The 72,089-nt window shown below is 37.9% G+C and overlaps 5 protein-coding genes across 5 annotated transcripts; 3 read left to right on the forward strand and 2 right to left on the reverse strand.

The window, feature by feature from the left end:
* Positions 1-715: 715 nt before the first annotated feature.
* On the forward strand, positions 716-6,270 carry LOC100373845 (matrix metallopeptidase 19-like). The gene is given in 8 exon segments (NM_001184851.1): positions 716-735; positions 968-1,099; positions 1,321-1,576; positions 1,822-2,043; positions 2,746-2,991; positions 3,302-3,415; positions 4,303-4,473; positions 4,600-6,270. Coding segments are annotated over 7 exon segments (1,518 nt in total). The 5' UTR covers positions 716-735; positions 968-1,009; the 3' UTR covers positions 5,019-6,270.
* Positions 6,271-13,628: 7,358 nt separating this feature from the next.
* On the reverse strand, positions 13,629-16,941 carry LOC144359231 (uncharacterized). Its single transcript, XM_085497575.1, has 2 exons — positions 16,862-16,941; positions 13,629-15,372 (listed from the first exon to the last, which is right to left on the reverse strand). The coding sequence occupies exons 1-2, from the start codon at positions 16,939-16,941 to the stop codon at positions 13,629-13,631; spliced, it is 1,824 nt and encodes a 607-aa protein (XP_085353701.1).
* Positions 16,942-18,406: 1,465 nt separating this feature from the next.
* Positions 18,407-26,327, reverse strand: LOC100373698 (uncharacterized). The gene is made up of 5 exons (XM_002731280.3): positions 26,089-26,327; positions 25,363-25,419; positions 25,130-25,243; positions 19,405-19,525; positions 18,407-18,525 (listed from the first exon to the last, which is right to left on the reverse strand). The coding sequence occupies exons 1-5, from the start codon at positions 26,320-26,322 to the stop codon at positions 18,407-18,409; spliced, it is 645 nt and encodes a 214-aa protein (XP_002731326.3). The 5' UTR covers positions 26,323-26,327.
* Positions 26,328-49,453: 23,126 nt separating this feature from the next.
* Positions 49,454-51,782, forward strand: LOC102801690 (transcription factor Spi-C-like). Its single transcript, XM_006812169.3, has 2 exons — positions 49,454-49,755; positions 49,864-51,782. Exons 1-2 carry the CDS (start codon positions 49,563-49,565, stop codon positions 50,175-50,177), a joined length of 507 nt encoding a protein of 168 aa, XP_006812232.2. The 5' UTR covers positions 49,454-49,562; the 3' UTR covers positions 50,178-51,782.
* Positions 51,783-51,933: 151 nt separating this feature from the next.
* On the forward strand, positions 51,934-57,587 carry LOC146750837 (uncharacterized). The gene is made up of 2 exons (XM_085497576.1): positions 51,934-52,919; positions 53,204-57,587. The coding sequence occupies exons 1-2, from the start codon at positions 51,934-51,936 to the stop codon at positions 57,585-57,587; spliced, it is 5,370 nt and encodes a 1,789-aa protein (XP_085353702.1).
* The last annotated feature ends 14,502 nt before the right edge of the window (positions 57,588-72,089 follow it).

A 72,089-nucleotide genomic window follows, 5' to 3' on the forward strand; every position in this document is an offset into this window, starting at 1 on the left:
TAACACGCTTGCTATCTTTCAAGGAAAATCCCGGTTGAGAGTCTCTGTATTTGGAACTCATTAAAACTTACGCATACTTGTGTTAAATATCAGGAGATTCGTTGAACTTGAAGGTAAATAAGTAAAAAACTGGCAGGATTACTTAATCTGGTATGTGTGGTAGTAATCGCAGACGTTACTTTCGTGAAGAACTGTGTGTCAACTGTTTGAGCTCTGTCGTCATACCAATCTAATGGTAAGAATAGAGCGCCTCTTTCTTTGACAAAGAAGAGTGTATTATCGTACATATATCTAGTTAAGAAAAGGTAAACGTACTAAGGCAAAAGGAATTCGGCAGATAGCCGCGGGACTTCAACTATCTAGGAGGGGGACTCGCCGGGTATAATAAAATCAAAATTGAAAAGGCGTCCGCATCATTATATCGAATCGAAACGTCTGTTCTCCATACTCGTTCAGCATAATAGCTTTTTTTTCCAGAGTAATGAACTTCGTTGAAATTTAAAGAAAGCCGGAACTCGATATGTGTGTGTTTACTCCGAAATCACACTTCCGTTGCTCAGTAGTGTCACATGCAACCAGCCATGTCGGTGGAAATAATGCCGTAAACCAGTGTAAACGTGTTTTGTCATTGTGCCCAGGTCCTGTCCTAACGCCCTATATAAATACAGTAATCGACTCTCTGTCATTCAGCCAACTTATCGAGTTCACAGTCTCGCCGGCGACGCCGCACAAGAGGTGAGTTAACTGCTATGCAATGTTGTCCCAATTGCACGCCTGAATTCATGCTTTCACCATTGCTTACATTGGATCATTGCCACGCTCTGTAAAATGAGATGTTTGTGTAACGTTGGACAAACGGCAGTTGACTTGAAAAGTAGGAATTTCGATCAATTGTTGTTATGAGAAGGGGAAAAAGATATCAACATTTTGAGTTTATTATTATGATAATATATATTTTTTATTACAGTACTAGAACAATTTAAAGACTAAATCTGACCTAGACTTGACAATGATAGCCGCGCATACTCTGCGTATCTTGGTGATGGCTTTAGCATACACTTGTCACGGTTATCCTGCACCTACCAACGTGAACCCAACTGTAAGTTCCGTGATCACGGTTGTCATAGCAACAATGTATTATATATGACTTAACATTAACCTGTGTCTTACGTGCTACAATTATGACATAAACTATTTGTCGTGTCTAACAACAACAACCATGCCCGTTTAATCAAACAGATTGCCTAATTGTCAGACTACTGTATCTACTATTTGATTACAATTTAAATAGTTATAACATTACATTATTTTTTTTTACAGGAATATTTGGAAACGTACGGATATCTGAACAAAGACGAGCTACACGATGCCGTGGACATGCAGAATGCAGTCATGAACTTTCAGCGAATGGCTAACGTGGAAGTGTCGGGAAACTTGGACAGCGCCACCATGAGTATGATGGAAATGCCTCGTTGTGGTGTGGAAGATATGACGGGCACGGCGATTATGGGTACGGAAATGAACGAAACGTTTTCCCAGTTCACATCCTATCGATCGAAGAGATATGCTTTGGCGGGTAAGTACCTCGTGTTATCAAGTTATTCAGATAAACGTAAAAAATTACGCTTTGCACAATGATCCCTGTTAGATATATTTTCATCATATTTTACCTCAGTTTGAAATTCAAGTGCGCCCTGTGCGGTGACCGCGACCTTTGATTGCAATATATTGCGGGTATCGGGAATCTGATATGCGGTGCTTCGATAATTTTTATTGACGTTTTATTGACAACTTCGAATTCCACCTTGATTTCACTGACAGGTAGGAAGTGGGACAGAACCAACCTGACTTACAAATTCGTCAATTTTACGCCAGATTTGGCAATTGTGGAACAGAAAAAAACAATCGAACAAGCTTTCGCCGCATGGAGTGACGTCACACCACTGTCATTTACCGAGGTATTTGACGGAAGACCGGACATATTGCTAGAGTTTTCAAGCGGCGTCCACAGTGATGGTAAAAATGCCGCTTTCGATGGACCGGGTAAGTCAAATTTCGACAATATTAATTGCAAGTTACTTCTTCAGAAGTGGGAAAATATGTATTTATTTTAACGATAATGGCTATTGGAGGGAGGGGCGGGGTCAGTGCGTATACGTGTAAGAACGGTGAATAATTAAGAACATTCGTTGATGATATGTTTTTTAATCTTAAAATAAAAAAAACGCTGTTTTTCAGTGAACATTGCACTCATTCGGTACAATAATAAAAACTCAAAAGGATGCGCAAATGTGTTATTATTGTATCAAATGAATATGTTAAATCATATCATATTTGTTTCTAATAGAGTACACTATCAATTAGAATTATTTACTCATGGTTAAAGCAGGGGAGTCGTCACCTGCGCATGCGTCAGATGACCACAGTGTGTCACTGCTTACAAACAAACGTCTACCCATGAGCCTTTGCGTTTTTAGCGTGGACCCGATTTCCGCGCGTGTGCAGGTGACGACCCTACCGCTTTAAACTGTTCAGCCCTATCCACGTTGCCTTCCTGAATTTCAACGCACTGACACGTGTTACCGTAGTAAACGTATTTCCACTCTACGTCATCAAAAAAACAAACAAAAAACAGGCAACCAACGGTAGTATGACTAAATTGCATTTCAGTGCTCTGAAAATTAATAGATATACGTGGCTAACGTAAGAAAACCCGTATTTTCATTGTTTTTTTTTATTCAACAGGCGGAGTGTTGGCGCATGCCTACTATCCACAGTTTGGCGATGCGCATTTTGATGACGACGAATACTTCACAGTGCGTACTTCTGATGGAGTCAACCTCCTCTTTACAGCCGCACACGAGTTCGGCCACAGCCTTGGCTTGGCTCATTCGTCCGTATCTGATGCGTTGATGTATCCTTTCTACCAGGGATACAATCCTGATTTCGCTCTCACAGAAGACGATATTCGTGGAATTCAAGCAATTTATGGTTAGTTGGTGTTTTTTTTGTGATGTTTTTCTCTGTTATAAGTAATAAGTATTTCAAAAATTACCAAATTTCTTGCGGATGAAATGTACTTAACCCAAAAGTGATCAATTTTAGACATACGTAAAACCCAATTTCCATATAACGAACCAATCATCTGTTACAACATCATGACAGGAAAAATATTGCCTGCATAATTTTGGTGATTCCTATTATGTGCAAATACAATACTTTTTTGAGCATATAGTTTAACTGACCCAAAATAAAACTATAAATTGCAATCTTACGACTTGTTTCTCTCTCAATCAAACAGGAGTTCCTGACGCGACTCATCCAGATGAACCTGGCGTCGATGCTGACGGCATGACAATGGAAACACATAGCATCCCTGATATATGTAACACCAATATCGATACGATATTCATGGGTAAGCACACCTATTTCGAACGCCGAAAGTAACCTCTCCGCTGACGACACAGATCCCATTTCTATTTCTTCACTAAATGATAACTCACTCGTGTCAGAAAAGTATGGACACAATTTCGCCCAGCAGTAGTAAATGTCCACATCTACTAGCGAGGAAGACCTACGATTGGGAGGTGACACATTGTGCAGAACATGTAAATATAAACGTAAATGTAATAAGCAATGACTGAATAATTCATTTGATGATTTATCGTCTGCGTGATATTCTTTCCGACTACATCGTCAATGTCTAGCCTGACAAGGTCGCGTGAGTTTCGCCCTCCGCGGTGCTCTGAACCCAACACACTGACAGAACGATGTAGTTTTTCACTTTTTCCGACGATTTTTTGTCGGTACCAATCAAATTGCAGGAACGTCAGATAGTGACAACCATCAAAGAGTGGCCATTCACGGCAGAATTTATTTGTTGAGATAATGTGTGATAAGGTGCTGGCAAATTTCCGCCCAATGTTTATCATCTTATTGAAAACAGTCTGTGATTTTTGCCGGCAATGCAAACACAACTTTGTCTCCCATTTAAAGTGGTACTTATCAAATACCTTAATTTCATGATTGACGGTGTTACTATGACCACCGAAATGAATATTCATTGATACTCATATGCAAGAAGGCGTGAACTTTGTGAATTCACAGTAATGATCTTGCCAACGAGACATACGAGTACGCTATTCTGTCAGGCGTTAGTGAGGTCGGATATCGTTCGGCCGGCGAGGGCGCCACACACGCCTACATGTCAGGCTACATTAATGTCTAGCTTTGTTCGAAGCTGGTAAAATTACCACGTGACACCGAAACTTGCAGACTAATGTTATGTTTTCTTCCAAATAGATTATGATGACGTCACCTTTGTAACTAAAGGTGACTATATATGGCGAATCAATGATGCAGGAGTAGATGAAGAATACCCAAGGAAAATAAATGAAGAGTATCCCGATCTTCCCGGGGATATCCAAGCGGCATTTACATCGCCCTGGACGCTCAACACATATTTCATCAAAGGTTGGTATATTCAAACCTGCATTCAGTTCCGACGCGATGGCGACCATATAAACCGATCTAATAAAAAATTGTCCACAATCGATAACTTTATTGCATATATCAATGAATATTTGTATTTTTTTACAGGAAGGCGAATTTGGAAATTCAAAAACCGCACCTTGGCTGGGGGATACCCCAAACGGACTAAAGACGCAGGCTTGCCACGTGACCCAGACGCGGCGTTCGTATGGAGTGGAGACGGCAAAATTTACTTTTTCAAAGGCTCGCGCTATTATACCTGGAATGAAATCACCGGCAACGTTAACAGAGGCAACGTGCAGAAAATAAGGAAACACTGGAAAGGAATACCGTTAAACGTGGACGGTGCCTTTCAGTGGAAAAATCGCAAAACGTATTTCTTCAAAGATGACGACTACTGGAGGTACGACGATTTGGAAATGAGGGCCAGTGGTGGTTATCCGAAGTCCACCAAACTATGGTGGGTGGGTTGTGAGGGTCCTGTTATTGCCGGACGCCTGAGTGCCAAGCCCGCGGGATCATCCTAAAGTCCTTCGTCAATCACATAGTCGTGATATAATATAACTATACGATGTCAGTCTATGACAAAGCGTGACTTCTGCACTGAAAACAATGGCCAATGATTACAATATAGACACGTGTTTACTAATTTACAGTGTAAATTTGACAATAGGGTTACATACATTAATGAGAAGAAACTCCAACATTTTTATTTGAACTGGCAAACTAGTATATACCACTATCATATTCCAGGTACATGGTCAGTACAGTATATATTTATTGGATAAAAATATAAATTACATGAATAATCATATTATACTAATTCTCAGATACTACGCATAACCTTGCATTTAGACGGTGACGCAATTTGTTTTGCTATAATATTTAATAGCACACAAATCTCAATTTGTCAACAGAGGGTGATGTGTAAGTACGAATATGTGAAAAAAGACTTCTTGTATGAAGACATTATTTTTTCAGACCTTAGGTAAACTTACTGACTTATTTTTCAGTATTAAAATAAATAACCAAACTTTTTTAAATTGTCATTACTCTGGTCACTGTGATGGGTTGAAGGGAAAGGGGGGGGGGTAAATTTGTTGTGCTTGTTAAACAGAATGTGATTCGGGAGTATAGGCAAAATAATGTATGACAATGGATGGAAATGAATAGGAAACACACCATAAAACAAGAAACAGGCTCGCGCTTATAAATCTACAGAATACTAGTTGATACAATTGTTCGTAGTACGCGTTGAGTTTTCCATCTGTCATGAATTTGTTTTCGCGTATCTGTTAATCGACTTAATTAGCTGGTTATTAGCGAATTGCTGTGTTATGTCTGTCATCGTTTAGGCCTATTTGAAGTTTTGGACGGAACTTGGCTCAGTGATTTGGAACTAATTACGAGATAACCGTCGCTATTCTGACTAAGATTTCTGACAGTTGGTATCCGTAGTTATTAATGTAGTGAACAATTAATCAAAAGATATGACGTATTCAGTACTTAGTGTGATTGGCTTTATGATTGAAGGTTACGCCTAGAGACTTTTTACTGTTTTGTAATTGGTTAGAGTTTTGAAAATGAATAAAGAGAGTTTGAGTTGGTCTTGGGGAGCACAGCACGATAGACGCAGTCGAGTTCAGTCCTGGAGAGCCTTGGGGCGAGTGTTGACGCAGTCTAGGAGAGTCTTGATTTCAAATAATAAGTAATTTTTCCCCAGGGCGCTGTGTCTTACAGGGTGCTCGACTGATCAACTAAGGCGAGAGTTGAAACGTATTTCGTTGTGTGTGTCTTATTTGACTGTAAAGCTTAAGTGACTTCCCCGACCCCGTACCTCAAGGGGACGCGACATAGAGGCGAGACGAGATTCCCCCCTGACACGTGTGGAGAACCTACAGGAAAAGAAGATTTACCCCCTGATACATCTCCCATTCCACTATACGTGTATGTAACTTAAACTTTTACACTCAACTTTGAATTCTTCTGTACATTTCGGGCCAAAATCGTTATATTTCTTGCGGAAGTAAGCATAGCCTGGTTCGCGTTTTGCGTCGTTTTAATGCACTAGATGTCCGCTGCCCATTCTACATAATTCAACACGCCTGCCTTTAATCCTTCTGTACATTTCGGTCCGAAATCATCATACTTCGTGCTGACGTAAGCGAATCCTGACCCATTCCCAGTGTCAGATCCCCGGATGTAGATATCATGGTTGTTTATTATCCAGTCTTGTATATTTCCATGATATATTTCATACCATTGTATATTACTAGAACTGCTTACATACAGAGTAATGTTACTATCAATCGGATACTGGCCATCGAATATGATTAGACTTTCGTGATTCTGAATACGTGACATGTTTACCAGAACACCCTTCGTAGCGGAATTGATAATATATGACGTCATCACAGATTTGCATTTGATCCCCTCATCTCCGTCTGTATATAAAATGCCAAAAACTTGCTTCGTGTAACCATCACGAGTGTTCCCTTGAAAGTTAACGCTGACCTCTCGCGGGATTTGACCAGCATTGGCGAGTATCGCGAGATCAACTACCTTACTGACGGGGAAGTTGTCTACGGCCAAAATGTTAGATTTATACAGATTGGGTCTGGCAAGCCAATAACGGATCATGTCATTTAAACCTTTAAAATGGACGGATGCAACGGTGGAATATGTATTGATATCTCGTGCCCCCATTCCCAAAATAGTCGCGCCTTTCGCAAGATCTAGTACTGTAGTTGCAGTACTTTCGTATCCCATTAATTTGGCAACTTCCGACCCGTAGAAGTGCATGTGTGTGATATTGTGGCGTAAATCTGACATGGCAGCCGATGATAGTCTAAACTGTGCATTATTTTCGACATCTGTGTCTTTTTTATCTGGAAATAGCGATTCTAAAATGATCTCCCGTTCGTAATTGTTCCCGCTTTCTAAAATGTTTAATATATTGAAAATAACGTCCCTGTTTAGATTTTGATTGGGGGTATATTGGGGGCCAAATGTCGAATTGAGAAAGTTGATCACCGCTGCCGAGGACCGACTATCGGAATATGTTGACGGTGACAATGATTTATTAAATAGTCCAGTAAGATCAATCAGGTTTTTCAAATTGGAGATGACGTTCGATATATTCAATAGCCCCGGATGTTCTCGCAATGCGCCCCCAATAATTGTGTTGATACTAGGGATCACACACACGTTTGTAACAGTAACGAGTTCATTCGTTTTCTTGAACGTACGCAATTTCTGAGAACAATGATCGAAAAGCCCTTCGGGAGTAGCACGGACATGTAAAGTAGAAATGACGTTGCGTTCGGGAATCCGACGAAATAAGTCGATGTGATTGGCTATCATTGTCCCGTAACAATGATATGTGTAAATCAACACGTTCCTTTTGCTTTCCAAGATTTCCTCTACCGATGGGTTTGGTCCAAGAGAAGTGGGAACAACATGTTGTTGTAAGTATTTATTGATGACATCACCGAGGTGTGTTTGCGTCATATTGTATTCATGTTCAGATGGCGTGTATTCAGCGGCATACCTAATATTAACCATAAGAATGATAATTTCGCCTTTATTTTCCCGCGCGAATTCTGCTATCTCGCGGAGACCAGTTACAATGTGATCGGCGATAAGTCCATGATTCCAGTGAAAGCGGTCTTCTGTCGGCAAGTAAGCGACTCGGAGGTCTAAATATCGATATCCACAAGCCAATTGTAAAGTGAAATTTGCAGGTTGATTTTTTGACCAAGCGGCGATTGGAATTCCCAAATCCCGGAACTGACTGAGAAGCGTTAGAGATGAAGGACCATTTGGTAATATTCCAAACGATCCACTATTATGCGTACCCGGTATGACCAAATCACTTATCGATTTGTCTTTGATGATATCATAGAGTTCTGTCATCCACCGCCTTTCATCGATTCCTTCGTTTGCATTCCTATCATCTTTGTTTGGAGGGCGACAACTTGAACTATGTTCTTTGACACTAGGATTGGGAGTAACATGATCACGTGAATCGGCGGAAACGTAATTCTGTTCAAGAGTTTCGTCTTCAGTGCGAGTAACCTTCTGTATGTTGTTATCTTCGCGTAAATTGACCGCGCTGCTGTCAATTTTATTATTTCCTCGATGTTTTTTGTTCCCGGACCAGCCGGACTCATCCGAGAAAGCTCCAACTTGTCTTACACCAGAGCTCCCCGTACTCCAAAAGAATTTCACCGGAGTAACCCCCTTCGTTTGCCTAGAGTGAAACAGAAACCATGCGTTAACTACAATATTGTTATTAATCCACTTTCTCTGATGTTCTAGCTTTAGCACAATCCCTATATTTTCTTAACATATAACACAAAGTAAAGTCGAAAACTGTAATTAATACACATTAATTTTGATAAACTCATGGCCTCAAGGTGTAATGCAATCCTTAAAAAGATATCCACAGATTTCCTGTTCCATTTTTGAATAGTTTCCTATTGAATATAGTTTGTACTCCCAATCATGTACAGTAATGACTTCATAGTTAACCGAATACATGCTTAAATGTTTGAAACATAAAATAAGCACTGGCGACGTTAATGCCTTAATTTTGAACGGGACTAATTGACTCCCAAAAGATCCTTTTCGACAAAAAACTATTGTATGTTTGGGCATCAGTCATCAGCTTTTTCTTATGTTATATTCAATATGTCAATGCATATTCACAAGAATCATTGACTTGATTGTCCGTTAATTGACGCTGTTCACCCGTTGGAATGCACAAACAGACTGTTTCACAATAACCATTTAATTATGAAATGGGTTGAGTAAACACCACGCCAGTTAAGTTTATTATACATTGAATAGTTGATGCTGTCCTAAAAGTGTTTGTCGCTGGCATATCCGAAATTTACAACCAATACATGGCAGTAATTTGATACGACTGTTCGCTCACTTAAGATCACTACAACGTAAAACGTGATCCAGGCATGCATATACGGATATTCGCGCACATACTTTATTGTATGTTTGCGACTTTGCGTAGAACAGTTCTGAAACTGAACAAATTTAGTAACTAAGCTCATCGAGAAACTATTTTGTGTGGGTGGGGGATTATAGAAGCAGGTATGGATTGGTGTCTCGCGGTCATATAATTTGTGACATTAAGAGTCACATAAGATTGATGTATCAATATATGCACATGTTGTTTTCATCTTCCCGTCGCTGTGAAAATTAAATATATACATTAAAATACACAAAGAGAACATTCGAAATTCGTATCATTATTTACATTTGGCAAACCAAGGAACGCACGGTGTCGCCAAACATAATCTACTTCAGTTAGTACGCCCTCGTAGGCAGGCAAACGATTTTGAGCCTGGTGGCGCACTAGTAACTCGTACCAGTCTCAAATATAGACAATGTTGAGTAGCGAAATACGCACAAACATACAAACATATAATATCTACATTGTTAAGAATATGTCAAAATGGATCATATTAAATATGTACCACCTTGGCTAACAAAAGATTGTGACTTTTTATGTTTTTTAACAACGCTCTTCAAGTTCTTTCTAGTCTAACGCCTATATAAACGTATTCACGTTCTTATGCTGTGAACATTAACTCTAAACTAACATGGCAGGCACACACAAGAGTCGAGAATACCTACTTTTAGTTTAGATTTTATCACTTTATTTATATCTGTATATGTCCTGATATCTAACCATTCACCAGTATAAGAACTGCCTGCATACATTTCTTAATACATACATAACTTTTGACAAAATACAGATTTTTATTTATTAATAGTATCAGCAATTTCATAATTGTTTTTACATAGTACTTAAAACCAAGAAGATATTTATCAAAGAACTTCGTTAGTTTTTTAAATTACGAATACCTCTTTGCACATTTTTTCTTTAGGAAGATGTCACGACGTCTGCAAGTTTTTCAATCTCGAATGAAGAAAGAGCTCAGAGAGTAAAAATAACTGAATCTACTTGTTTGATGAGCCAAAATATGCAGCGTTTCGAAATGTATGCCATGTCTGAATTACAACCTTGATCACCGATCAGCTCATTTAAGAGGAGAGGAGATGTGGAATACCAATTCATAAAAAAACATAATCACAAAAGAGCTAAACAGAACAGGAATGAACAACCTTGAAATATCTTCTACACATTGTCGTAGTCAAAAAGAGGAATCAAATCAAACTGCATACCACAACCTTATCTATATTTATCGCAAGTATACGGTATTATTAAGTAATTGTAGTTGGAGACATAGTTCGTACGACATGTTAAGAAAATGTATATATATTTTTACACGCCAGACCTATTAATCAATACTTTTAGAAAATATGCATTTAAAAAAAATTGGAGAGACATGATTTTATTTCACATACTGTTTTCTGTTCTGAGAATTCATGTCGCTGGTTTCATATTTAAATTAACGTAGAATTCCAATTCACGTCTCCTCAAATCGATGCATATAGTTTAACATGTCCAATCACACGAGCGCGTCACAATGGAACCCCTTTCTTTGAACACACTCATAAACACGGAGCGGAGAACCTCGCGGCATCACATTAACATACCGAATAATATACGTGTTTTAACTACTTAGTGGTATGAAGTGAAGTTTTGCTGCTAGGACTTTCACGATTTGATGTATTGATGATGTACGGGAGAATGGAATATCGCGGAAGTCACTTAGACAACACATTAATTGGAACCTCGTGGGCACTTTTCATTGATTTCTCGCGAAATTAAAATCAGTTGATATTTTGTGGTAATGCATATATATTAGTGACATTTACTTATCCCGACATGAAGCATTGTTTTCCGCCGAAATTCACGATTTTCGGGCCTGAGTAACGCTACATTTTGTATTTTTTTTAATTGTAGTCACGCATATATTTCCTTGGGGAAAATGAAACACATCAAAGTACGTGGAAATACACTAGGATGACACACATCAAGTTATATGATTATAAGGTTCATGCATGGCCATCAATTAGCCAACTTACCCATGCAAGTGATTGTATTTATCCTCGGGAGGCAACACGTAGACGTACATGGCAAAAAGAAATACGTTGACCAGAAGAAGATATGTGTACATTTTGAACATTTCGGAAAACATAATGTGAAACAAGTTAGTGTGCAACTTCACTCTCCGACGACTGCTGGGTGTCACGTGGTCTATCAGTCTATAGCACAGTCACTATATCCCAACTTATCTTGATATGTATTCTATGGATTCCCCTAATGCTGTTAAAATTGTCAGATTAAAATTAATTATTCTCAACAATAATAACCGTTAAATTGGCATGCGAACCACATGATATTGTTTCTCGTCACATCATCCATTGATTGGATGGCCGAGAAAACACCATTGTGCGTGCTACGTGCTACGTGCTACAACATGTCGCTGGGTATGTGATCCACTATCTGAACGAAAATGGAATTAATGGATTCAAATGAAAATACGTATCATATTCCGTAGTCTGACTGTGCTATAAGTTATAGCTATATTGATGTGTAGGTGTCACAAGTAAGCAAATTAGTTACCTTGTTTTATACATTGAGTTGACGCTCATACAATTCCGTATAATACATGTATTTGTATAATTACTGTATCTGAACAATATGATTGATTACGATTTACAACCCAACTAATTACACATACAGGGGAACATGGCAATGAACTGACCAGGTTACAGTGTGCAGTAGTTCATGACGGTTTCGAATGTTGCCAAAGATTTGTATTGTCGTCGTATCAGATATTTATTCCGACTTCCTTACGATAATTATAACAATGACGTCATTGCCACTATTATCGGTCAGTATAATGTCGTTGATATTATTGTATTTGAAATTATATTGGATTTTAGATGGAAGGAGAAAAGTGTGAAATAGTAAAAAACTGCATATTTTTCGGAAACTATCATCCGACTGTCACGAGTTCAGTTAAATTGACAATACATGAGTATATTGAATATGCAAAGGAAGTATGAACAATGTATACTTGGATGCAGAGAGGAAAGTAAACGTGTTACGACAAATTTAACTTTTTAATGCATGCATGGTTCATTGTAATTCCTGAGATTTTTTTTTGCTGTTCTGACTATTCTTACTCCCGTCGGTGTAGTGGCGCCTGTCAAACATCATTTTCCAGAGATGCCTTGACCTATTTTATTCAAAGTTAGTACAAAGAAAGTCACTCTGTCTTTTGATTCGTTAATATTGGACTCGCGCATTTGACCAACTGCTGGTCACTTTATCTAAACATAGTTGAACTCTGGTGACCTTGCTCTTTGTTATATAATATTATTCCCTTTATCATAGTTTGTTTCAATATGAATATGCATTGTTATAATTACATTTGAATACAAACAAGTTTTGGGGTTGAAACAACAGTGGGGAATCAGTCTACCGAATGTCCTTGATAGATGTAAATATCTTACAAAAACATTGGTGCCTAATTTGTTTGATAATTATTTTAAGGGACATAATTTCCAGCTTTATTCAAAGTAAATCAGATATTTTAGTATAAAAACAAATGCCTCATCTCAGAAAAAAAGTGCTGCATTTAGACGTGAATAGATTCATAAAACATGCAAGATAACATAAAATCTTAGCTTGCTTTTGTCCAAGTATTTTGTACAGGTGTCTGTCAAAAATTAATGATTCACTGAGATAAATATGAACTGCCCTATTATATTCCTTGTGTGACTACTGTATTATATGAAAAGTAAAAAAAAAACGCCCTCTATAAATAGCTATCATGTTGCAAGCTCTGCTTTGTATGCAAATCAACTTAAATAGTTAGTTAGTGTGCCGTGGAGAGAGAAGTCAACAGTACTGTTGCCTCCTGGGAATTTAATCTTCAAACACTGCAATCTTTGTTTTTGAAGTGCGCTTTAAAATTAGTATTATAAAAGCTCTATCATTTGTCGAATGGACTGTTTGTCAAATACAATTTTCTTTTCAAAATGGTACGGACAAAGTAAAAACACAGAAAAGATATTTCCAAATGCTATCGACCATTTCCCAGTCATCCTTAAGTAAACTTTCTATTGGTATCTGTTCATTCGTTTCGAAATAACGCTTTAAAATTTATTTGTTTCGCATTTGACACAGTCCTCTTGAATTAGGCATTCGCGTCCCATTCCACATAATTCAACACGCCTGCCTTTAATCCTTCTGTACATTTCGGTCCGAAGTCATTATATTTCGTGCTGACGTAAGCGAATCCTGACCCATTACCAGTGTCAGATCCCCGGATGTAGATATCATGGTTGTTTATTATCCAGTCTTGTATATTTCCATGATATATTTCATACCATTGTTTACTACCAGAACTGCTTACATACAGAGTAATGTTACTATCAATCGGATACTGGCCATCGATTATGATTAGACTTTCGTGATTCTGAATACGTGACATGTTTACCAGAACACCCTTCGTAACTGAAATGATATCATATGATGTCAACACAGATTTGCATTTAAGCCCCTCCTCCCCGCCAGTATAAAAAATATCGAAAACTTTCTTCGCGTAACCATCACGGGTGTTACCTTGAAAGTTAATACTAACTTCACGCGGGATTCGAGCATCATTAGCAAGTATCGCGAGACTGACCACATCACTCGTATGATAATTGTCAACTTCTATAATATTCAGCTTATATAAATTAGGTCTAGCCAACCAATAACGAATCATGTCACGTGTTCCCTTAAAATGAACCGACCCTACGCTGGAAAACAATTTCTTATCGCGCGCGTTCATTCCCAGTGTATTTGTTTTGTTACCCAAATCAAGAAGATCAAAAGACGTCCCTTCAAATCCCATGTGTTTAGCTAAATCTGATCCCAATGATGTCAATGCGGTTCTGTCGTATGATTCGAGGAGTGCCGACAACTGGATCTCCGTGAGAGAATTCTGCAGCCCTTTTGGAAAGAGACCCGCTAATAACATGCCTCCAATTACGTTACTAGTAGATGGCGTAACACAGCCGGAAATCAGCGTCGTGTCATTGGGTTGATGATCATGAAAATGTTCGAGTTTCTTTGATCGATCAATAAACAGGCCCTCTGTGTTAGTTTGGCCGTCCCAACCATTGATAATTATGTCGTTTCTGAACACATCACTGTGCTTCGTAACAACATCACTGTCACCGAAATATGCCAATATGTTCTTGTTTGTTGCTAAAATAGATTCTACCGTTGGGTTGATTGCCAACGACGAGGGCACAAGATAAGGTCCAAGGTATTTGTAAATCAGGTCACTCGTCTGAGTTTTTTCCGTTTTGTTCATTGTTAGAGTGTTATGATCGCGGTCCCCTGGACGAACGAAATTGTAGAACTCAAGTATTAAAATTTCTCCCTTATTATGCTGTGCGAAATTGGCTATTTCTTGCAGCCCGGATTCAATTCTATCCCCAGTTAAACCATGCCACCAGTAAAAAGACCCACTTTGCGGTATGGCAACGATTCGGAGATCGAGATAGCGTATCCCCGATTCTAGTTGAATGGTAAAATTGTCCCGCTGACTACGCGACCACAGATGGACTTCCGGCAAACCCAGATCGTAGAATACATTAAATGAGCTTTCCACTAGGTACCCGTCGTCCGACAAAATGCCGAATGTGCCGCTGTCGTGTGTGCCTGGTATGACCAATTCACTCAGACGTTTTCCCTTGATGGCGTCATACATCGACGTCATCCACTGTTTCTTGTCTGTGTTCATCAGCGGAGTGGGGTAGTAGGTGTTGTGTTCCATGATGCTGGGGTCAGTTAATTTATTCATTATGTCATCATGTTTCTGAGAAAGACCAATATCTGTCAGTTTTGAAACATTTAATTCTGGATATTGTTCCCCATGTTTGTGGTATCTGAAAACGTAAACATAATGCATCAATTATAGGCTTGCACGTGATGAAGGTCAGGGGTTACGGGATAGTTTCCCAGGAATAACATGTAACTTTTGCGACGAACACTTCAGTATATGTTTCCACTAGTGCAATGAACAACAGGGTAATGAGGTCAATACAAAACAGGTTTTACAATACTTAGAATGAATAAATTCTAATGAAGAAATCACTTTTTTTTCAATAAATGATATTTAAGAAATAATATACAATATATACAGTTAAGTACAGAAATACATACAAATAAGTACAGATAATATATACCTTACTAGAGGAGACCAGGGGCATGCTATTCGGAAAATGTTTGAAATCTAGACCCTCTGAAAGACTATTCTCTGCATTTTGAAGGAAAAAAATTGCTGACATACAAAGTTGGATTTAAAGTGCCTGTGAAATGGCTGCTATTTTCACGCCTAAAATTATCCATTGATACATAAATGTTATTAATTTTTATGTTTCTAAGCATAAATAATTTTTTTTAAGTGAAAAAATGTGTTTTAAACTCAGTCTACGGAAACTTTATTTTTGTGTATTTTAAAACGAGGCTCCTCATTAGCTTCTCATTTGCATACAGAAATTCCCCTTGTGACGTCAGAAGGGGAAGTCGCTGGGCAGCTTGCATTGCCGATACGTGTAAATAAGGCACATTTCTTGTGCTGTTTTAATAAACAATGGGTTTCAGCTTGATTTGGGTGGGGGTATTTTTTAGGGAATGACCGCCCCTGCCCTCTCGGTGCCACCGCCCCTGCCTTCTCGGTGCCACCGCCCCTGCCCTCTCGGTGCCATCGCCACTGCAAAGGAAGAAATAATGCAGTCTATCTTCTTTCTTGAACGTCCTAAAATACAATTTTTGTTCAGTAAAATCAAGATTGGTGGAAAGAATAGTATTTACCCGAAAATCACGTCATATCGATAATCAATATATTTACCCCTATTTTTTATTGTTGGAGTAGGAGCGTATCCGTATCAATACGGTGTCAAGGGTCACGGATACCATCGAGAGGTTATGACAATAATTTATGAATAATACATTACCTATTCACTCAAGTTAGATATGTCTCCATTGATTGAACTTGACCTACCACACGTAACAATTATGCTACATACATAACAATACAGGCTATTGAGATGCGAATGGTTTATAAACTTCGCTAAGTAGTTTAGGTCATGACCCCCATTGTTGTTTATGTACTTCTTGAATTCGTTGGTTTCTATACAATTTTAAGCAAAAACACACTGTAATCGCAGGTAACCTAGGTAACATTCGCCCAAATTCTTTCTTGAAATAAAATTTCTTCCCAATTGAAATTAACATAATCCTATACCTCGCTTGAGCTTCATATTTGTATTTTGTGCTAACAGTGATCACGGTACAAGGTAACCGTTTGGTGATGAGAGAGATACCCCATACATGTATGTCAACAGTGACGATATTAATTATACTCTGACTTACCCAAAGTCTATACTACTTGAGAACAAAAACAGGTTTACAACGAGCATGCCGATAACCAGAGTCGTGCCCACGAGATCCATCACGTCGATTTAAAGTCACCTTCCCCAATCAAGGATTCAGTATTATAAAAACAGAAAGACAGCGGACTAGCAAACTTCTTGTTAGTTTCTGGACTTTATATACGTCAATCGTCGATTTGTACAACAGTGCAGTTCATCTGATATTTTTTTTTATCTTGGTGTCGGTTGATTCAACCCACAATGCACTAGTAATCGATATCAGTCGAGTCAAGCTTACATGAAAGACGAAATGACTGTGGCTGCTACATTGCAGTGTCGATTTTGCGGTAGAAAGTGAGAGGGTTTTATAGCTAGTCGAACATAATTCCTTTGGTTCAGTTACACACAAGTATAGATTTTTCTTGACCGTTTTCCATTAATATATATATTTGTCCCGTTTCATACAAAAAAAAAAAAAAAACGATTCTCACATTCTAGGATTTTTTTAAAAGTGTTTTGGCCAACCTAAGAGTACCTACAAAACACAATCAACGTGTTCGATACAAAACTAAAGCTGACACACTGAAGCTGATAACCTATCTGCGGTAAACATACTATTAATATGGCTATGAGGCTCATTCTATCTAGGGTACGAGTCCACCCTTGTCAGCGTTCACCCCAGGTACAATATAGAATCTACCGAAGCAATGACCGACACCATAACGTCAATACCCGATTCAATTGCACAGCGCATATGTACGAGAGATGAGCTCTCCGCACCCGTTTTTCTAGGCCATTTCACCTGGACACTTGTATTATATGTTTATTATTTATTTTCATTAGCCACCACGGTATTACTCACATATGCATGAGGTAGCATTACGTCATGTGATTACGTCCTACAACGTTGAATGTTAAATATGAATACTTTAATTTGTTAATACGTCGGAACGCCAAAACTTGGAGTCTGACAGTAATATTTCTGCCGTCGACATTGTCACGAGTTTCATCTAGTGTGTCTGTAATTGCCACTGAGATGTTGCCCCGTCTTTATGGGGATACAAAAATATTTCGTTTATGGAACCTGGTAAATTAAAGTTCATTTAATAAAGTTTATAAGCTGGAATCTAAAACCACTGCGTAACTACACTGATCCACGCAATGAGTGTTACATTAGATGTATCGCAATCAAAAATTATGATTTGAATTCACCGTTTAATGCCAAGTTTAAGTAGCACGGGAAATGTGGATGTCAAATGTACATGTGCATTCAGAGATTTAACAGACTCCTATCATGGTCATATCGTGGTTAAGCATATTACTCCCAAATGATAACCATACGCATTTAATTATTCAATGAATATTTACCATAAGGCATATTTCCCTGTGGTACAATAAAACAAGAAAAATAAATATTTAAGTTCACAGAAATTAAAAAATAAAATAATGCTAAGAGAAAGAATCAGAACTGTATAGACCTTCAAAGACTTATTGATTTGCTCGATGTAAAAGCGTCCATGTAATAGTTTGTGACTGAACTTAAGGATTATATTGGATTTTCTCCTGGTTGACCTTGTGGCTGACATTGGTTTCCTGATGGAGATGGAATATAATAACCAGTATTCTGTTGATATGACTGTTGAAGAGGTTGTAGAATATATGTACCTAAAACATATAAAAAATATAGAAACCATACGCTGTTAATTGTTTCTCTTGATAAGTTACAATGAAGACGATTCATATATACCGTTTTTCTTTAATAATGTTTTGTTTTTAAATTTTGAAAATGTTATTGAGATTTGATATTGAAATTGTTAAACAAAATGTATTGTTTGTGTTTGTTTATGCAATGTATTTACGTTTTGTCGCTACCATACAGTACCCTCCGATGACACATGTAATACAATTATATAAAATAAATTATAAAATTATAATTATAAACATAATTATTATATAAAATAACTATTATTATTATACATCGGCCAAGCGAGCAGTCAATCAGCGAATGCGTTGCAGCTGGCGATTTCTTGCATTGATGAGAGACAAACCATTGTGTTACTGGCCATAGATCCTCACTGCAAACATGAAAGCAGCGGACCTGAAAGTTTCAGTGTGTTGTTGAGAGGGTGGGTGTAGTAAAGCAGGTGTTTCGGGATTCTGAGTGTCCAGTGTCAACAGATGGAAGAAATTAGAGAATGATGGGAAAATTATATTGACCTTGCCTAGAAAATTAACTGAAGTAGCCAGTGTATAGGTAGCCAACACTACAGGCGAGAATTGTTTTGGCCTACGCCCTCACGACACCTCTGTGCCGTGGTGTTTCCTATACCTATCATGATTGGTGTATGTTTTTTTTTATCATAGTTGAACTATCAAATTTTTATAACGCAACAAAGTTGAGTAATTTTAATGTTTGAATTTATACTTCAAAATCACAGCACCAGAATAAATGATAATTGAAATTGAATATAAATGATTAGTTCACAAATTCTAATATTAAGACACACCTAGCAATTGATTGTAAATAATTAATTCACAAATTACCTTGAGTCTGATTAACAATTTGAAATCCCGGAGGCATGTTAACCACAGTTGCCGTGTGGTTACCTGTAGCCATGATCACCTGGGGTTCAGTTGTACTTGGTTTGCCAGGGATATAGTACATCTATTAAAAATAAAAAAAAGGAAAATGATTATTAAATTTTAAAAAGTAGCCTCAAATTGACATTCATATGAATCTCTAGTCTATTTTCCAATTAAATATACCAAGCACGAGTTTCGTGAATAACATCAAATCGAATATCAGATCCTCGACATTTTGTTTTTATATTGAAAGTTATATATTGATAGTTTTTAGAAGTCACAATTAAGAACATATGCTTTTCAATATAAATGGATTTATTAACATGTAAACATTTTGCAATTAAGGTATATCCGACCAGGTTTTAAATAAAGAATTGTGTATTTGCTCGAGATTTGATTTTCGTATCACTGATTGGAATTAGTACAATGCTGCTAGATAGGAGTTTACTACTCACTGATTGTTGTTGGGGTGGTTGGCCACAACAAAACGCACGACAGCAAAACACAGAGCTGAGAATAGCTATAACTACCTCAGCAACAGCGAATATGATGATCATTGAATCAACAAAATACCGCAATTCCTGTGACGAGAAATTAATTTTGTATTAATATATATTTATTATACATCTGTCACCGTAACGCCATAAGTTACAGCGTGTCGTAATTTTGCGGTATTTTACGGGGTATTTTCATACTACCATATTAGGAAATGCGAATTCCAAATATGGAATAATTACGCGCGTAAGCGTCCTTTAATCATAATAAAAACAAACATGGCTGCCACCAGGATTTGACTTGACTCCATACAAAGAAGTTCGCTGATTCTGTTCTAAACTTTTTGGATTACGGCATTCCCATGATGTATCCTTGGAAGAAAAAGATGTATAATAATAAGGTTATTATTATACTTTGCATACTTTGAGGTATCTTCGTAATAACATTATAGTACTGCAGTTTATTTTGATTCGTCCCTGAAAATGAGGTCTGAGAACAAAGCAAGGAGTACCGTTTTACGAAACATAGCAGAAATAAACAATTCATGTATTTAGAAGTACGATATTTTACTCTTGGGGTACATGGATATACTTGCCGAATAAAATGAATTAGTAATGGTACTTTTAGGCAGTCACTTATTTTGACTAAAACACATTTGCATATCACCCATGCAATATTTTGTTCGGCCTTTTCACGTCGATATGCAAATGAACATGGTATTTCTACTGGCAACCGAACTACTTTTGTTTTGTTAACAAATGTTCGTCTGCTATTTTTATCGAATTCAGCAAAGTTTTTGGCATATTAGGTGTACACCACATGGAATACTACGATTGGGAGAACTTGATGTATGTTGACCACCTCGAAATTGAGTTTTATAAATCCTGAAGGGCTCTCAGAAGACCCAACCGCCGTAAAATTAGCGATTGCTATGGAGCCGCAACCATCAACCTCGAAGTACCAGGAGGTTTCTGCTGGCGACGTTGCGGCGTTACCCGGAGACAAATAAAGATTACCAACGCCAAATAAGCAACATTTTAACCGGTAATCAAGACTCAGTCAATCCAAGCTAGGAAGCAACACTACAAACTTCAACATAAACTATGTATCATAGTTTTCCAGTTCAAGTTCTGGTCTATCGTGGCCCCAACTAAACGTTCACAAGTTATTTATTCGGACAGTGACTCAGATTAGACGTCTGATTATTTCATTTTCACAGAGACAGTGACAAGCGTTCTACACTGACACGCATTGCTAGGGCGTAACACTATCTTGGAACATATTAATGGGCAATAGGGTTCCCCGACCTAAATTCCACCCGGTTTGTCGCTCGTGAAAGTACGGCCGCAGGATACACCGCATCTCGTGTGAGCATAACTTCCATACGCAACGAACGCCACGGGGAGGGTGTGGGGTTCTGTCATAGTATTGTATACGAACTTTGGTTGAACAGCTCGTGGTTCAATTGAGAGTCTGGTATACAAATTAAAACATTTAATTAAATAATTTGATGAATAACAGGTACATTTTTATTTGATGTGTATGTAATAAATGATTCTTTTGTTTTGGATCTCGAACACCAGAAGGTTAAAATCAATAGAGCGGAGTTTCAAGTGTATACCCGATCCCCTTCCACGTCAGACTCACAGTTATTCACCAAACACTAAAAAGTACAAGTAACCTGTAGAATACTGTGTGGGTAATATTTTTTATATTGATTTTTGTTGCATTTGCAGCAAATAGTTACCAAACAATGAGAAATCTATAGGATTGAATATACCCCACAGCTGGCTTCACATGCATTGTTCATAGTTCATATGGTGCTTACACCAAGATTTAATTACAGCACCTAGGCGGTATGTGGTTACAGCTTAATGTTCGAGTAATCGCAAGAAATTGACATGACAATAGAAATTCATTAAAGACTGCCACTCCCATGCAATTAACAGCGAGTGAAATTCCTGGGATTGAAACATATATTTTGAAGTCACTGATGTAGGCAACGAATAACTGCAAGTTGACATAAAGACGAGGTAGTTTATTTAATCAGTGGTCAACTAGAGGCTGAAATTATAATTAATTTGTTTATTTCAATTTCTCCTGACGTCAAATAGAATACACTGGTGAAACACGGTAGTAACTGTGGGTGAAAGGATGTTTTGGGGTGTAGTTTACATTGTATATGGAGTGGTAGGGTCGGGTGTAATGTGTTCATTTCCAACTATTATGAAGTCACGAAGAATTTCACTTAATTTATTTTTGCTGACATGTTTTCAAGCATTACATGTGAATCTAATTTTCACTGCGCTGTGTCTCAATATAGTATGAGGGAAATGGCATATTCACTGGAATTTATTTCAGGGGAAAAATGTTTTCAGTGATAATGAAGTATTATGACAGATACCCTCCCCGTGGCTTTCATTGCGTATGGAAGTTATTTTCACGAGTGATGCGGTGTATCCTGCTGCCGGACTTTCACGAGCGAAGCCACGGGGAGGGTGTGGGGTTCTGTTATTATACACATGTCCCATATTTGATTATTTCATATTAAAAAAAGAACGTGCAACAAACCGGGATAGAAATTTAGATCGGGGAACCCAATTGCCCATTAATATGCTCCAAGACAGTGCTGCGACCTAGCAACGCTTGTCAGTGTAGAACGCGTGTCGCTGTACGTATGAAAATAAAATAATCAGACGTCTAATTTAAGTCATTGTCCGAATAAATAACTCGTGGATGTTTAAGCGCGGTGGTCGTAGCACAGCGAATTTCATGTAAATAAACAATGTATTTTACACGCGTTGTATACGTCGCTGTGAGTCCCATATCGAACAGGACGCGACACGACGACTGTCGCCCTTTAGTTGGGACCACGACAGAACCAGAACTTAAACTGGGCGACTACGATACACGGTTGATGTTGAAGTTAAAAGTTTCTCCACAGATCTGTACATTGGCAAACATGCCGTGCAACTGCGGTACTCCACTGACGGAATGACTTTCGTTGAAATCGGTCGTCGCTGACTCGTGAGCTGCACACTACAACCTCGTTTGTGATGTTGCTTGCTTGTCGTGGATAGACTGAGTCTTGGTTACCGGTTAAATTTGGCGTTGGTAATCTTTATTTGGAACTGAGTAACGCCGCAACGTCGCCAGCAGAAACCTCATGGTATATCGATGTTGATGGTTGCGGCTCCATATTAATCGGAGATTTTACTGCGGGTCCAGGCAGCGGGTGGATCTTCCGAGAGCCCTTCAAGATTTATAAAACTCAGATTCCAGGTGGTCAACAAACATTAAGTTCTCCCAATCCTAGTTTTCTATGTGATGTACATCTAACATGCCAAAAATGCTGGTGAACGATTTGAACCTGACAAAAATACTTGAAATAGATACCAGGAAGGCCGAAGGGGAGGGGGGTAAAAGAAAAGTTATATAACATTTTATTATTCAATAATTTATTAAAATACACAAGTTTGTCCAACTCCCTGTGATACAACATCTCAGACATAGCTCATTGTACTCGGCTGGAGTGTGGGCAAAAAGTTACTATTTGAATTTTTGATATCTTTTTTCATTAATGAGAAAGTTGACCCCGAAGTTAGAGTAACTGTTCAGCAGGAATGGCTTTTTAACTCTTCTGTGATTTTTTTTTTTTGGCTTGGCTGATTTTGTCACGGTTCATACTTGACAGGCAGGTCGTACCATCACTAATTGGAAAAACAATCCTGACCCACCGCTACCATGGCAACAGCCAAAGTCTTGTAATAGCAGTGCCCAAATGATCATGCCTTTTATTTTGGCTACGTTGCGCACTGGTAAGAGATCACCGGCGCCGACATTGTTACCACTGTCAACGGAATCCCAACGCAGCTTTGAACTTTGAATAAAATGTAAATGCTGCTTCCAATCTAGAAAATACTATCGCAAAACGATTGGAAATTATACATTTAACGGCTGAATACGCCCTAACAATAAAATAAAGTGACTTCTAATGACTGCCATGTTATTTTGCAAACCTCGTATAAGGTGCCCGGTTTTAGTTATAAACAGACGTTAGCTTCACGTTCATGTCCCTTCCATGATAACAGCCGAAAACATATTGCTTGTTTTTTATCGGTTTTCATTGGCAACCGAAGTATTTTTATTTTGTAAACAAATTTTCGTCTGCTATTTTTATTCAGTTCAAATCGTTCAGCAACATTTTTGGCATATTAGGTGTACATCACATGGAATACTACGATTGAGAGAACTTGATGTATGTTGACTGATTTTTATCATAGTACGAAGTACCAGGAAGTTACTCAGTTCCAAATAAAGATTACCAACGTCAAATGAGCAACATTTGACTGGTAATCAAGATTCATGTAATCCATGGCTAACAAGCAACATCACAAGCGAAGTTGTAAGTCATCCCGTCAGTGGAGTACCGCAGTAACACGGCATGTTTGCCATCAGCATTGTATTCAAACGAATCACGTGGTGTGCCGTTCTCGTTCAAACCCGGGATTCGATCAATAGGGGAGTCCCATTAAAAAAACACATTGCAAATCATGCAAGTTCAACATTTTCAAACCAATATACTAAAACAGAAATGCTCAGAGATGTAAATGAAGGATAGATATTACTTTTCACTATACACATCTCTGTTGATACTATCCCTCACATATTCTACTCCCAATTACTCCTGCGTAAAATGGACTAGCCTCTTCATGTTGACATTCAGACTAAAATCACGTGACAGGCTGTTAATATTGGCTGTTGCATACTCTTTCGCCGGTCTGGAAAATGTGTTTAATTAACTCACATTCAAGCAACAATGCAGATTTCCCAGTGGGAGTGAGACTATTCAAACTCTGCCACTAAAAAATAGGGGTGTTTTCAGCAAAAAACGAATAACCCTGGAATACATACAATATACTGAATTTCGGAACAAATCATGCATTACTTACAGCAGCAGAATACCACAGAAATATCAGACGAAACATGAAAACACTATATATTGTATTTCAGCCTGAACCCTCTATATTGCAATTCAAGGAATTAACCCCATATGTGCATCCATTTCCCACCTTGGTATCACCCACCCCTGAAAACAAACTCTTAATACCACGCTGAAGCGTTTGGTAATGACACATTTGTCATACATTGGATAATGTGGTTACTCCACACAATGCGTTGTTGTACTTACAATATCGCCATATTCCCAGTCTTCCTCGACAAGTATAATCAAGACAGATATTACGAGTAATACAGTACCAGCAAGCACTGCAGCTATTATAGAACATACCATAGACGCTATAATCTGTAATATATACAGATCCCGATATTTCATCGATAAATGGTAGCAGGAAATGAAATTTCTTGAATATTCTGTGTGATGCAATGCGAATCAATAGAATAAACGTGCAAGTTAGAACTTACTGTTCCCTTTGTCTCTTTGTTTGATGCTAGAAGTCCAATAAATCCAGTGACGTGAATCTACAAAAAAAGTTGTAGATCATTATTAAACTTATGTATAAAAACTGGAATAGCAACCCACGTTGAAAGATTTCCAATTATTATAACGTATATAATATTTGAAGAATTAAAGACATGGATTAGAATCTCCAAGAGTGTGTTTTGCGTGAATCAAACATTTGCCACTCTGTATTCCTATTGGTACATTGATAAATAGTACGTTGAATTTACGAGTACGCAATTTGAAAAAAAACAACAACAAAAACTTATGTTGCCCTCGAGTCGGAAAATTGAAAAATTGGGTCGGTCGGTCGGATTTTTTTTTTCAAACTTGTAAAAACTAAGGGTATCGTAAATAACCGAGGTATATGGGAATCAATCAAACACATGCTTGATATTAAACACAAAAATCAAAGTGTTTCTTTCAGTCTTTTGTATTTAAATACAGATCAACCAGAAGTTCAAAGTTCCCGGCGACCCCGGGAATCAAACAACGGTCCAGGATCGTTAATTTTTAGAGGAAACACTTTTTTACTGCTTAAACTGATGAGTTTTTAATATTTGGGCCTATTTAACAAAAAAACCGCGACCCGATATTTCATATTTTTCGGTCGGTCCCTGAGGGCAACAAAACATTTTTTTGGCCTTATAATACAAAACTAGAGATCGTGGCCAGATACAAATACTTACATACAGTCCGCACCATATCGGCGTCCCTATGTGACGCACTGCACAGGGAATAATACAAGACGCTATGCCGAGTATAACCAGAAATGCTCCAATGACGATCTGACAAACGCTTAAACCTTTCACGGTGTTGGCAGCAAAATTAGCAACTCGCGGTCGGCCAGTAGCCACCATGAGAGGTTGCATTGGAGATGAAGTCGTCATATTTTGGGCGTTCTCGATTTGCTGGCCTGCCATGTGTATCGAGTCTGCAAGTAGAAGGAAATGTGCATTAAATGCATCACACTTATTCCTATTTCTGGCAAGAATCGTATTTCTTTGGTAATTACTATAATCGAGTAGAGACACCGATAGTAAGGCAATCCACACTACTCTTCGGTTGTCACACTGATATTCAATGATTCACACTCGACATTCTTGCTCATCGTGGAATAAAATGGTAACCAGTAGGCAATGTTACCAATCAGTAGTTGTTAAAATTAAAACTCAATTCAGCTTGCTCACATATGCATGTTCATATCCACCTCTTAGTCGGAGGTATTAGCAATGTCTTAAACCTACGCCAATCCTTGACATTTGATGTTGACGTTGACAATTTAACAATGTGTTGGGGAATAAATAATATTCACGCTTCGCCATACACGTCCAAGGTCCAAAGTACACTTATGGATTCGGCATCTATGTCTGCGTGTATGAAATATACTTGCCGAAATGAAGTCATTACAAACATGTCGACGTCCAAACCGCGTTCAAATGCAGCTAGGTGCCCCATTCAACGAATGGGACGTTTACCATTAGTGTCGGTAGCCGATTAAACCAAACAAATTGGAACTTACATTGTTACAATGTATCGGGTTTTTCCTTGCGTGACTTCACGTCAGTCTGTAACACGTGAACTTCTAATGTGTTTACTGTTGCTTCACCCCCTTTCTCACTTGACCATGAACTGGTTGCATTCGTTGTTGATAAAACACGATTATTCGTCTATGAAAGAGGACGTTAATTGACTGTACATTGTCCAAATTGCCTAGTACGTCAATAACAAAATAGATATGACTCATGTCATTATTTTAAGGTCAAGCTCTCTTGCGATATGACCTGTACGAGCAAATCATTATAATAAATTATGCCATCATTATAATAAATTATGCCATCATTATAATATACAATGTCATATTATGTATGATATTAATTTGTGTGATTACTGCATACGCTAAGATACCTTATGTCAAATAGACACACAAAAAACGCTCTACCGAAAAAAACGTAAATAAATTTAGAGGTGGCGTTTTATTTTGTTATATAATATTTGGCAACAAACTACAAATTTAATGTGGCGAATAAATTCAAAGATAATGGACGACCACACTGAAGACATAATAGGTCGACTAAGAATAGGGTAAATGTTGAGGTCAATGGTAAAATAAAAATATGTCAATCATAAACAACTGAAATGTATGCCGGGACTGTACACATAATCACGTGATATCATATCAACATTATAATTACTGTTATTTGAACACAGAAGGGATCGAAATTCAGCAAAACGCATACAAGTTTCATCGGGATTGAACATCGAAGACGTGTTTTAAGTGTCCCGTAGAACGATGGATCGTTGGAATTGCAGTTGGCGATGACACTGTGAACACCCACTGTTCACCGCCAACAAAAATGGCCTACATGATAACCAAAAACAGCTATGTTTTTTTTTTCTTCAAAAAATATAATAACGGTTAATTACTCGCCGACCTCATTCTGGATTTTATGCACTGTAGTGCGATAAGTCGTCAATTGGACTCGATTCCCAGTCTCTGCTCCTCGCGCACATTAGTTGCCTTTTATGTTTGTTATGCTGCCATCTACGGTGTTTTTTTTAACTGCGGGTCACATTCGGCTCGCCGGTTGCCCGAGGTGAGTCACAAAGTGTAGAAGCAAGACCCTGGAACCGAGTCTGGTAGCCAACTATAAGTGAACAATTAGTGCGTTTTGTGTAGCAATTTTTCTGCATGCTACTCATTCATCGTACGGCGCGCATGACCGGGCATGGCAGTCGGGTTAACAGAGTCTATATGCCTTTGTACGCTTCATTGCAGTGGCGGATCCAGAGGGGGGGGGGGGGGGCAGGGTGGCCATGCCCCCCCCAAACACATGACGATTCGTATCATCTGGATTACGCATAGCTTCTCTGCGATTTACGCTCCTTATATCTTAAGCGTAGCTCGGACCCTCCCAATGCATTTTGCTAGATTCGCCACTGTTTCATTGCATGTATCTGCAGTGATTTTAAGAAGGGGGAAATCGATGTTCTACATCAGGGTTATCTTGGGGAGACTACCCATTTGCTAGGGATGTCGGGGTGGTTGGGTGGAGTGGTGGTGGTTGTCAATGACACCTGTAACACGAAACTGTAAATAGAATACGTTTGTCAACACTACTCGTTCCCACAATTGTAATATATCTACTAGTAGATGAATTGTTCCCGGAAAAAATATGAATGTGTCTGGCGATTGGGCGAATCAGCTAAACATATGCGTGGCACAGCATTTCGTATACTATCACAAAAATATATAATAATAATCATTTTTCAATAAAAATTAAATGCCCACCATTCCATGCAAACAAGAGTGCTTTAAATAGAGTGCACGAATGAATGGAAACATAGTACAAATATTTAAACAGAATAAAACATATACAATAGAAATAGAAAATAATGTTGGATAACATTTTCTGTATGTACATTGTTTCATAGACCGAAACACGAGTTTTATTCGAGTTTCTAAAACTATATGACTAGACAAATTTGGAGAGACGTCGCTCTGAGCTGTTCAATAACTTGAGTGAGGGTTATTCGTGTACTGTGATAACATTTAGAGGAATTTGTCATTTTTAACCAAAAGACTATAGCAGCTGTCACACTTCAACCAAGAAATGGATTATCATAGAGACTTTGTTGAATCAAATGCACAGTCAAAATTTTTATTCCCAATAGCAAAAATGCGCGATAACCGCTAATCCACATATGCAGAATCCACTCTGTAAAGCGTCTGTTTCAAATGAAGTCACTGAGCATTAAATTAATCATGAGAATGTTCAAGTGACAACAGAATAAACAGAATGAGTGACAGGTGTATTTATAACTGTTGCAAGGGACTTGTTCAAACAATAATCTTGTTAGGTTTCACGAACCACCGAAAATCACAGTCACGTCGTTTGAACTATTTTGTGACTGTACTGCGTTCTATGATTACGCCATTTCTATTTTGAGTAATCGTGACAAAATGAACGATATTAACAGTTCAACGAAAAAACACAAGATAACAAATAGAATAAGGCAAAATGGCAGCCTATTGCGAAATGCCACTCAGAGTCAAGGCGTTAACTAGAGGTTGTAGTCCATAGTACATTTATAAACGCTATTGTTTAGATGTTTGTTTTTTGCTCTAATCGAGATACAAAATATGCGAAATATTTGACCTCGACCTGAAGCGGGGGAGGGGGAATTCGTTGACGAAGTTGGATAAACGTAGTCATTTTAGAAATATCTCTTTTCGTAACAGATTATTCTGATAGAACCGATAGAACTGTTCACGGTAATTCGATATGGACAAATATCACGAAGGCTTCCCCTCGCAGAGAACCTCAGTAAAAAGTTTAATAATAACTAATATTAAATATATCACGTGACAGCGACATATATATTTAAAGCGCGGTAGTCGTCGCGCTGCGCATGTGCGACATTTGTGTTGATAAACATAGATTTTCCCACAATCTAATGTGCTCTTCAAATGAAAATCACAAGTATGAGGTTTGACCTGGGCGCGACTTGCACTGAATACCAACGATGACTCCTTCGATATCTTCCAATCACCTAAAATTATCTAATTAAAGCTTGGAATCGTCAACAAATATGTTCCCGTAGAATTGCCTTGATCCGGGGGCGCCAGGGTATGACTTAGAATCCCGGTGTGGTGCTAAGGTTCAATGGCGTATGGCCGGCATCAGGTAGATTGGAGAAATGGCGTTCATTCATAAGGAAAATCTAAAGTTCAGCGTCGGTCCCATGTACTGTTCCTTCCCTCGGTGCACATATGTGAATTCATAACTGGGATTTTCTGTATCGTAGGCCCCGAGAAAGTAATTATTAATAAGATAAGAATAATTACTTTTCCACGCATCAAGAATGCTAGCGCCATACCAAAATTGTAAATAGACATTATTCCTAACAGTTAATTACCGATTTATTTCTGATGCCGTACTTAGAAACTGCAAATCTAAGTTGTATTAAAATTTGACACATTTTGTCCCCACTTTAAATCAATAAATACATAACTTTTTTCCTTAAAATCGCAAATGAATCATATATAATCCGTATAATCATGAAAGGTGTATATAATAAAAAAACACTCGTAGTCAGTGTTTTTAAACATGTAAAGTGAATTCCCAGAAAACACGTATTGAAAAGTGTTCATTATCACAACACTTTTAAAAGTGATTTTACTAGACACATAATTCGTACTGAAAAGTGTTTATTATCACAGCACGCACAGTCTAAATACGCGAGGTCTGCATTTTGGAAAGTATTTATGAGCAAATTATATCAAATGATGCGTTTGATATAATACATATTCACGTATATAGTTTTTTTTTAAAGAATAATAACAATCGCATCGACTTATGTGTGTTTAAATAAGTATGTTTACAGAAATTCAAACCTTTCATGAAACTGTAGAGACAACAGCCTATAATTGTCAAAATGGGCACTTCAAAAAAGATAAATAGTACACTGAAACAAACCTTAACATCTTCAAGTTAAACTCTTTCTTCTTCAATCTAAATGAACGTGCTCAATATGTTTATTTTTAAATCCCAACCCTACCCCTCAATCAACGGATCCACACCAATGCGCTACATTGATTTCATATTATTCACCTTTCCATTGGCCCAATGTTTTGATTGTTTATTTTCACCACTTATCAAATCACTTCCTAAACAGGACAGTGTGATATTTTTAAAGTAGATTTATCTAACCACAGAGGATGAGGACAACCAACAATAATCTAAATTAACAGAGAAAAATTAATATTCAAAAGTAAGTAAGTATGTATGTAATGTTTAACTCATTAATTTTTCGAGAAATGCAATATTTAAATCAGAAATATGTGATAATTTTGAGTTGTTGTAAATATTAATTAAACCCATATGTAAGACGAATCGAACTGCATTTCCCCTGTTAAATTCTAACTATAATGTTATTTAATGTTATTTCACCATTAATTATTCAACATCCGCAAATAGAACACGTCATCTGAAGATGACACAGCACCAACTTGTCAGATGTGATTATAGTTGGCTGTGAATTATAAAGATTAAATGTATATGTATAAAATCGGGTAGGAAGATTAAGTTGAAATCAAAAGTATGTTACTCAAAGTTAACAGCTAGGACATTTCTATTAACTTTTGTTAAAATTTGCATCAATGTTATCAAAAATTCACAATCAATTGAATATGGAAATTCGATATTAAATAGCAAATACATGGACGATTAGTTCACCACAAAAATTCAAAATTAATTAACTATTAAAGTTAGCTCATTAATTAAGTTGAAAGTCAATATTGCATAGCACATATCTTGTATTGACAGATACAAGTTTTGTCTCATTCAGACAATTAGTTCACAAAATATTAAGAAAAATGCAAAATTAATAATTTAATATGCAAATAAGCTCATTAATTGATTCCTTTAAAAATAAATCAATGTGCATTTGGATTGTCTTTGGATTTTACAGGATTTTGACATTTAAAATGACCGCCGCCAGGCAGCCATATTTTATTAAATCAGGAAATAAATCCATGTGAATATGTATCACTCCTCACTGTGTCTTTGTAGCTAGTATCATTGAAATCAGTCAGGGCATCTCTGAGAAATATCAATGAACAGACAAAAGCCATGATTAACAATCAAAATGGCTGCCAGTCGGCTATATTTGATCGAATCGGAAAATAAATTGACGTGCACATGTATGATAGACCACTATGTCTTTGTACCAAGTTTTAAAAAAAAACTCGGTCCAGCCATCTCCGAGAAATAACTCCGGACGCACTGACTGACGAAGGCGAAACTACAAGCCCACTCCCGGACTTTGTCCGGGTGAGGGCTAATAATAGCTTTGCAAGAAATGACTTTATTGATTAACACTGTATCGCTCAGTTTAGTAACGTGGGCATTGCAAACAATACCACCCATGTAGAATATTATCTCACTGAACTTATGAAAAATAATGGTATGTACAAGCGCAAAATACAGGAAGAGCTTTACCGCTACGTGCATAGTATGTCTGCTGGCAAAAAAAACACGTGTTTTCACATTTTTACTTTTTTTCTAATATGCTGTATGCAGTCGATAATATGAAGTTGTGGCTGTTATAGATGCGTACGTTAGACTACATACAGAAGTGTAATGTACATAAAAACTTTATGAAATTGTATATTTGGGTGTTTGAGGTTGAAACATTGTACTTTAAAATAAAACACTTTTTTCGAGAAAAAAAAATGTTTCAGTTACTTTAAAGATCTTGTATATATATTGTATGCATAAACGTTTACATAAACATGAATATTCGGGTACTTTGAGAAGGGTTTAAATCACACGTTAGAGTGCTGTCATGTAATTTGAACCATGACAACCCTTGAGCAATTGTGGAGTGTTTAACTTCATTAGGCCATGAGTCTAGATTTTCAGGTGTACCTATAGGTCGGTGAGGTCAAATTATATAAAGAGCCTATTCAGGCCAAGTTGTTAGTCCCTCTAGTGTTCAAGACAAGTCCTTTTTATAAGGTCAGTCGCGTGACCCAACTATACATGTCACATGACTTAATCCCTGTATTGGTTGTGACCAATGAAGACATGGCGAGTTTTAACACCGTCATAGAGGTCAATAGTGACGCGATGTCAGGTGACATCTGCCAACATATCATTAGGAGTTGTATGCTACCTAATCTAGTTTCGAAACAAAGCGCTTGCCTATTTCTATTTTAATTCAAAATTACAGATGCATAAACAAAACTGACAAATAAATTATAATATGCGTTCCTTTCGGTTTACATATGTGTAATTATATACGGTTCCATATTAAAAATCATCGTTTATTTTCTTTACCGATTTTGATTATGGCTACATAATTATCGACTAATTAATATAATTTTAAATTTTATAATCTTGCTTCGATCTTTACGGAAGTGACCCGGGGTCAAACGCCGCGGTATAAAACCCCGAAAGTGCAGTGACGGTGTTTATTGTATCCCATGTCTTCGTGGAACCCGTATCTAGCTCATTTTGAGCTGCCAGACCTGCAAACTATGGCTGAAATTGTACAACAAGAAATCGACAACCAAACAAGTCAAACTAAAATGACAGTGTTCAAAGAGTATGGAATCCCAACAGGTATGTTTTTTGTAGAGACTACTGAGCTACGAAAATCGTGGCATTGCGTGTGCTTCACTGTGCGTATCTTGCGTGCACGTGCGTATGTGTGCATGCGTTTGCGTACGATATCAACAGCGATACAAATATACATAAAAAATGCTGCGTTGTCCGCTTCAAGTTGTTTAAAATCGAATTGAAAAATTGACCGCTTCAATGCGTAACTTGAATAACAGAATAAATCTGTCACAATTTGTGAATTTTCGACACTTACCGAGGAATGTGTATTTATTACCGCGGAAACCATAAAGCCATAAGAGTGAGTGGTCCGTATTGTCAGCAACCATTGACATGTGAGCTGGATATTGTTTTCAACATAATTACACAGGGTCTGGAACTCGCTTAAGGCAGTAAGTACCCTAATATTAATCATTCTGCCGTCAGTTTTAGTCTTTGAATTTTGGGAAAAAATGCAACTTGACTATATGAATAAAATTATTTGTATGAAAATATTTGTACAAAGTTATGTGTTTAATCTCTGTTGAAAAAACACTATATTCGTTGAATTTATTTGTGCACGGGTATATACAGTACTCTTCTCAGCCATAATAGTCGGCTTTAATCTACGTTACTTTGGTGATCGTGGCAGTCGACGTGAAAACTAAAACCTAAACTAAAACTAAGAGGTAATATATTTCGGATTTAGTTTCGCTGTATTAGGATATAATAATACGTGCATTTTAATAACCGAAATAGATAAATTCTTCTTCTGAGTACTGAATATAAAATATATTCAACAAGTCGAAAGTAGCATATTACAATAACCGTAATACAATATTATCGCATTTCTAGTTCAAAGTGCACATTTGGTATCTATTCACATGCGTCAAAATTCCTGTATAGAGGCGGAGATATACATATAAGTCATATACACATATTCGTTGTCCTATATCGACGTAACTTTAATAACCAGCCGAACCATATAATTATTGTTTGCACCTGCGTTGTCAAGTGCATCGCAATGCAAGATAGATATTGTGATTTTGACAATGAGGTGAATAAGTCATTTCAACATGGCCAATCGTCCAGTGTTAATATGAGCAAAATAACAATAATTGGTCGCATGTGTCTTTTGCCTTTGCTAAACATCATAATACATAGTTCAAAGAAATTTATATTATCACATTAGTTCTATGCATGCCATAACTGAGTTGCTAACAATATGAGCAGGTGTTTTTTTTTCCGCCTGGCACGTGTAGTTTATGTAATAGATAATCCTCGATGCCGAGGAGGTTCTGGTTCACAGTAGTGTGTTACTTTGTAACCTTGATGAACAATGGAGTGATGGGTAGAAAAAAACGGACATGCTAGTTACATTTGCGTGTCTCGCGCAGGTTGCCGGGTTTAAAGACTGGCTTACAAATATGTATTCGGTGTTAGAACGTCGCCACCAATGCTGGTCTGTTTCTCCAGGGCACGTCAATCATTCAGCCGATCAGCCTGAATTCACTCAAAAGGCACTTATCACTGTTATGGCAACATATACGATGGCATAAACCTCAAATGAGAACTCCGTATGTGAACGTGTGCATCTTATTCAGTACGTAATAAACTGAAATGAACCAGATTTAAATGTTTTCCATGATTATAATGCAATATATTATTAACCACGTTTGTCATGTCAACACTGCGGCAGGGTTAGTGAGTATGTCGTCCACTCTTGATATCATCTAATTTCTCGATCAATGACGCTGAGTGATACATCATTGAAAAATAATTCCTCTAGGCACGTGTAGGTATGTGACCGGCTCCCTCTTCGTTTATCTAAGTCACGACAGGTCTAGGTGCGGACATGTTATCGGGTTATTGGTCATAATAATATTAATCATGGTGGATTGCGGTAAACAAACTATCAAAGGTTACAAAAGGTTACCGCTACAGTTGAATCACATACTATTAATAGAAATAGAATTTGGAACAAACGAATTACGAAAACATTGTGTTGTTCAGATTTGGTCAATTTACAATCTACATACAAACAATGTAAGGTTATCTGGTATTTACAATAACAGTTCGCAAAATATATTCCACATTAGTTGTGTTAGGAACATTCATACGCACACACTCCACACGCCTTGGAATTTGGACTAAAATGTGACAAGGTCTCGGGAATTACATGTGTGCCATGTTTAAAGGCGCTAGTTATTTTTTCCTGTGGATCCATTGCAACTATACATACTCGCATATTGTGACGTTTGACCTGTTGTCATAAAAGTTTAACTGGGTCCTGAGGGTCACATGATTATTATGTTTGAAGGCGGTATTCATTTTGGAGCTCTTGCATGTCACATGGTAAATATGTATAAACATTTCTTCAAAAAACACAAAAAATATGTATAAGGGTTAGTTTGGATGTACATGTAAACAAAGGTTTTATCTGCTTGCTGCTGATAGATCAATCAGACCTGTTCACCCACTTTGGAAATGATTTATTTTTGCATAATTGATTTGGTCACATGATGCGGCAGATCTGTGCCCAAATCGGTACGTCTATGGAAATCTTCTTTTTAATCAGTTTATGCATATATAATGAGGTCATGTACCAACATGTGACTTGTAAAAATTCTTACAACCACCTATGATTCTATTTATAGTTGTTTCATTTTTCAATCGTTCTGTTGTTATACAGCGTGTGCTTAATTGATGTTGATGACGTGTCATGAACTGTACAAATCTCGGCCGTAATGAATTATGCAAAAGAATACTGTTAGCACTGAAAAGGCTAAGCGTCAGTGGTATATTTATCTATATATCAACAACACGGAGTATTGAAATAAAGAATAATGTCCTAATTAATAATTATTTCAAATATCTAACGATAATAAGAGGGAAATCTAATGAAAAGGCTCAGATTTGTATGAACCATGAAATTAATTAATTTTTTAGTTACACTGAAAATAGAAAAAATCGACAACTCAACGTCATCTCCACACTGCTTTAAGCAACTACAGCATAAGCATTATTGCCATTACGTGGGTGTAAGAATTCTCCACACTTCTAGCGGACCCCTGGCGTGCATGCCCACATTGACGTGAATCACAATAGTCAAAGAGCGCAAGTGTGATGATAGAATGACGAGCATAATTTATGTATACACTATCATAGAATAATTTGCAAAATTAATAGAACTCACCGACATCTAATCCATGTAAAAAGCGTATAAATATGCATCTGTGTGACAACTTAACTACCACCCAGTTTCGACGGATGAGTATCGGTATTAATACGTCAACATGACAACCGGATAGCTCGTCAGGTACGTGTACGTGAGGAACGGCGATGTTGTCGTGTGAAAACCCTGGCTGTCAATGGCCAACTAACTAAATTAATAAGGTGGCACAGGCAATAGCATACAACTACAAGGTTTGCTAACATAATACACGTATGCAATTGGACTATAAATTAATACGTTAGGAACAAATGCAAGTACTACAAATTTAGTATCACTGAAAACTTTACAATTTCAAGCTATCAGCGTTTTCGTAATATTTGGTAAAGCAAGCGATAAATACACTAAACTCAACTCGCTGAGTTTCTGATGTATTTTTAATTTTTGATTTTTTAAAAAAATTTAAATTACTAGTATTCTTTGCTTCAGTGATGGGTATGAGCATCCTTCCAACAAGTAGTGGATTTTCTATTATCATATAGAACTGTCCTATATGGCAACTCTACCAACATTTAATAAGTTCGTCCTTGTGTCAAGGACAAATCGTCCTGGAAAACAAACAAACAAGCAAGCCAACCAACACACGTACGTAGGCAAAAACATAATCTATTTCGTGAAAGTAATATAATAATTACTAATATAAGAAAAAGAAAATTTCGCTAAACATTTGTTTGTTGGTGGATGTACTCGACAAGACAAACTTTTAGTTCAGTTCATACAATATTTCGGATTCTTGTTTACATTATATGTGATGCAAAATCTGGTTTTATCTGAGATTCTTAATGGCATTCTATAGACTATAGTAGGACTTGTTAGTAAGAATATCTTTCCCTTTTCTATTGGACTTTAGTAGGAATACTTGTCTTGTACTAAAGGATTTCTGAAGAGATACCTTGTCTTGCAGTATATGACTTTAGTGGGAATCTCTTGTCTTGTATAATACGGCTTTGAAATATACCATTCGTCCTATACTCTAGGGCTTTAGAAAGAATCCCCTGTCCTGCGCATTATGATTTTAGAAGTAATTCCTGGGCTTGTACACTATGACTTTAGAAGGAAGCACTTGTCATGTACTATAGGATTTTAGAAAGGATTCCCTGTTCTGTATAAAATATGAATTTAGAGGGAAGAATCCATTGTCTTGCACAATATGACTTTAGTAGGAATCTTTTGTCTTGTACTATTGGACTTTACTTGGAATTTCTTATTTTATTTTGTCTTGAGAAGCAATGCTTTGTTTTGTACAATATGACTTTAGAAGGGTTCTCTTGTCTTACAAAATATGCGCTTACAAGGAATCCCTTGTTTTGTACAATATGACTTTAGTAGGAGTCTCTTGTCTTCTAAAATATAACATAAGAAGCAATGCTTTGTTTTGCAAAATATGACTTTAGAAGAGACCCCTTGTCTTGTGAAATGTAACTTTAGAAGGAATTCCTTGTCTTGTACTGTATTACTTTAGAAGGAATGCCTTGTCTTTTACAATATGACATTCTGTGAAAAATGTTGGATCACATTCTATGAAAGATGGTGGATCTCGTTCCGCGAAAAACAACAGATCTCGTTCAATGAAAGATGGCAGATCTCGTTATGTGAGAGATGGCAGATATCATTCCTGAAAGATGGTTGATCTCATTCCGTGAATGTTCTGTGAATGATGGTGGGTCTTTTTCTGTGAAAGACGGCAATCTTGTTCTGTGAAAGATGGTGGATAATGTTCTGTGAAAGATGGCGGATCTCATTCTGTGAAAGATGGTGGATAATGTTTCGTGAAAGATGGTGGATCTCGTTCTGTGAATGTTCTGTGAATGATGGTGGGTCTTGTTCTGTGAAAGACGGCGATCTTGTTCTGTGAAAGATGGTGGATAATGTTCAATGAAAGATGGCGGATCTCATTCTGTGAAAGATGGTGGATAATGTTCTGTGAAAGATGGCGGATCTCATGCTGTGAAAGATGGTGGATCTCGTTCTGTTAAAGATGGCAGATCACATTCTGTGAAAGATAGTGGATCACATTCTCTGAAAGAAGCGGATAATGCTCTGTGAAAGATGGAGGATATCGTTCTGTGAAGTAAGTTTGATCTCATTCCGTGAAAGATGGGGGATCTCTTTCTGTGGAAGATGGTGACTCGTTCTGTGAAATATGATGGATCTCCTTCCATGAACAGTGATGCATCTCTTTATGTGAAGAATGGTGGATCTTGTTCCATGAAAATGACAGATATATCATCCCATGAAAAATGGTGGATCTCGTGCTGTGGAAGATGGTGGATCACGTTCTGTGAGAGATGGCGGATATCGTCCTGTGAAAGATGGTGTATATCATTCTGTGGAAGATGGTGGATCACATTCAGTGAAAGATGATAGATCTCATGACGTGAACAATGGTGGATTTCTTTCTATGAAAGATGGTGGATCTTGTTCTGTGAAAGATGGTGGATCTCATTCCATGAAAGATGGCTGATTTCATTCCGTGAAGTATGATGGATCTCGTTCCCTGAAAGATGGCAGATCTCATTCAGTGAAAGATGGCGAATCTCATTCTGTGAAAGATGGTGGATCACATTCTGTGAAAGATGGTGGATACTGCTCGGTGAAGTATAGTGGATCTCGTTCCATGAAAGATGGCACATCTCTATCCATGAAAGATGGTGGATCTTGTTCCATGAACAATGGTGGATCTCTTTATGTGAAGAATCATGGATCTTGTTCCATAACAAATTACAGATATCGTTCCGTGAAAAATGTGGATATATCATTCTGTGAAAGATGGTTGATCTCATTCCATGAAAGATGGCTGATTTCGTTCTGTGAAGTATGTTGGATCTCGTTCCGTGAAAGATGGCGGAACTCGTTATGTGTAAGATGGCGGATCTTGCCCCATGAAAAATAGTGAATCACATTATGTGAAAGATGGCGGGTATCGTTTGGTGAAGTATGTTGTATCTCATTCCGTGAAAGATGATGAATCTCGTTCCATGAAACATGATGAATCTCGTTCAGTGGAAAATGGCGACACGTTCTGTGAAAAATGGTGGATCTTGTTCAATGAACAATGGCGGATCTCTTTCTGTGAAAGATGGCGGATCTCATTCCGTGAAAGATGGTGGATCTCGTTATGAGAATAATGGTGGAACCCCCCTGGGTAAGATGGTGGATCTCGTTCAATGAGCGATGGTGGATCTCATTTCGTGACAGATGGCTGATATCATTCCATGAATGATGGCGGATCACACTCTGTGAAAGATGGTGGATAACTTTCTGTGAAGTATGTTGAATCAGAGATGGCGACACAAAATGTTGAATGAGGGGATGAGATCTACTCACTAACCTTGCACCGAAGGCGTGACCTTACTAAGGGGTCCGGGGCATGGAACAAAGGGTTTCAGCTTGATTTTGGAGGGGCGACTGCCCCCTATAAACACCCCTCCGTGCCGATGGTGAAATATGGATCTCGATCAGTGAAAGATGGAGGATCACGTTCTGAGGAAGATGGTGGCTATTGTCTGTATTGTTCTGTAAAAGATGGTGGATATCTTCCGTGAAAGATGACGGACCTCGTTCTGGGGAAAAAAGCGGATCTATTTGAGATGACAGATCTCTTTTCGTGAAAGATAACAGATCCCCGCTGTCAGTTGCATCATGGGATTTATAATTACAATAACTCGGTGATCCAGAGAGAGGGTACCAGACATAATAGTAATAGTAGTTATCTCTTTACAAACATGTGTCTTACTCTAATTGAAGAGAAGTTCTAATTCTTTGTGGCTTTCAATACTGTACACAAATATCATATCTATAGTACTATTTATGTTCAGTCTGGTATATGTAAATCAACTGCTAGTATTTTTTAACAGACTCGCGAATATAAACCATTGTCGTTTAATACTTATAAGATACCAAGTAACATACGACCCATGGAAATTTGAAAGAGTGTGTAATATATGATATTTATTACATTCACCTACTAACTCATATGTGACCGCATTCGATGCCTAGGGTCTAATAAAGTCGGCATGTCGTAAAAAAATACCAATCATGTATTTATTGATCTGCCAGTGTACTACGTGCAGTTTTAATGCAGATTGAGTACATAGTTTATAACATAAAACCTCAGTCCAGCAACGCTGCTAAGGCCAGTTGTCAATTCATTCCGTAGATCTATGCTATGCAGACAACCTGGATAGTGGTTGAAGATTACACTTGTTGCCATGTTTCAGCTGGGATTCGTGATCTAATGACATCTAAAGCTATTCTGAATACATGAGCCATACATCCCATTAGAAAATATAAATCGTATAATCATTGAAACTCATAAAATTGACTTTTCCATAAAAAACACTGTATTTGGTAGCTTAAATTTGAGGTAGTTATTGTTCATAGGACCATGCGCAATGTGTGATGTGATGGTCTCGGTCCGTGAAATATGGTGGACCCCGTTCCGGGAAAGCTGGCGAGTCTTGTTCTGTGAAAGATGCGGATCTTCTTTTGGGAACTTGAGATGACAGATCTCTTCCAGTAAAAGATAGTGGATCACTCGCTCTCAGTTACATCATGAGATTTTTAATTACAATAACTTGATGATCCAGAGATATGGTACCAGGCATAATAGTTATGGTAGTTATTTCTTTACAAACATGCGTCTTACTCTAATTGAGGGAAAGCTCTAATTCTTTATGGCTTTCAATCTTGTACACAAATACCAAATTTATAACTACTAAAATGATAACAATAGTACATTTGTTTAGGAGGTGGTGTGTCAAGTGACCATGGTTACTCACATCTGCCACTTAATCCCTGTGAAACAGTCGGGCGATGACAATAGTAGGCGCTTTAGGCATACTAATTAATTCCACATGAATGGGATTAAATTACACACTACGCTCTTGTCTGAGTATCAGTGCTGATGTCAGTATGGGGGCAATAGCGCTAAGAACGTGAGAACGTAACGATTCTCCGCTATTCAACATAAACGTTTCCTTGTATAACCGTAACATATATAATGCAGCGATGTTGTATCGCCCAATGCATAGTCGTCACCCGCTCTCTCATGATACATGTTACTACAATACTAGTTATGAAATTGGCCTCACGTACATTTCTACTTCGCAATATGCAATTAAACTGCAGACAACGCGCACATCGAGCATTAAAGCTGAAACGCCACCCTCCGGTGATGGTTTATAACTGCAAATATAATAGACACAGAGTGAATGGAAAAAAATGACCATCTTCGGAGAAAGTGACCCAATATATCCGGGTTCAATAGGTTGAGCTAATCAGGCTAATGTCCTGTTTGTCCCAGTAGGCGTGTTATAGATGTCAGGATATACATTCAGTGTTAGTTGCAAACTAAATTCACCGTGTAGCGCTGCTCTGATCAACGTACGCAGTCGATACCAACTGGTATCTGAAAGGTAATTACATGTTCTGTTTCTCAATATCTTTATTCATATCAAAGTTTGGCCACATCGGAACTGGCGACATTGGCTTTTTCCCGGCTAATAACTAATAGGGTTTATTAGAGTGCCACAGTCGTTGTAGATATGGGTCCCATGCAACCCTGACGTCACTGTTGGTTTATACGACATTCTGAAGCAGGCTGCCCGAAGACTGCGGTAGTTTAAGTTACTAAATAGGCTATGGAGTTTATGTTTACAAAACAATAGTATTTATGATTTAATACGTGTAGTATAACCGATTTGGTGTCTTGATCTAATTTCTCGAGGTGTGCATCGTGCGTCGGTACTAAATTACTTCCCCCACTCTACTGTAGTCATCGATAACACAAACTAGGAAATAGGGTATATCCTCTTCGGGGTCGTGACTGTTGTTGTATGCTGTCATCACGACGCATTCCCGGGTGCTCTGTTTTGTCCAAAATTACAACCAAATAATATACATAAAAAAATCTGAGTTATCTTGTATTATGACATTGCGATCTAATTCAATAATTCATACTAAAAATAAAAAGTTGACAGTATGACGGAGGGACCTGTATAATGTTGAGTAATATCCACACAAATGTCCTGACATGAATATTAATAAAGCGACCTCACATTCCGTCCGGGTTCAATAATTTGAGCGTCCATCGTTTGTTTGCACCAGTGTCAACGTACAAAAAATTTTAACGATGCCGCTAGTTATCGACATTGTCCTTGTTTAAAAAGACGTCGGTAAATTGAACTTTGAACTGTGTCACACCGCGCCAACTTGAAGTTTAATGCTGACACAAATTACGTCTACTTTGCAACACTGTCGTCTAATTTTAAGAATACTGACTGATCAACCTAAGTAAGGTAAACTCGTTCGTTTAAAAAATTTCACCTACCACGCCTATCCACCTGTTTGACTATTGCGCTCAAATGATCACCCAAATAGATAGCACATATTATCAACGCGCAATGGTCAATTCATCAGCTATAATTTCGGGGTACATTTATTTCCACAAGGTAGACAAAAGCATGGCATCGTTAACTCTGTTTTCAAAAGTGTAAAATTTATAGACCCACAATGTAAACTAGTGAATAGCTGCTTGATTGCCTTCGAGTTATTTCTTATGTACGCGTAGCGCATCGGAAGTTGAATACCCTTCCCAACACTGATGTAGTTTCAATAATACAAAACTAGGAAGTAGAATCCATGCATCCTTGTTTGTAAGGTACGATATCTATGTTTATAGTTGGAACACCTTCATATTTAAGGATTGAATATTACGCAATGAACTTGTAACTCTTATTGTAAAACTTTTAACATCAATACATTAAGTATTCATCGGGGAGTGTCTAATATTATTCGTGTCCATGCCCGTCAGTATTTAATTATAATAGCATGTCGAATCAATAATTTATCAACAAGACGGCGATAGTCAGTGGATCTACTTATTTGTTCACGTGTTTAGTTAATAATATCGATTTCCTCATTAAAAAGATTAGCAGCTTAAGTGATGTTTTTTTTCGAAGTTTTGATCACGCAAGTTTTCGACCATAAATTGCCATCCGGAAGTTTCAGCCACGGAAGTTCAGCCACGCACATGTGCTTTATATCACACATATGTTTTATATATCGATTGATTTCTTACTGTTTATATATATATATATATATTTACTACAATATTAAATACATAGAGATACGCCGTAGTTGCAACGTACCAAATACGCTGTGCTCGCAGAGCATGCGGTAACAGTAAATATATATAACGACAAGAAACATCCGTGGCCGAAACTTCCAGGTGGCAAAGGGTGGTCCAAACTTCCTACATTCCTTCCGGGAGTAGCCTGAGGATCAGTGCCTGGTCACGACTATGTGTAGTATAGACCGGAACGTTTGTATAGTTAGTCGCACAATTTGTACCACGGCAACACGAAATAAATGCACACACTTTGCTGAGCCTGGGTTCGCTCCATTACTTTCAGTGGAACAGACATTTAATAATAATAATAATAATAATAACTTTATTTAATTAAGCGCAACAATTCCAACATATGAAGATCAAAGGCGCTGATACAATAAACAATCAGTCAAATATTAAAAGCACATTTAAATAAGTGCGTTTTCAGTCTGGATTTAAAAATGTCTACTGAAGGACTAGAACGAACAGACAGAGGTAATTCATTAAAAAGTTTAGGACCTAAATTTTCAAAAGCACGGTCTTTGTATAACACCTTGGACTTTTTACTACACACCTGACGAGTTTTAATAAGAAACTTTGATTCAGATCTTAAACTACGACTAGGTACATAAAATTCGATTAATTCACATAGATAATTTGGGGCAAAACCATACAAAGATTTATACACTAGTAAAAGTAATTTGAAATTGATTCTTTGTACAACTGGTAACCAATGAAGTTTAATAAAAATGTCTGTAATGTGGTCATATTTTCGAGCACGAGTGACAAGGCGGGCTGCTGCATTTTGTACACGAATAAGAGGTTTTATCTTAGTTACAGGGAGACCAGACAATAATGAATTACAGCTGTCTAAGCGAGAAGATATGAATGCATGTACCAACTTTTCAGTATCAGATTGGGATAATGATTTACGAATACGATTAATATTTCTTAGATGGGAATATCCAGATCTACAAATAGTAGAAATGTGTGTTTCCATAGATAGCTGCGAATCAAACAAGACACCTAAGTTTCTAGCACTTGACGAAGCACTAACCAATTCTTCACCAATTGCGATACTAGACAAAGGACACGAGTCTTGTGAGAATCTCCGAGACGACATGCACACAAATTCAGTTTTCGACACATTCAAAAGTAGGAAATTACAAGACATCCAATCGCTAACGTCTTGAATACATAATTACAAAGGGTTCTATTCTAGGCACTGGATGTCGTGCATATCACGTGACGAAAAACGTACGCTGACTCTCTATGTTTCAAATCTTGGCCAAATTGTTCAATAGTTGAGAAAGAACGCTCATTTATTTCTAAAAAGCCAAAACCTTGACACTTAATTGGACCAGGCTTCAAGTTCATAGGTGTTCGACAATAAAAGTGTGTGTCGATTACAAAATCAACATATATAATTTTATGCAGGTTATTAATCGTTCAACAAGCAGGCGTACTTCAAATTATAGTGACAACACAGGTACGCGTTGAAACATCGATCGTGTAAACAAGCCAGGTATTTACAGGCGTTGCGTAGGGCTAGTGGAACCCATGTGGAAGATGACGCGGCATAATGACTGTGGGGGCAACAAGATAACCGACACGCACAGTGAGATAAACCCATAGTTTCGTTATAACTACGTATTGTGTTGTGATTGTTCTCTGACCAAACATAGATAACTGTCACAATATACCAGGACTAGATGACCTTCTAAGTTGGTGTCATAATTATAGTGGCGTTCACGTTAGAGATCTCGGCACGTGCCGAGACTCGGGACCGAGTCGGCACGTGCTGAAAAGAACTCGATCTCGGTCCCGATAGATGCTTGGGATATTTTACGGACATAGATATTTCATATTAATATATAATGTATTCGTAGTTAAACCACCAGTCCATGTGCGCAAATAATTGCGTCGTATATCTAACAAGAAACTGTTCTCTTAATTCTAAAACAAACTGCGTCACCCACGCTGATTTGAGCACATGCACGTGACTGTCACATGACCGAGTACGCATGACTTATTATTGGAGCATTGTTTCAACTACTACTAGTAATGCAATGCGTAAAGCAAACACAATTGACTGCTTGTTTATCAACTTCAAAGGGCTTCGATCTGATTTTTTTATATGCTGTAGCTGGCGAGTGGTATGCACGGGTATCAAGTTTGCTCTGTGTGCGCATGAAACTTAGTCGGGTGAGTATCTAAAGAAAAACCATGGTTGGTATACACGACCCCAGCCCATTGTTATACGGGTAAATGACAGCGCGGACATGGAAATATGTCATAAATAAGTTTGACTGTACAATGGGCGGTGTATCGATCACTCGCATGATAACTAAACTGTCTAGCTGTAGATCTACTGGAAGTTATATATGTTTTTCAATTTCCACGAGGAACGCCAGTTTTGGGCATAATGTTAACCAAAGGGTCACGGGCTCCTGCTCTGCACCACACAGTTATTATGATTGCATTCAGTCACGTCAAGGAGTAAATTGCAACACTCGAAAACTGTTGTTCGCGACATACAAAAGCCAGTCGACAACTCTGACAGGGGGCATGTCGACACGTCATGGAAATGTGTGTAATCAAAACATCAGTATACACTGATTTATGGTATCTATAATAAAAATTCTGATCTTGGCTGATTCCATCCAAATTAGATAAATCATGTCGAGTACCACATGTATGACCCCGCTCGAACGCGATTAATAATTCGGGCTTCGTCAGTACAATGTCCGTGAGCCCTGGACATTTTTTTGTTACTCTTGCTTTATTGTTTTTGATTTATTAGAATATGGACGACTATAGGGATACACGGAAAGCCTAAATTCTAATAATTGAACACGTTCTCTCAAATTATTCTTGGAAATAACTGGACCGATTTCAATACTGACAGTGATGGTTGTAGTTGAACGTACGTTATTTTTTTAACCGACCGATGGCCATTTTGCTATTTTCGAAATCGGATTCACGGTGGCCGATTGGCGGTCATGCTTTTTTCATTATGCATCTATATCTGTTCCCCTCGATTTGTGTTTAATAATAGCAACTCGTTTTGAAAATGCCAAGGGAACTAAAATTAATTATTGACAGGGACTATGTTATTTACATCGACTTATTAAATGTCTAGTGTGGTCTACCTGCTAATGTCCACCGATTTTCTTTCACTTCTTGAGTTTTGATATGATTCCCATGCAACGCCACATGATAAGAAAGATTATATTTGCTTCAGAGTGGCGTACGTTACATGCTGATTAGCTGAAACCGAAACAGAATAATATAGGAACTAATAAAATGTTTCCACAAACATAACTATTTCTACTTCCGACATTCACTTTCGTATATACATTACATATTAAATATCGTGGAAACTCCACGACGCTCTTTTACTGCGAATCTAAGTGTTATTTATACGTCTGCGTCACGGTACTTTAGCTAGACAATCGATATGACCCCTAGTTATCATGTCTATACGTAGCCTCTCATTGCGTTGTACATACCAGCAGCAGATGGCAACAAGTTTAGAGTAAAACTTTATTTCCTACGAGTAAATGACGCTGAGTCCATGTGTCAGTGTTTGTGTGTGGTATACCTCCCAGAGAAGATCCCCCATACGTATACGTTGCAAGTATGGCTTGGCGATATGTATTTACTATCTTAGCTGCAAAGCCCAATCGATGATATATAAAACATGCGTGGTGTTTATCCGTGATCGAAACCTTTGTTCTGTACAAAAGTACATTGTATATGCGATGGGGATTTTTTGTCAGGATAGCCGTAATGTGTGTGTGCGTGTTGAGAGAGGGTATTACTGGCGCAATTAAAAACATATTTTCCGAACTTGTTCAATAACAGATATTTATTTCTTTTTTGATGGCATTAAAACAACTAATAAGTGGTGATTATTAGCGAGAAGGCAAGTTCGTATATTCGATAATTATCTGTGCTTCCGCCACCTTGGTTTATTTACATATGTATATTTCATTCTCTATTTGTTTAGACCCTCGTTTGTGGAGCGTTGAGCATAGCGTTAACTGGTTTCGTTGGCTAGGTTCTACGAACCTCGTGTACGACACTAACGCATTCACCAACCAGATTTTGACGTGTGACATTGATGGGCTCACGCTGTGTACTATGACAGAACAAGAATTTCTTGACATCTTTTCTAACTGCGATGACAATCTAGATGTATCTTTCCGACATTTACAAAACTGGAAAACAGGTAACATTTCACGGTTGTTAGTGTGTTATTTTCAGTTGATGACGTCGGTCAAAATCTCTTTTACAATTACTACATTTGGTCGAGAGAAGATTGTTTTGTTGGCGTTATTAATTACTTTATATATTATTATATACAGGCTGTATTATAACTCATCACGTGCGCTCGTCGCCATTTCAACCACAGGGAGCCCAGGAACTATAATCAACTGTAATATGCAGTCTCTATAAGCGGGGGGGGGGGGGTATCGGCTGGTATCTAGTGTAAGAAATAGACAAGGGATGAAGGCTCCAGCCAGCTCACATTTTTTAAATTCGAAAAAACAATCGAAAAAAATAAAAAATAAAATCTAAAAAAAATACCAGGTTGAAGAATATTAGTTGCTCCTTCGAATTTCGCCAAAGCCTTACCTACATTTTACCGATATCTGCAGAATAAATCAAGAAAACTACACAAATTGACTCCATTTAGGAATTCCTAACGGTTAGTCCGAACGCACGACACCGTTGGAGGCGTGGCCTGTTCAGCATTTGTCAACAACCAATCACAAGACTGGTTACGAACCAGTTGAGCAAGGCTAACCTGGTCGTGACCTCGATGTGGTTCGTAACCAGTCTTGCGATTGGTTGTTGACAAATGCTGAACAGGCCACGCCTCCAACTGTGCCATGCGTTCGGGCAAACCGTTAGGAATTCCTAAATGGAGTAAATTTGTGTAGTTTTCTTGATTTATTCTGCAGATATCGGTAAAATGTAGGTAGGGCTTTGGCGAAATTTGAAGAAGCAACTAATATTCTACAACCTGGTATTTTTTTTATATTTTATTTTTCATTCTTTTCGTCTGTTTTTTCGAGTTTAAAAAATGTGAGCTGGCTGGAGCCTTCATCCCTTGTCTATTTCTTACACTAGATACCAGCCGATACCCCCCCCCCCGCTCATAGAAACTGCTTATTACAGTTGATTATAGTTCCTGGGCTCCCTGTGTTTCAACTTGAAAGATGACACAAGAATACGAATCTGAAGAAGATGGGCTGTGGCACAACAAATTTATAATTAACATTGTAACGAAATCTAAATCAAAACTGTAACGAACGTCTTACCTGCCACCGTGGTAGTAGATACTAGCTTTATACTCGCGAAGATGCCAGCAATGTGTTTGTACGCCATTTGAATATGTGACAATATAATCAAAATAATTCAACTAATAATAATTATTGATATTAATGAAATATGAATGCATGCATTTTTTGACATATTTCCTATCCACGTCATTCACTTGCAGTTCCTCCATTCAACATGGCAGTAGAAGGCGCCAGCAATACTTGTCAGCAAACTTATTATAATCATTCTACAACTTTTTCAAACGAGTCAACGAATTTCGACCCAGTTGGACCGAACCAATTATACGATGACATCTTCCAAAGCGTTGACACGAAACCATTCGATCTGAACCACACACTGTCATTTGAGACTCCTAAGCCTAAAATGGCTACGGAGTATGCGCAGTTCGGACGGATGCATCAGAAAAGTTACAATTTCTGCCACATGTCTCCCGAAGATTTTTTGGAACCCACTCCACAGGACGAAGCTGAGACTCCTAGCAGCAGTACAGTGACCCAACCACCGAAACGGAAACGGGGACGTCCGCCCAAATTTAGACCCCCCGAACAATTGAAAGGTACATCCATTATAATAATAGTCTAGCAGACGATAGTTATTTTTGTCTAGTAAGTGAGCTTACTTTGTTTGTTTTTTATATTTCGTTTCTTCTTTTCTTTCCTGGCAGAAAAGCGATGTCATCCAATCTTATGGAAATTTCTTCTTGAGAATCTGAATGACCCCCAGATGTCGAAGTGCGTGACTTGGGTAAATAAGGAAGTGGGTGTATTCAAATTTGAGTCCGCAAACAAAGAAGAAATTGCGCAGAAATGGGGTCAAAGAAAGGGAAATCGGAAGTTGATGACCTACCAAAAGATGGCGCGCGCATTAAGGGATTATGGGAAGAAAGGAATCATTCGAAAACATCGTAGACGCTTGCATTATATATTTCTTCCTCGCTACCTGGTCCGAGAAGCCAATGAAAATACGCCAGTTCCCTGAAATCCAGGTTGTGGCATTCATCCGAGACGGTGGCCCAAATGAAATATTAACAATACGAGATGTGGACGGACATATTGCAATCAAGCGCGTAAAGATATAATGACGAGAAATGTTGTGAAATAATTAAGCATTCACGTTTGGTATTAGCTCAACCAACCAACCAATCAATCAATCAAACCAGAACGGCATAGACATGATTGTACAATGATCAACACATTATAATGTTGCTGATTTAAAAACAAAAAAACAGAACAAAAAAACAAACAAAAAAATCGTGTTCTCGACAAATTAAACACCTTTTTATGTTTAAACAAACAAAACATAATAGGCAATAAATATTTTGACAAACCAATAAAAAAATAAAAGTAGATCGGTGTAAATGCAAATAGGAAATTGACATTGTGTGCTACTTCGGTATTTACTGCTGGTCTTTAATTTCGCCGCCTGGCATAAGAATGCGTTTAATGTCATGTTATATATAGCTACTGGTAAACACAAACGTTAGAACAATTGCATCTACAGGTATGTCAAGCATACTCCGTGTTTTTAACTATAACAACCATCAGTGTACCGTGCGCGCGTCGTCTGACGTGTGGCGCACTGGTACCAATTGTCGAAGGTCGGACCATCGAACGTCATTGAATATGCACCCTGGTAATTTGTATTCAGCCTGTCAAAAGAATAATTACTGAAAGCTGTGATCAGTCATAGATTGATTATTACCTGACATTGTTCTACCGATATTATCCGACTGCCCTCAAATGAATGCCACTGTTGAGGTGTATCTGTATTTTTAAACTCCAGAAATAGTATTCGGAAAACCGAAGTCTCGTCGTTGGCTTTTCAAAATTATTAGAAGGTAGATTTTTCAACAAAAAGATAATCCTTTATTATCGTAGACATAGATTATTATAGCACGGTAACGTATACATACAGAACATCATTACCCAGAAAACCATTCAAGGGAAAGTGCCCTCGTCATAATGTCTACTGCGTCAGGCATATTACAATATATTATCTAATCAACGCAAATATGCAGGTATTCAAACAGCGAGCTGCAAGACAGCCCTGCGTCTCAAGATATTAACTCCTAGTAGCGAGAATAAATAAGTTTTGATCCTATCGTTATTACCATGTGGATACATATATTTTTCATGTTATTTAACCATAACTTCACTTCTTTTTATCGGATTTATTTCATTGTTGTATGTATTTATCAGTATTTATTATCTTTAGTTATGTTATCAAGATTGCGTAGTAGTAGGCAAATTTCCTATAGATTTATGCTGTTTTCGTGACGCAAAGAAACACACTTTGGCCTGTATTCAGCCATTTCTATCAGTTTACATAAGTGTATTCTCCCTGATTGGCTCAATTAAACAACCAATCATATTAATTGACGCCAAGGATTAAAATTCTAAGGTGTGAATCCACCCTTGTCTTTAAATTGACAAAGAGTGTTAATTAAGACAGATTTCATCCTTTGTACTCCAAGTGATACATTGTTCCAAATCGTCCTAGTGTATGTAGTTTTCAACTAGCTCTATCTCATTGCTGTACAACTGAATAAATGCGTGTTCACCATTAGAACATTGCACACTGGTATACCGTCTACTGCTTGATGTATCTACAGTCTATCTGGTGAGATTTAAAGATCCTATACTGTTTGTGGCAGTTTCCCCCCACAAAATTGGTGCCGAGACCAGGATTCTCAACCAGACCTCTACGACTCAACGTCAGATCACAGCAAGCAATCATGCCAAGAACAGTTCAACTCATCCAGAAGCGGGATAAAGCTCGGACGCAACTCCGAAGAGTCCTCGAACCAGTTGAACTACTAGTCAATCAGTTCAATGAGCTACAAGACATAGAGACCGCTCATCAAAATATACGCGTGCAGCAAGTGACGATAGAAAGAAAACTTAACGATCTCATCGCCGCTAACAAAGCAGTCATGGACGTCGTCGATGTTGACAGCCAAGAATTCGACGAAACAGAGTCGTACGAAGTCGATGTCAGCCACCGATGCACCCGACTCGCGCTATTCTTAGAGGAACAAAATGCGACAGCCCAACGCGGTCAGCAGACCCAACGCGAGCCAGTCCAGCAAACCCAGGCAGCTAATCCGCCGCAACATCGACATAAATCAATACAATTACCCCAGCTCAAGATACCGACGTTCTATGGCGATTCACTACTATGGTCTTCATTTATTGACAGTTTCAACGCCGCTATTCACAACGATACGCAAATTCCACTGGTCCAGAAGTTTTCTTATTTGCGTAGTTTCACTGACGGAGAAGCTGGAAGACTAATCGACGGACTCCCGATCACCGAAGTAAACTACACAATCGCCTACGATCTCCTCAACAAAAGGTATGGACAAACCCAAGATATTATAAACGCTCACATGCGATCACTGTGGAACAGACCCGCACCGGAAAACAACCCAGCAAGCCTACGCCACTTTCACGATGATCTAGAAACGACCATCAGAGCATTAAGAGCCCTTGGACGTGACGAACAAAACTTCGGCGAGCTGCTAATACCAATGCTGTTAGACAAGTTACCTATCGATTTCCAGCGACAGTTAACGCGTGCGAAAGGAAGAAATGCGTGGACACTAACAACACTCAACGAAGCTATGATTAATGAGATCAGTGTACTTTCAGTCGGACATGAACCCACACTATGTTTCAACCCGACACTTATCAACCAACCGTCTCTGCGTTCCGTACACAGGTAAATCGAACCCCAGTCGATAAATGTAACGAGACCAATCCTCAGAATATATCTGCCTTCCACGGATCTTCACAGCGACGTCCCCCGAGACAGTCCACGACGCGATACTCGAAAGGGAAGAATTACCAAAACTGTGCTTTCTGTGAGGGACCACACAAGTCGCTCAATTGCACAACGTATAACAATTACAAAGATCGCATAGACATTGTGAAACGCAACTCGTTGTGTTTCAATTGCCTCGGCAAGCACGCAGTGCGAGCATGCAGATCCCGTTTTACGTGCAGACAATGCCAAGGTAAACACCACACGTCATTGCATACGGACAATAGCAATTCAACTTCAAACCCCAAATCATCCGAAGTGAACGTCCATTTCTCGCATGCTACTCGTAATTCTGAATCTCGGATTCAATCAGAGCGAAGAACATATACTACGCCTGAGCCCAAACTACGCAGAACTCTGCTGAAAACAGCTAAAATTCCTACATCATATAATGGAAATACTTTACCCGCCACAGTGTTATTTGATGAAGGGGCCGACCGTAGCTTTGTTACTCAAGGGTTCGCCAACAAATTACGCGCTAACGTTCATTCATCAGAAGTTCTCAATCTCAAGGCGTTTAGCAACCCGCGTACCGGATATAAAACCATCCCGCGTACTACATTGAATTTACATAAACGTGATGGTACCACCGCTCCTATTGACTTGCTTTACGTCAACGAAATATCCGATGATCTGATGAACAATGTCACCGCGGACATTTTACAACTGCCGTACCTTCGAGAATTGGAACTAGCACATCCCATTTCAAGCGAACCAACGATAACAATTGATATTCTCATAGGAGTCGACAAATACTGGGATTTCGTTGGTGACAACATAATTCGTGGTCCAGGGCCTACAGCTGTTTCATCGCCGTTCGGCTACCTGCTTTCCGGACCAACACCCACTGGTGAACCTCGATCATCACGAGTGCAAACTTTCCACATCACCGCGTTGCCTTCAACCCAGGACCAACTAGAAGCAAACGTTACATCGTATTGGGATCTGGAAGCCATCGGTATACGTGACGCGATAACCACTTCGGACGAACTCACTAACAATCAAGAGCAGTATAAACAATACACTGACAATTATTTATCACAACAAGATGGCAGATTCATCGCTAAACTACCATGGAAGGCGAATCACAACCCTCTGCCTACAAACTACAAGTCGGCAGAGAAACGTACACGTAACATGATCCACAAATTACCACGTGACATTGTCAGTATTTACGATAAGGTAATTTCTGACCAACTAAATCGTGGATTCATTGAAGAAGTCACCAACGACAACACATCCGTCGGACACTACCTGCCTCATCGTTCGGTAAAACGTAACAGTGCCACCACACCAATACGTGTAGTATATGACTGCAGCGCCGCGACCGGAAACGGACAACCGAGTCTCAACGACTGCCTAATCACTGGTCCTCCGCTTCTAAATAACTTGACTTCAATACTACTGAGATTCAGATCGAACCCTATCGCATTAACTGCCGATATAGAAAAGGCATTTCTGCAAATACGACTTGATGAACACGATCGTAAATACACCAAATTTCTATGGCTATCGGACAGCAACGATGTGAATAGTCAGTTCAAGACGTATCAGTTCAGTTCGGTCTTATTCGGGGCGACATGCAGCCCATTCATCCTTAATGCCGCCATCAAAACACTCACGGATGACAACATTGAGATTCCAGCCGCACGCAATCTCCAACAAAACATTTACGTGGATGATGTAATCACTGGTTGTGATAGTTCAGATGACGCCGCTCAATTCTATAAAGAATCAACGGACCTCCTCGCTACACGTCATTTTAATTTACGTTCTTGGAGCACCAATGATCCAACACTACGGGATGCCATAACCAGTAGCCATCGAGCGAGCTCAACAACCCACGTCAACATTCTCGGAATGAATTGGAATTCGGATACTGACCAGCTCAACGTGAAATCACTTGAACCACCGAACTTTGGTCCGCTCACATCGAAACGTGACGTTGTCAGTTATGCCGCCAGCCTCTACGACCCGCTAGGCTTATTTGCACCAGTACACGTAAGAGCCAAATTATTGATCCAACAATTATGGAAATCAAACCATAGTTGGGATATGCCTATTTCAACGGAACTGTTGCCTGTTTGGACAAATATCGCCAATGATTTATTTCAAGTCACAAATCGAGACATCAATCGCCGATATTTTGCTGACACGGACAACAATAACATTGAAATACATGCGTTTTCCGACGCTTCAGACAAGGCTTATGGTGGGGTAATTTATATCACAGCCGAAGACGGTCAAACTGCGCTAGTAATGGCCAAAAATAAAGTTGCGCCGATCAAAAAACAAACATTGACATTACCGCGTCTGGAGCTGATGGGTGCTGTCATAGCAACGAGACTAAGTCAGTTTGTATCGAATGCGTTATCAACTAAATACAACATCACCAAACGCATACTATGGTCCGATTCACAGATTGTCTTACATTGGTTGAATAATCGCGGCAAACAAGATCTATTTACCCGAAACCGAGTCAGCGAAGTCAACAAATCAGAACAAGAATACAAGTACGTGCCGACCCATCACAATCCTGCAGATCTGCTCACCCGTGGAATAAATCCCGCAGTACTACACGATTCTCACTTGTGGTGGAAGGGCCCAGAATGGTTATGTAATCGTGAATCCTGGCCTAAATGTGAACTTTTCAATTCGAATGTGCAAAGCGATATATCTGTCAATCACTTACAGATAGAAACCACTCAGCAGCCCCTCGAATCGATTTATACACATACTAATCAGCCTGTTGATGACCGCGAACGTACCATGAACGACACCAAACGTAATAATTCTGACACTGAGGGAATACCAGCCGGCATTCATCAAATTATTGATATTCATGCGTACAATGACGTACATCGCCTTCTGCTTGTAACAGCATATGTGTTACGCTTTGTCAACTTATTGAAGAAACGTATCATAAACAATGACAAAACGCCGCCAGTTTCGAACACCAATAATCGTCCACAAACAACGATGCCTTCAGCAACGGAGATTATTAACGCAGAAACGGTTTGGATACGAGCTATTCAACACACGGAATACGCTAGTATAATCACCGGTCTTAAACGGAATAACCACAAGATTGGACCTCTGAGTAAACAATTAAAATTATTCCTGGACGAAGACAAACTACTAAGGACAGGCGGTCGTATACAGAACTCTAAATTGGATTACAATACTATACATCCAATTCTCCTACCAAGTCATCATCAGTTTACAACAATGATTATAAATGCAACGCATCTCAGACTGAACCACGCTGGTTCTCTGGCAACTACCACAGCTATACGCGAACGCTATTGGGTTCCGTCTATTCGTCGCGTCGTAAATACCATTCTCCACAAATGTGTGACGTGTAAACGAGTCGATGGGCATCCTTACTGCAAACCAATACCCGCCCCATTACCAGATTATCGCGTACGTCAAGCACCCCCATTCTCAACATGTGGTATTGACTACACTGGGGCTCTGTTTGTCAAAAACCCACATAATAACACTATCACGAAAGCTTACATCTGCTTGTTCACGTGTGCTATAACCCGAGCAATCCATTTGGAACTAGTGCCGGATATGACGACAACCACGTTCATGCTAGCCTTTAGACGCTTCGCCGCCCGACGTTCAACTCCCACGATGTTGATTACCGACAACGCTACAACCTTTGTATCGGCAGCTAACGAGCTTAAAGAAATCATATCAGACCCAGAAGTTCAATCATTTCTATCAAAGAATCACACTACTTGGCGATTCATTCCCAAACGTAGTCCCTGGTTTGGTGGGCTATATGAGCGCATGGTGGGAATTACTAAAAATGCCCTAAAGAAGGTATTAGGCAAGGCGTGTGTTACGTATCATGAACTTGAAACTATCCTCACAGAAATAGAGTCTTCAATAAATGACAGACCCCTAACACACGTGTCTGCAAGTGTTGATGATCTCACACCATTAACGCCATCGCACCTCATCAACGGACGGACAATTACTAGCCTACCACATGCAGTACCCGATGATGCAACGGATATTCCGAGCAATCACCGCGTGTTAAACCGCCGCTATCAACACATTGCTTCACTCCAACGCACTTTCTGGAAACGCTGGTCGGCGGAGTATCTTACTGCTCTTCGAGAAAGACACCTACTCACCACGAAAGGCGTGACAACTAACACAGTCAAAGTCGGTGATATCGTGTTAATTCACGATGATATTCGGAAACGAATCAACTGGCAAATGGCCAAAATAACGCGACTGTTTCCAGGCAAAGACGGTATTGTTCGTGTAGTCGAGCTCAAGACGCGACATGGGATGACAAATCAAGCCATCACAAAACTATATCCGTTGGAATTAAATGCCGGCGTCCCGACGAACACGCCTCCGCTCAACGATGGGGATATCCCCAGAAGTCATGTGCACGACTCCAGTCCCAGTTCAAAGAATCGAACGCTTCTTACACAACGCAAATCGAATCACGCAGACACTTCCCGTTTTCAACAAAAGCAGCGAAAGGCTTCTGTGTTGGCTAACAAACGCATTAATATGCTTATCAAGAAAGACCTCGTCTAAGGACATAAATGAGACTTTTATATAGAGAACAACACTTTCTTCAAACTTTATTGACTCTTTAGTTATGTGACTAATCAGTCTCATTTGTCAACAAGTAATGTATAACTATTGTAAGCATTGCCTTATCGTACAATGACTATTTGATGACATAATTATTATTATTATTATAGTTCTAGTAATAATTTTCGTATTTTCTTTTCAGCATTTTTTGATTTATTCTAGTATTTAAATAACATTCATATCGTCCACATATGCCTTGTATCGTACAAGAGTATCTTCTCCGCCCCCGGGAGTATATCGTTATTACCATGTGGATACATATATTTTTCATGTTATTTAACCATAACTTCACTTCTTTTTATCGGATTTATTTCATTGTTGTATGTATTTATCAGTATTTATTATCTTTAGTTATGTTATCAAGATTGCGTAGTAGTAGGCAAATTTCCTATAGATTTATGCTGTTTTCGTGACGCAAAGAAACACACTTTGGCCTGTATTCAGCCATTTCTATCAGTTTACATAAGTGTATTCTCCCTGATTGGCTCAATTAAACAACCAATCATATTAATTGACGCCAAGGATTAAAATTCTAAGGTGTGAATCCACCCTTGTCTTTAAATTGACAAAGAGTGTTAATTAAGACAGATTTCATCCTTTGTACTCCAAGTGATACATTGTTCCAAATCGTCCTAGTGTATGTAGTTTTCAACTAGCTCTATCTCATTGCTGTACAACTGAATAAATGCGTGTTCACCATTAGAACATTGCACACTGGTATACCGTCTACTGCTTGATGTATCTACAGTCTATCTGGTGAGATTTAAAGATCCTATACTGTTTGTGGCAGTTTCCCCCCACAAAAGATCCGTTAATGCTGACCTTTGCTATGCCAATCTAGCTCTACCTTGACAACACATCGGCCAACTTGAATCACACCGTAAGGGCCCGACGATCTATTCGTTTGGTTGGTTGGCTCATGTCAAACACGTGCGTGGAGCGCCTTCAAACAGGAATAATATATAATTTATATGTAATCGGTCGACATTTTCCGAAAGCCCAGTGTTTTATCAGCGCTCGTAACTGGGTTGGACAAGATAATTTGAAATATGATTGTCGGCAGCTAAAAAATGTGTGCATGTTTTGTTTCCTCCCTTGTTATTAGTTTAGTGCAGGCTGATCGGCCGGTACTAGTATTAGTGATTTGGGGGATTTCAGGGCGTGGATAATTAAATTTAACGATATACGCTATCATTACATTGCCAAACTGTTTCAATTTTATTATTTCTATTATTTTAAGAAAGGATAAGATCCTGCACCGGGACATAGTCGTTCTTCTCCGTTGACGTCCATGTATTGACACGAATAGATCGTCAGGCCCTTGTGACTCACATATACACGCACGTTCTAAAATTACACCAGTGATTCTAATTTTTCAGATTTTGATCGCCATGACATGAAAAAGACGATGTTTTCTTAATTATATATATTTTTGTAACAACTTTGTATTGAAAAATATTATGTTTTAATTGTTTGATGGTAACAATAAATATGTAACAGTCGACTGGCACAATAGTTCGGCTCATGCGATCAGAGGGAATTTGTAAAACTACTTGAACATATAATCGCAATTACACAAAACTCAAAACAAAAGTTCACATGTTGCCAATGATGAAGGGGCTTATTTCGACCTATTCTTGGATCAGTGATTAGAACCGAACTAGGGACACCACGTATTTTAAAATGTGAGTTTTTGCTTTTAATTTTTGGAAATCGCGATGTTTTGTTCAAATAGTGTCACAACTTCCCACTAAGTCAATTGACTGTGTGTTAACCATTATAACGCCATATGTTGCTCTGGTTTTTCTCACATTGTTATGTGAATTTTCTGATTGTTATTTTGTTGTGAGTGACGCATTTCAAAGTTGTACGAGTATAAACTGTTATTTATCATAACTTCCGCTGAACGCTCTTTGGGCCCACTTTGCGGAATCATTACAATATTAACCTCTTTCTATGGCCACTAATCTAAAATCTATATATATTTTATGTACTTCGCTTTCTACCTGGCCTTCCACGGCCGACTAAGTAAATCAAACAGAAAACACGGCACCTAGCGAAGCTAGAATTTTAAACAGTATAAACTACTCCTATCATATTTGAAAGGCCGGGTAGGTAGTTAAAGGCCGGTAGTCGTCGCACCACGCATGCGCGAAATATATGGGTCTCATATAAACAAAGATGGCCACGTTGACCCTTGGGCAGATCAACAGCACATATAGATCGGTCAAATCAAGTAGCATGATAAATATGTTGGCTAAATCCCTTGACATCAGCGCCATTTCCTCCATCTTCGCCAGCCAAGGACCATTTATTCGGCCGAAGCCTCAACATTAACTCTTGGCAGATTTCACAATGATTTACTGTATGTCGCACGCCCTCAAACGATTATAAGATTCACTTGGGCTCATTTGATTTACCCAATCAGAACTTGCAATATAAACGACATATTACTTGGTAAAATCGTGGCGCTAGCTCGGTTGAATATAAAAATCAACGTGTTGCTAGCTTTTTCTCTGTGAACGAGCTTACTGACCATCAAAAAAACAAAAAACTGTGCTGTTTCTAAGGGAAATGATGTGTTAGTTGCAACGAAGAACGGATTGGACAAGTCGACATGTTATATGTTTCGACGGTTTTGTCAGTTTACTAAAACACGGTTTGCAGAAATATTTAAACATAACGAAAATTGGAAACGTGTCAACGAGCATAGACCTTCTTTTCTTGACTCCAAGTGAATCAGCACAGTGCCTACTCGCCGTCATTGTTTTAATCTGTGATGACCCCTGGATCTTCCAATTTATGATACAGCATTGCTGATTAATAGCGCCAGCTTCTTGGCGCGCCAAATCAAATTACTCAATTTAACTACAGTGAAATACTGCTTTTCCTAACACGATCACGCACGATTTTGTGGGTCGGTTATGAATGGCCGGCTTTAGCGAAACCGTGCGATTCGGACGATGCATTTCCCCATGCTTGTATGGTCCGACCCGGCCACGAGATATCACGGGAACTGTTGTGTACAATTTAACTCCAATGGTTACGTAATATAAATATTTACGTTTACTTATATAGTATATTTAAATTTATTCATGTATAAATTTCCAGATGACCTATTAGTCACGATCGACTAGATATCGGTTGAACTCTCCAGCCCAGTGACAAATCATTATTACTCTACCCACAATGCCTTGCAATCATTTTAGTTACAAGACATGACCATTGACTGACATAATTACCATTTTTTTTACCGGGTTTTGCATATTGGCACACGTTGATTGGCATAATTAACTTGAAACTACGTAGGAAACTTCCGCCATATTATTATTGCTCAAGTCGGCTCAATGGTTGGTTCTTTCAGGGAATATCCGCGATTCCGTTTTAAGCTAAGATACACAAACACGGCTACGGATACGCCGATAATATAAAATGGCATACGGACGCGTGTACAATCATAAACCTTAGAAAAGATCTATGGTACACGGCAACATATGTCCTCTCATATTTCAGGAGTTCGCCTACGAGGGAGCTTTTATTTACTTTTCAATAGCTGATTAACACTAGGGTCTCTTTCTGTCGAAGAAGATAAAAGTCAGCGTATTTCTACAACTGTGTTCGGATCGGAAAAAAAAGTTTTGTGGATGAGGCTCAGTATGAAATTAAGCGTAACCCGTATCTACCTTCCACACCGGTGTCCAAATTTGTTTGGATGGGTGTGTACTGGGGGTCTCAACTTAACATAGAGAAATAGAGCCACGTCTGAATGATATTGGAGATAAGAATTTAATGATGATGATGTTTTTATTTTTAACACAATCTGCGCTATCGCCCCGGAACTACACTTGTTACTAGTAACTCCCTTACAGGTGTTTTTAAAAGTTGTTTAAAGTTGTAAGTATTTTTTAAGTTGATTTATACTTGAAGCGATATTCATTGAACTATCTCACATTTCATGAACATATTATCGAACAGTACACAGTATCACAGTAGGAATAGGTCTAATGAAACATGAACGTTAAGGGGGCGTGAACCACGTTTTTTTTCGAATTCAGTTTGTGTTTGAACTCAGTTGCAACTAAATATACATGTTATTGACATATTACCATATAAGCCGTTTTAACGAGGTTTTATATCTAATGAAAAAAAAATCTTCCCCTCAATTCTAGTCTGTAGGGAGAGGCAGATTTGTAATGTGACTATGAAACGCACTTTGTTTCTGTGACGATTTACGCCCTCAGTGCCTGAATGAAGAAGTTTACGTTGACAGCAGCGCCCTCTGTTAGTTATCAGATAATAATATACTATTTCTGATGGCAAAGAAACACCTTACAGACACTACTGGTTAACTATTCAACTATAAACTATTAGTGTGTGTGTGTGGGGGGGGGAATGCAAACTATTTAATGTGATATTCAGACCAACATATATACTGTTTGCCTTCTATGATGTTAGGATGAACTTCCCAAAGTTAATTTGTATTCCCATGGCTATTCTAATATTCACTTCAGAATACTCTTTCACTAATTCTAAAAATGTTCCATTTTTATCATAAACGGTACTGACCCCTAAGCAGGAAAATGGACTTGCTGGTCGAATATACAAAGTTAGAAGTGCACAGTCATGCGCAGTCACTAGTTCATGAAATCTGATGCAGGTATTGAAAGCGGGAGGGTCGTCATCTACCGAGACGATAACAACACACGTTTAAAACTCAAAGGCTCATGGGTAGAAGCTTGTTTGTAAACAATGACACGCTATGGCCATCCGACGCATGCGCGGGTGACGACTCCCCAGCTTTAAAGTTAACTGTTTTAAAGTCGACAGCTGCGCGGATAAGCGTCGTAGGCAATGCCCAGTAAGCGTCGTCGTTAACCACGGTCTTGATAACCGTAACATTTGCACAGTACAATCGCCTTGAACTTGAAAGAAGGTGAGTACTTGGTATATTTCTCTGTACTTTCAATAGAATGGAACATATTTAAACGTGCCATTACGTCATTAGCAAGTGATTTATAATCTAGAAATTAATCTAATTTATTGAATTTAATTAATTATCTAGAATTTAACAAACTAATATTTAATTAAACATATTTTATTCATTTCGTGAGATCTAACAATGATATAAAGTAGTGAAATATACATCTAACCTGGTATTATCAGCGTCCGTTACTGTTTTATTGAATATTGAGATTGTTACTGTGTATGAAATCGACTGAAACGCTAACAATAACAGTACAATTTTTCACGTCAAATACTTTCATATTTTATATTGTCCTAAAGGCTCCATTTTGATGTAACAATGATGTGTAACCCGGTAAAAGTGTTTGTAGTGCTCGTCAATTAAGTTATATGCACACGTGCTTTTTGCAGCCTAGTTTCCGCACTCTTAGGTTATCCACGAATATACGACACACGTTCAACGCTCTCTGATCACGATTCGGGGGGTGTGTGTGATATTAATTACTCATATTGGTGAGTATAGACGTATAAGATGCCTCAATGTGAAATTCGAATCGTCGTATTCTGAAAAAAGAATTATTTTCGTTCACAGTAAATCATGGCGTCAGGAGAAAATCAAATAAATGTCTATAATTAATTAATTGATTAAATGACTAAAACCTTGGCAACGCGGCGAACATGTATATATTCAACTATAAGCTATACACACCAGGGTTACGTCAAATAATAACGCAGTAGTAATGTAAATTATGTAAAATAGAAAACCAAAAAAATGTTTCGAAAAAAACTCGATTATTTTAAAACATGATTTGTTAATTATTCAAGCTCACACTAAACAAACAAATGACTACAATATGTTCTCTTAACTCCACACTGTCTTGCGTGCCACGAAATAACCTTCCACGTGTGTGGCAGGTTTGACACATATTCTATATCAACCCCAATCCTGTACTTTACACCGTCGATATTGCCCAGTGACCAATACTTGACATATAACTTTACATCTCAGACGGATAATATCAAGTTACTTGATTAAAGTATGCGTTATTAATGCAAAATACTGAACCGTGAACTCAATTAAAATAGGTATATAATGGATGGCATGGGTAGAATCTCGATTAGTAAATTTTTTCAGAATTCGATTACAGACATTTGCTTTTGATTTGTAACTAGGTGATCTCGAGACGGGGAATGATTTAACACATATATGTACTAAGAAATGCATGTGGGGGTGTTCAACCATAGGGTTATTAAACTAACCTTAAACAGGAACTGTCTGTGTTGTGTACACTTTTAGGATTTCGTCTTTCGTTTTGCATTGACATTTACATCATAATAGGAAATTTAATCTGCCAAATGAAATGAACCCTCAAGCGCAATTGCAATTAAACAAGACTCTTACACCATGATCACCATAGCAACGTCAACTAATTATATAACCATTCTACAGCACCCCAGATCTTTATTATCTTACACCTGGGAGTATATAAGTAACTGCCAATTTATCATAAATCCAAATATATTTAAGTAAATCTCAATAGTAAGCTAACACACACACACACCCACACACACACACATACTCACACACACACACCCACACACACACATACTCACACACACACACCCACACACACACATACTCACACACACACACACACACACACACATACTCACACACACACACCCACACACACACATACTCACACACCCACACACACACATACTCACACACACACACACACACATACTTGTATTGCAATATGTTCCGAGGACTTCATTGGATTAACTTTTAATATAGTTGAATTAACTTTTAATATAGTTGCGATATGAACTCGATTAAAACGCGTTCCTATATAGGGTTGCGTTTTAATTGGAGTTTAATTAAACTCAATTACAATGCAATACAATGGAGAATTGCACTTTAATTAAGTTTAATTAAACTAGAGTTGAATATCCCGTGACTGAACATAGAAATGTTTGCGAAGCTTAGGTTTAGTATCGGGGTAAGGTATGGTTCACGTTATATTAATATTAATATAACGTGAACAATACCTTACCCCGATACTAAACCTAAGCTTCGCAAACCTGACTTAAATTCGATTAAATATTAATATAAATTATGAAACAAAGTGAAGGGGTTTCACTATTCACCAATGGGCTCACTTTGTGAGTGTGCGTCCATGGATTTGGCGTCACTTGGATAGGTAGACACACCCACCCACACACCCACACACACACACACACACACACATACTCACACACACACTACGGTATCATGATGTACGTTCAAATTGGAATGTTAAAACTGATATCGTTATTTTGAATAGACAGCGAGCGTATGTTAACTGTAGAATATATAAAGGATATCTCATGAGTGGACCTACAATATCAGATTATTTTAACCAGTGTGATAACTCAGGTAGAGTAATTTGTGAAAGCGTATTTAAGAACAAGAAATGTCACCAATTTATCCTCCTAAGACTAAGAGCCATGAATATGTTCGGAGCCATCGATATATTCACGATTTCTTGGATGCATTGGTAATGCAAGTCAAGTCAACCTTTGATTTGAGCACAATTCGTGCGAAATGGCCACTAGACATTGGTGAAATCTTGGCCTTGCAAAATAACAGGTCAAACAAGCTATTTGGACATGACATCAAAGCCGTCGATCTCAAAAACCGTCATTATCCGACTATATTATTTTTCATATTTCTGAAAGTATCAGGTGTCAGCTATAATTATATGTATGTGCGTCATGAAACCGTATATACCTGTCAGTGATATACCACTTATTCTTCCAACATCAACTGCCGCGCACCGTAATTTTGTTTCACTACATCATACTTTGTGACCGTTTCTCACAGATTGTATAAAAATCACGGATTGAATCGACTTAGTTATCATGCGAATAAAGAACTAATATTGAAGGCACCAAAAATATCCATGTACTTTATTATTCATGAACGTTGTCAAGATATACAAATGTGAAATGACGTTCTACGATGTCTTCGATACAAGCTCACAAATTATTATTCTTGTGTTGGTTGTTTGCGTTTAATTAAAAACAGCGAATCTATCATATGAATCTATCAAATCCGTGTGGCAAGTTTCATTGTTCTACACTGTGTCAGCGTAGGGTCACCCGAGATTCATCCTTTCTATATCATTCAGTATATATATATATATATAGTCATTATAAAATAGACAGTCACATTTACTTAATTGATATCACATAAATTAAAAAAATGAATGCAGCCGCTCATCTCGCCTTCAATATTGGGCTTCGTGGCAGAAGTCGGCAAATGTATCCCAAACGAAATAATATTTAATAAAACTATTAACAAATTATCATAATGTATATTGTATATATCCTCAGCGTAATTCATCGATTGCATCAGAATAGTAAAATAACCAACCAGTATATAGGTTATTGTATTACACCAGCAATTTAATACGTCGTATTGTTTTGAAAAGAGCGTGTTTTAATTAAGCAAGACATGGGAAACCGTATATCACGTTGTATCATTTTTAGAAGTGGGCGCAAAACGCAAATAATATACAACAGACTTCAGTTCTGCTGTCAACTGAAATGGGCAAAAATAATATTTTGCGATAATGACATGAAGCGCCATGAAGAATAATGTGATTCTTGGGTATTTTGGTTTAAAAGAGATGAATGAGAAAATTAAATTCCCAGAATTACGAAAACAAATTGATGTCGATTTTGCATAACAAGGAACAACTCGAATAAACCCCGTAACACTGAATTACAGGCGCGAATTTGCTCCAACGTGCGCCACGGCTCAATGTATCTAGTATGATGACTGTATGCTAATTCCAGTGCTCTATTTTATTTTACCAGTGTTTCGCGTGCTGTATCACATTTGAACATGACTTTTGATGCTTCAAAGTTGTTTTTAAGTCACAGAATGCCATTTAAAATAAATTTGGCATAATATAATTGAAATAAATCACCACCGAAGGCAGTTATACACTTTGATTTTGCACAATCCACTTCGTAGTACGCACTCAGGTCGTGGATGATTTACCCGACTTCGGCGGTGGTTTAATAATTTCTAAAAAAAGTATCACGTAGCAAGTTTGAAAGGACGACGTGCACGTTTTCTGAGTAAATATTGAGTTAGTCAATTAAATACATACCACGGGCACCATACAACTGAATAATATATAAAACATGAGAGAACAGAAACATCTTGGTAAATGAATGAATAATTTGATTTCAGAATCGATCTATGTTACACACGCTTCCCTTTATTCAGATATAATTTCTTAGAAATTGTTCTTTTTTGCAGCATACACAGACTTAATTTGTCCTTTTATATATTAGCTCTAGTAGTGGTCAAATAAGTCAGTGGTAATTAATCCCCTGGCGAATCTACTGTATGAAAAGAACAACTGACCTTTACTGAACTGAAAAAAACAAACATTGGGCCATTTATGGTCGAATGGATGATACATAAAAACGCACTTGCCAAAAAACAAACAAACTATTAAATGATAAACACGTCGTAGTTGACTCATCACATATTCAGACCTTGTTGGTGTTTAATATAAGGCTGTGCTTTGCTTTCTCCGATAAATCAAGTTATTTAACGTTTAATCTCCTTTAATCGGCTGATATTTATTTTGTATTTTGTTGACAACACGACGGAACCAACTGTTCCACCTCGATAAATCATGTTTCAAATACCGGATGAATAGCATATGATTTGTTTTCTGTAATCTGTACAGTGACAGTTTACCAAATATGCCACACATATTACCCTACTTCTTATATACACCCATTTATCACGTAATTTCGAACGTGACTCGCACCCCCATTGGTTGTATTCAAGTTTAAGTTGAAGTCACGCACATTTTTAATAGTATATTAATAAAACCCGGTTTTCACTGAAAAGCGTGTATGGTTACCATGGCAACGTAACTATATGTCATAGTTCAGTGGAGCTTGAAAGTATACCTAGCTTAACCTACCGACATGGCATTATTATTACCATGCCTGTTTTCAAGAGCAATCTGCAGATTTTCGCGGTGGATCAATGCATGGTCTGCCATTAATGCATATACAGGATGGAATAGTTGTATTAGTGCTTGACTTGACGATATCCCTTAGTGAACTTTGGAGGTCTTCTAAAAAATAATCATGATAGATTTTTAGAAATAATAATATTTTTAAAAATAATCATATTTGATTTTTAGAAAAAGTGTCACAACAACTTTTAATTCCCCAGTTTGTGTAAATATGCAGTTTAGTAAAACGATTTGCTACCTTTTAATGGACCGATTATAATTTCACGTCATTTGCTTTAGGAACTAGAAAGTTTTTGTTAAACAAAGCCGCGATTATTTTTCGAATCCGAAGTGTGTGTGTTTGTTCGGATGGATTTAAAACGTTAAGATAGTTATAATATTCCTTTTAGTTCACAGACCACAAATGTCAAAACGTAACGATTTACTGCAACCTCATCGAATATAAACGTTTGTTCACATTGAATGAATTGTTCGTGGAGCTGTACTACTTGTACTGTACAGTTTAGTAGTATTTACATGTTAATATAAACTTTGAAACATTGGCAATAAATAACCTCGTACGCTGACTGTTATTTATTGTATAACATGCCACACTTTGTTCCTCTCCATAATAGCACTATTCGCTGTTTTGTGAACATCATCAATTATTCATTCGCTCTCAGTCTTTAGATGTGGACGTACAATTGATGTGTATCTTGCCTCACGACATCTCCCCCCTCAGAGGAGTACTAATAAAATAAGCCTAGTCTGCTGCTTTTTTCTACAAGTAGTGAAATTTGACGCATGTTTGACAGATTATGGCGAAGACACGTGCCGCCCATTGTGGATGGTGGGTATTAGGACAACATATACACATTGTCAATCGAAACTAATCTCTCCACGGATTAAGCTTACTGGATTGACTATGTATTTTGTTGCAAGACGTACGCAGTTATAAACAGAAAGATTATCTATTATTACAATTTCGACAGACGTCATCTGTGACAAACGTTCTCAAAAATAGACAAATTTATATACATTTGGTTTATATTAAGACCGAGGAAACGTCGTTCAAATTGGATTCACATCATATGCATTTTGACAAGATAAATTATACACGGGCGTCCGTTTGGGTACTCGACGATAGTGGAACTTTATGATTCTTCATCTTTGCTCTTGCCTTGGAAAGCTTTTTGTATAGACCACTGTCTTTCTTAAATATACTTCAACTATGCTACGCTGAACATGCGGGCGAATTGTTTCATTTTTTTTTCATTTTTATCTTTCTATAAATGAAGGTAGAACGATATATAATTATATTTGTACAATTTATATGCAGTATATATTTTATTGATTAGTAAAATATTTTCAACTGTAAATGTCTCGTTACGAACTATACATCATTATAGAATCTGAATTATCTGAAGCTATAACTTTGACCAACCGGAAATTACAAATCTGTTTCTATATTCACGAGATTCAATTTAGTGTTTACTATATTACATTATGCAATTGCATTCACCCAATAATGGTTATTTTACAATCATTTGTATTATTGCCCCAACACTACACGCATCAAATACCATGGTATAATAGGAAATAAAATGCATTGACATACATTCAATATAATATACCGACCACCTTAAATAATACCTTATACATCAGATTAATTAAGTAAGACATATTATTTTATTAAATTGCCTAATTATTTATTAATTGTTCCATTCAAATTATTTTCCAAGAAGAAATAGTATCCTTATATTTAACTGGCAATAAGGGTATACATTGACTAATTTTACATTCATTTTATATATTTTTCTCGAATGTTTATTCACTATTGCATTGAAATCACTATTAACAAATATTTAATTGCTGTTCTATTTCAACATACATCAGTTACTGCTCGAGAATTAAAATTTACAGGCTGGATAATTTAGAATATACGTGATATTTACTGAGCTGTCTATGTTTGCGTTATTAGGGACTTTAAGTAGAAATGTACACATCCTTTAACTGTAAACATACCCTAGTTTTATAATGCCTGATTTTATTGAATTACGGTAATAGACCACATTATGTATTATGGCATTTTATGTAGAAATGACGTCCAATATAATCGAAACAGAAAAAAAACATATAACACACTAACAGGCAGACAAACATGATCAGATCATGGGTGAATGACCTATGCACCTCAAGTCATACAGGAAATATGTATTGTGGGGTGTTTGAATTTTTAAAAACAAAACAAAAACCAAAACAAAAAAAAAAAAACATGTCAGACCAGCATTGAGTCTACAAGACGGCCTTTAACGCTATCTGCATTGGTCGTCCTAATCACAGTAACTATTAATAAAATAAACAGTGACACGACTTATGGATCTACGGCCTCGAACCCTAAGCGACAGCCTAAAAAATATTTGTAGAAGATGCAAACCTGTGGGTAAATGGATAGGCTCATAAAAGCTGGGATGGAAGTATGACAACATTAGTAATTTGTCGTCTACACTCTCTACTACTAATTAAGATATAACTCATTAGGCTCAAGGAACGCTTCCGATTTCTGGTGTATCCTATATTGTCATCCCACAGAAGAGTTGTAAAGCAAACCTTCGTGGTCGGCACTAATGGAAGCACATAGGTGTTTGTATGCGTATTTCTGCGTGTATCAGCCCAAATGCGAACATTCATTCCGATCGGTGGAAATGTGTTGGATAATCGTATTGCAAATCAAATACGCACCGCGTGCTAAACTTTCCATGTACCGTTCGTATAAACATTGCATGTGTATAGTCAAACTTCCAAGGCTGTCAGCGGATACAAGTTGCTGTGTGACGTATAAAATGACTGACAAACACGCCTTCATTGAAAGAGTTGTTGTAATTACCATCGAAACATTGAAACACATACTTTAAAATCTTTTTTTATCCAACCGTGTTTAAAAAAACATCTCCCGTGAAGTGTAAAGTGAATTTATTCAACAGGCGTGCAAGTCGGGGACGTCGAACGTTATGTGCATTTACACAGGGATAAGGTGACCCTAGATCATTAGAATATAACCACACCATGTTTTAATAGCAGGCAAGGTAGCTGCAATGTGGTTACTCTACAACACATGTCAGCCTGAACACTACTTCCTTTGTTTATATTCACATGCATTCACATGCATTCACAGTATGCGACTTTAACAACACAATTTTAGCCAACTTTATTTTTCTAAGAATTAGGAAATATGTATTTACACTCTGATTCACATGCACAACTAGCAAAAAAAGAAAATGGTTCTTCTGTGTTGACATTCACCGCATCAAAGTTTATCTTTAACTCGTTTTTAATGGATACCGACAACATGCAATATACACTCATTTGGGCAAGTTTCTGCATAAACTTGTACGAGATTACACAAATAATTGAAAAGATTATATTTTTGAAAATGTGATCGATTTTCATTAGGACTTTGACATCCGTATATTAGTATTTATAATTTACAAATCTGATTGCTTTTGGGAACGGACAGAATATATATTGTCCCGGGGGCTTAGTTTGTTGCTTCTGAGCGACATTCAACATATATAGCTTACAATATGTGTGTATACAAATATATTGAATGTTTAATTTAAAATAAGCGAAAAAAAACAATTATTCTGCAATAAGGAGAAAATTACCACAAAAACAAAATAAAAAAAAAACTTCAAAAAGCATTTCCAAATGTTTGTTCAAGCGTATGGTCCAAACAATACCGAACCCAAACCAATATTGTATTACACACTTACATCATACAGGTAATTCACCAGATTAGCCACGGACCGTGTTGTAACAGTCGATGCCTTTGTAAAATGGTCAGGGTGAATGGCCGGTGGCTATAGCTAGTGTGGACTAGGTGGAATGCCCAATACGAATGCGTGGCATGCCTCTTATTAATACAGGGATAAAAAGTCATGTATTGCTACTATTGCTAGTCATGTGAATGAGATTTACACGCACAGCTTGAAATGCGATACGGTACAATACGTATTACGCCCAATCCGGTAACACATGCTTGTTAGTCTTTCATCAACCGTGGCGTGGTTTAATTGTCAATGCAACATTGAGTGTTTCAAATTAGAAATACGACATCCTTTGTCACCGGGACTGTAAACGCACACAATACTCTTTACGCAAATCACAGGATGAAATTAACTATACACGACCGGAATATTGGCAAGGCGCGGAGTGTTGGCATCCATCCTAAAACAGCTTTATTCGCAATAATTCAGTGCGAATTATTCTTCTCAAAGTAATTTAACTGCATCATATTTTCTTTTTTTATTCCACCATCCCCCGCGGGGATGTCAGCAGACATTGATTTATTCTGTCTTTGCTATCATTTGTCACACATCAATCTTCGCGACTTTCCATTAAACACTAACAAAACAGTGACAGAGATTCATGCGCCCTATCCAATGTG

Source organism: Saccoglossus kowalevskii, chromosome 1 (genome assembly GCF_978046115.1).
Source record: "Saccoglossus kowalevskii chromosome 1, keSacKowa6.1, whole genome shotgun sequence".
Taxonomy (NCBI): domain Eukaryota; kingdom Metazoa; phylum Hemichordata; class Enteropneusta; family Harrimaniidae; genus Saccoglossus; species Saccoglossus kowalevskii.

Excerpts from the sequence above, each read along its gene's own strand:
- LOC102801690 (XM_006812169.3), top strand. The coding sequence starts at position 49,563 with ATGGCTACGGAGTATGCGCAGTTCGGACGGATGCATCAGAAAAGTTAC. Across the intron at positions 49,756-49,863 it reads ACCCCCCGAACAATTGAAAG|AAAAGCGATGTCATCCAATC; the intron begins GTACATCCATTA and ends CTTTCCTGGCAG.
- LOC144359231 (XM_085497575.1), bottom strand. The coding sequence starts at position 16,941 with ATGGATCTCGTGGGCACGACTCTGGTTATCGGCATGCTCGTTGTAAAC. Across the intron at positions 15,373-16,861 it reads TCAAGTAGTATAGACTTTGG|ATACCACAAACATGGGGAAC; the intron begins GTAAGTCAGAGT and ends TTACGTTTTCAG.
- LOC100373698 (XM_002731280.3), bottom strand. The coding sequence starts at position 26,322 with ATGGCAGGCCAGCAAATCGAGAACGCCCAAAATATGACGACTTCATCT. Across the intron at positions 25,420-26,088 it reads CGATATGGTGCGGACTGTAT|ATTCACGTCACTGGATTTAT; the intron begins GTAAGTATTTGT and ends CTTTTTTTGTAG. Across the intron at positions 19,526-25,129 it reads ACTGGGAATATGGCGATATT|ATGTACTATATCCCTGGCAA; the intron begins GTAAGTACAACA and ends TATTTTTAATAG.
- LOC146750837 (XM_085497576.1), top strand. The coding sequence starts at position 51,934 with ATGCCAAGAACAGTTCAACTCATCCAGAAGCGGGATAAAGCTCGGACG. Across the intron at positions 52,920-53,203 it reads TCTCTGCGTTCCGTACACAG|ACAATGCCAAGGTAAACACC; the intron begins GTAAATCGAACC and ends TTTTACGTGCAG.